The sequence below is a fragment of the Heteronotia binoei genome, chromosome 13, assembly GCF_032191835.1.
Source record: "Heteronotia binoei isolate CCM8104 ecotype False Entrance Well chromosome 13, APGP_CSIRO_Hbin_v1, whole genome shotgun sequence".
Lineage (NCBI taxonomy): Eukaryota > Metazoa > Chordata > Lepidosauria > Squamata > Gekkonidae > Heteronotia > Heteronotia binoei.
This window is the reverse complement of record NC_083235.1, coordinates 75,160,351-75,222,306: the sequence shown is the minus strand read 5'-3', so window position 1 is coordinate 75,222,306 and position 61,956 is coordinate 75,160,351. Positions and strand designations below refer to the sequence as shown.

At 45.4% G+C, this 61,956-nt stretch overlaps 1 protein-coding gene and 1 non-coding gene across 2 annotated transcripts; one reads left to right on the top strand and one right to left on the bottom strand.

The window, feature by feature from the left end:
• The first annotated feature begins 2,744 nt into the window (after positions 1-2,744).
• On the top strand, positions 2,745-48,286 carry LOC132581920 (myosin-4). Its single transcript, XM_060253389.1, has 39 exons — positions 2,745-2,819; positions 3,751-3,990; positions 4,086-4,229; positions 7,191-7,347; positions 9,040-9,067; positions 10,158-10,278; positions 10,377-10,469; positions 10,580-10,643; positions 10,762-10,860; positions 10,973-11,076; positions 11,158-11,296; positions 12,023-12,141; positions 12,267-12,416; positions 16,505-16,675; positions 18,319-18,625; positions 19,685-19,755; positions 20,791-20,878; positions 20,971-21,088; positions 21,670-21,793; positions 21,879-22,015; positions 23,926-24,181; positions 25,790-26,032; positions 28,661-28,837; positions 28,923-29,068; positions 29,161-29,251; positions 29,350-29,739; positions 30,469-30,595; positions 31,463-31,581; positions 34,588-34,784; positions 35,474-35,657; positions 36,172-36,337; positions 38,036-38,160; positions 38,349-38,657; positions 38,752-38,955; positions 39,382-39,507; positions 39,599-39,769; positions 40,227-40,331; positions 40,433-40,528; positions 48,008-48,286. The coding sequence occupies exons 2-39, from the start codon at positions 3,787-3,789 to the stop codon at positions 48,158-48,160; spliced, it is 5,823 nt and encodes a 1,940-aa protein (XP_060109372.1). The 5' UTR covers positions 2,745-2,819; positions 3,751-3,786; the 3' UTR covers positions 48,161-48,286.
• Positions 11,454-11,562, bottom strand: LOC132582024 (U6 spliceosomal RNA). Its single transcript, XR_009556159.1, has one exon. It is a non-coding gene; the product is annotated as a U6 spliceosomal RNA (small nuclear RNA).
• Positions 48,287-61,956: the final 13,670 nt, after the last annotated feature.

Below are 61,956 nucleotides of genomic sequence, written 5' to 3'. Positions count from 1 at the left end.
TTTATGTTTAAACACATAGGATGGGTTTAGACTGCAATAACTTTGCATATAATATTGCACTGCAATGCAATTTCACTTGCATAGTTCATCTTGAACAACAAACATTACATCCTATTTTGTAAAGACTGTAGCACAATTTTATTTGATGCTTTTGATTTCACTGATTTCTGTTTGGATATGTACTTTCAGTACTTCAAATAGTGTGCAATACTGCACTACAAGAAGCATTCTGCAAAAGAAATCTGAGAATGATGAGAAAAAATTCCTAGTAGTTTTCAAGTTGAAGTATCAGAAACAAAAAATTAATAGAGAAACTTCTAGAAATGCTGAGAAAAGTGTGACTGGGTAACACCAAGTATTAGAAGTTTGCTGTGCATTCCTTTTAAGAATTTAACCAACTATAGCTAGGGATTTGGTTTTAAAAAATTGGTGGTAAAAGGTGGTCTGCACCAAATATTGGTGATTTATTCTATTGTTCAGGGCTTTTTGTAGAAAAAGCCCAGTAGGAACTTATTTGCAAATTAGGCCACACCCCCTGGCATCATCATTGTTTTGCATAGGGCTTTTTGTAGAAAAAGCCCAGTAGGAATTCATTTGCATATTAGGCCACACCCCCTGATGCCAAGCCAGCTGGAACTGCATTCCTGTGTGTTCCTGCTCAAAAAAATGTCCTGCTATTGTTAAATGAATTTGTTAGTGAAATACTTGAGTAATATTTCCTATGGAACTTTCTTCTATGAACTAAATATCAATTAAATATTAATTAATTAACCTGTTGTCCTCTTTTGATGGTCACAGAAAACAATTGGTTTTCATCTTCAATTGATTTTGTTCGAGCTGAACACAGCTTTCTCACCTTTTCCTTTCCACTTAAGCCCCAAATGCCCTGAAATGTTTCTCAAACAGCATGAGGAAGATAGATCCAAGTGGGCAGCCGTATTGGTCTGAAGTAGTTGAACAAAGCAGGAGTCAAGGTGCACCTTTAAGACCAACCAAGTTTTATTCCGAACGTAAGCTTTCGTGTGCTCTCTAAGCACACTTCATCAGACGAGGGGATCAGGTATTGTGGGCTGAAATACAAGCAGTTTGTTGATTAAGTATGCAGACTGATCACATGATGCTGATAAGTAAATTAGGTGGACTCCAACTAGGAAATACACGTCCTTTTGTGATTCACCTAGATTTACAGAAACACCAATTGGCAGAGGACTTTATTACCTTTTATGGGTATCCAGACCAAATGGTTAAGCCGCACTGGTTTACCATGTGATCAGTCTGCATACTTAATCAACAAACTGCTTGTATGTCAGCCCACAATACCTGATTCCCTCGTCTGATGAAGTGTGCTTAGAGAGCACATGAAAGCTTACGTTCTGAATAAAACTTGGTTGGTCTTAAAGGTGCAACTTAACTCCTGCTTTGTTCAGCATGAGGAGGAGCTGGAGGTCAGCAGAAGAATGGAGGAACTGACAAAAATTCTCCACCCAATCCCACTCTAACAGTGGAGATACTATAGCCTCCTGGAGTTTCTACAGTAACACAAACTGATTGAGAGTGCACAGTCAGTTACATTATAATGTTGAAAAAGGAAAGGGATTGAATAGGCCCTGAGCTAGACAGGAGAGACATACCGAAGTTTTCACAGGCTTGTTTCTTGGGAGGGGGCAGGGACATGCATGGGGGAATTTGATCTGCAAAGAAGAACTTCCCAAAATAAATGGAATACCTACTTGTAGCAATTGAGAACCACAGACCTTTATTCCTAACTAGAAGGTCATTCATTCCTCCATCACTAGTGCTTCAAGTACATTTGGCTTGCTGTTGCATAGGGCAGGTCCATTCCTTCTAAAGGCTTCACTTGGATTCTGTTGCAGAGCACAAAATTCTCATCATGGTCTAAAGGCTTTTATGAGTACAGGATTTGTCCAAAGTGGTAATCATAGAAGGGATGCCATCTTAATCTCCTGTTGCTCACAAGTACCTATGATCATAGCTCTTTACCAGACAGTTGACAAGTTTACATAGTCCCATCAAAGAGGAGTGTGCGTGTGTGTGTGTTTAAATGCTGGAAACCAGGTCTATGAGATAGCAAAATGTGGTTACAAATATTCTGATAATTTTTTTTAACCCACTCCCTCCCCCCAAGTATGGAAGGGGAAAAATAAAATTTAATTTCTTCCTTTCTTTTCCATTGTTCAATGTGTATAAGAAAATGCTTTAACATAAACTAACTTTAAAATAGCCAGTTCAGTTTATTCTGGGCATGTAAATAGTTGTGTATATTTGAATATTTTAAATTGAAAAATGTAAAAAAGTCAATGGGCTGCGTAAAATATATTTAGAAGTCATAGAGGTGCTTGTAGGAATGCAGTGACTCGAATTTTTCTATTCTAAATATATCCATGGATTATATGAGTAAGAATCATGCTTGCAGTCAACTTTGCCAAACAATACTTTGCCAGAAATATTTGACTGTGGCAGAGGAGTGGCTATTGCTGACAGACCTTATATAAGTCATTCTGAAATCTGTCCTGCCTTTCATCTGCCTCCTCTTTAGCTAGAGCTATAAGGTAAGTCAACTGGAGAAAAAAAAAGAGACTCCTGGCAGAGGCCTGGAAGACTGCACTGCGGTACCTTTGGGACTCATTTATTATATGGGTATCCCAAGCTGCTGTTGCATGCTTCCATCCATGTCTTGTCTAGAATTTATTCTTGATGGTTTTTGACTGCAATAAAAATTAGTTTCACCATTTAAAAAAAATATTTTGCAGTGTTGGCCAGTCTCAAGACGGCATACGAACCCCCTTTTGCAAATTGAGGTAAGATGCAAATATATTAATTCCCACAGAATAGCCAAACATAGTTTTAAATAAATACCATCACTGGTAAAATATTTTTTAAAGTAATTTGGAAATCAGAAGGTTAACACCTATGGAATTAATAATTGAATTGAAATTTTGACTTATTTTGGCAAATATGAAACAACAAATTTTAAACTTTCAAATGACGTCACCCCAGAGTCAGAAACAACTGGACTACCTTTACCTTTTCCCTTTAAATATTGCAACAGCATTAGAAAACCTCCAAAAGGATAATAGATGCGTGAGACTGGAAGATGATTTTTCTTTTTAGTCTTCCATAGCATTATTCATCCTTTTTTTAATCTCTGGTCTATTGCATTCTTTTATTAAACACAAGGTCAATTGGCATTAAGTTCCCCCTTGGATTCTCAGTACACTATAGAATCCTGCTTATATTATTTATATTTGACCAATGCATTGTTGACTATGGAATGTATGCCAATGTCAACAAAAGATGCTGAGCTCTACAGACGTGAAATACAGAAAAGAGTAAACATCTCCTCAAAGAGAAATTATAAATAATATCATACCGATAAAAAGAACAGAATGTCAAAATTCTTTGGGAAATGACAAAATGAAAACATTATTCCCTGTGAAAGAATCGAATATGCATTCCACCTATGTTCATTTGTTCAGATGTGCATGTTAATCTCTTGCATGTATGGCCTTTATTTCAATGAAGGATAATGTATTTGCGTATGCATATATAATTTATTTGTGTATGCAGATCAGAAATACTTGGAACTAGGAGTTCTATATTCATACAGGTTCTCTGAACTCATAAATTATAGGATAGACTTGATGGAAAGTTGCGGAAGAAAGTTGAATCAGTATCATAGGAGGCCTTCAGTCACTCCAAGGACCTGATGGACCTTTTTTGTGTTATTAGTGATTGTTGCTGAGGCACCTCCTCTAAACTGAAGCCATGTCTTCTGACGCTGAGATGGCAGTCTTCGGGCCAGCTGCCCCTTTCCTCCGCAAACCAGAAAAGGAGAGAATCGAGGCACAGAACAAGCCCTTTGATGCAAAGAACTCTGTTTTTGTGGTGGACCCCAAGATCTCCTATGTAAAGGCAACTGTCACAAGCAGGGAAGGTGGGAAAGTCACAGCCAAGACTGAAAAGGGGGAAGTGAGTATAAGATGGACAATGAATTGTCAAAATTATTTCCTCTCTTCCTTCTATAAAGATATACACTGTTTATATAAACTGGTGTTTTTTGTCAGTCTGTGACTGTTAAGGACGACCAAGTTTTCCCTATGAACCCTCCCAAATACGACAAGATTGAGGACATGGCCATGATGACCCATCTCCATGAACCTGCTGTCCTCTATAACCTCAAAGAGCGTTATGCAGCCTGGATGATCTATGTGAGTGCAAAACATTTTGCCTTTCTCTAAAGCAATGTTATGCTTTTAGATAAGGTCTAAGTATCAGGAACATGACATTTTTCTCTTTGGAATTGTGTAGGCTGCTCATTGTCTGAGAGTTACAATTTGGGGCTTTTTCTATACCCTGCTAACCATTCCTTAGCATAAGGGATGGATTTCTGTACAAGCAAATCTGAAAGATTATATATAGAGTTGCATAGATAATTCGTGATGAATCCTGGGATTCTCTGATTTACTTAGATTCTTCATAATGCTTCTGTAAATTAATAATAATTCTGTGCATTATAGTTTGGATGTGGTGACTAATTGCTGTAAAGTCGCAGTGTAGTCTGATACGTAGCTATGCATTGAGTTGGAGCCAAGATGAAGAAACAACTATATCCTCAAGGCTCCTATCCTTATGGTTAAATTTGAAAGAATGTTTTCCTTCTGTTACAGAGGCCGTGCTTTTTAGACATTCATTTTCAGCATATAATTAAAATACTGTAAAATAAGTAGCTCAGTCTTGCTGTTCTATAGCTACTAAGATATGCAGCTGACTTGTGATCCCAGACAAATTGTGGTTCATGGCTATGTGTTTGCTCTGGGAAAGAGACACTGCAGCCTTTATGAAGTAGTCAAATTGTAAAAGCCAACAGAGATTAGGCTGGGTAAACTATACAGGCTTCCTGGATCTACTGACCCCAAAAGCCATTGGCTGGGAATCTATGACATTCCCACCAAATTCATCCAAGCAGTTGGACTGCAACATGATGATGGCAGCCCCCACACCCAATAAGGATTAAATATTCACTTCTGACAAACCTGAAACATCTTGGAGACTGCAGAAATGGAGCTGGTCCAGGTATTGGGATGGATGCAGCACTATGTCTTTTTCTTTTAGAGATCTTTTGTATATGTAGAATCTCCGCATCCTGCTATCTGAATGCCATGGCCAGAGGCTGGATCAAACTCATCTATGAAGTAGTTATACAATACTGACAGATGAACTGAATAGGACTGAGAACTCTTCAACCCCATTATATCACTATACCATGCTTCATTCTTTCCCCTCGACTCAACGACTCTCTCCAAATTCTCCCACTCCGCCCTCCACTTACTATGCTCAGTGAACAATGCTTTATACCAGGGGTGGCCAACGGTAGCTCTCCAGATGTTTTTTGCCTACAACTCCCATCAGCCCCAGCCAGCATGGCCAATGGCTGGGGCTGATGGGAGTTGTAACCAAAAAACATCTGGAGAGCTACCATTGGCCACCCCTGCTTTATACTTCCTTGTCATTGTTAGTCCTAGCACAATCTCTACTGCCTCTACAATACATGGAAGAACAAAGGTGGGGTTAAAAAGTTCTTCCACTCCAGAAACCAAGGGTCAGGTCTGTTTTACTAGACTTACCCCAATGTTTGTATAATTGCCTGTGATCTCAGCATTTTTCATTTTGCCAGTGGGAATAACTGCAAAAATGTAACAGTTGCCTAATACAAGATTATTATAATAGAAACAAATCAATATTAGACAATTGATAGCATATCAAAGAAATAACTCATTACCGCTATGTATGTGCACATCACTGAAGAAACATCTTATTAAAGTGTCCAAAAATATTCAATTTATTCAATGTGTTCCAAGTACTTGCTGTAGATATAATATTGCAACACAAGTAGGGAATCTGCAAGGATTTGTGGGACTCGCTTCATTGTTCTTTGTATCTCCTTCCCCGCTCTGTGTCCTCTTTCTGTCCTCCTGGAAGTTCCTATATCCTGTCGCTTTTCTCTTTGTCCTTCTCTTCTTCCCACTCACCAATGAGTCTTTCTTTTATCTGCCCACCAGTCTTCAGCTTTATTTATTATTTACTTACTTTATTTATTTCTCATCTTTCTCCTCAAAGCCAAAGCATCTTACATCATTATCCGGTCTTCCATTTTAGCCTCACAACAACATTAGTCTAAGAGACAGTGGCTGGCCCATGGCCACCAAAGACGTTTCCATGGCAGAGTAGCGATATGAACCTGCTTCTCCCAGACCCTACTCTGGCACTCTAGCTACTATACCACAGTAGCTTTCAGCGTACCCTCCTTCCCTCCCATTAGCATCCTCACTCTTGGAAATGTTTAGCCAACTTGCAAAAACTGTGTGGTAGCAAGTTGCTCAGGTGAATTGTATGGTGGCTACTGCTGGGCCCATCCAAGTTGTGCAAATTGTGAGGAGACTGTGGCTGGGCCTAGCTAACTTGTGTAGCATAATATTGTTCAGTAGTCTAATCGCAATGATTTTCCCCTCTGGAACGGGGGGAAAGGAGTATGTGTGGACCACCGGGCCAAAGCAGCCCACGAAAGTACACGGTCTCCTGCCTTTTCCTGTCAGAAATTGAATTTGATGGCTGCCAATATTGTTGTGTTAGCAACCCACAATATGGTCACTGAAATCTCAGAGGGCATTCATTCTTAAAGCTACACGCTGCTTCGGGGGGGGGGGGGCTGGGGGGGGGAGTTAATCCCCCAATTTTAAGGGGTTTTTTTAGATATTCTGCAAGCCTAAAATTGTAGAAAGGTGTTTGTCTGTTCATTGTTCTTATCTCCAAATGTTAGTATCCACAGCTGGGTCCATGTTGAGAATTAGTTATATTGATGTAATTAATCCATTAATTACTGAAGCTTCTACAAATATTTTTGGTCAAGATCAAGATCCCATTAATTTATATAAAAATGAGAATCCAATTAGTACTCAATTAAAGTAACATGTTATTAATGAATTATAATTGCCAGACTTTAAAAGCCATAATCCAGGCTCTGGTTTCTAGAAGATGTAAACCCAGCTCTGCACAAAATTAAAAACTTTTCGCCATATATTTTCTCATACATATGTGAGTAAAAATGTAACTAAAATGAACTACTAAATGAACTACTAAATTAAGCTATTTATTCTATTTCACTTTCACAGACCTACTCAGGCCTCTTCTGTGTCACCGTCAATCCCTACAAGTGGCTGCCAGTGTACAATGCTGAGGTGGTGTCTGCCTACAGGGGCAAAAAGCGTCAAGAGGCTCCTCCGCACATCTTCTCCATCTCCGATAATGCCTATCAGTTCATGCTAACCGGTGAGTAGACCGATATTTTTGATTTTGTTATCTCCAAGGGATCTGAGTCTCTTTAGTGTAGTAGCTTCCATAACATATCTGTTAATTGATTTCAACTGAGAAAGAACACTTATAGAATGGGAGCTTTAACATGGTGTGTGGGTATGTGTGGGTGCGGGTGTGAAAGAGAGAGAGAGAAACAGCACTTCCAGCATGATACAGATATGACATCATCATGTAGGACAATGCTCTAGCATTTATCCAAAATTCTATGGTTTAACGAAAGCTTTGCATAACTGCTGGTTTCTCTTTTGGGGTCATGCCAGAAATATCATAATATTGGTGTGGCATCAATACCTCCTCCATTTCCCTCTCACTGCCCAGCTGAGCAGCAATGGGCAGAGCGTGGGAGGTCTCCTACCAAAGTGAGAGACATGGCCTTCCTACTTACTTATGGGGAATAATGTGGGGAATACTAAGACACATACTGGAAGACTGCAACCACCACACAAAAAGAACAGGACCTTAGCAAGGGACCTCCAATACAGAACAGAGCAGAAAGTAGCTCTGGGGGATTCCCTTAGGTATATATACTCATATATAATTGCATATTGGATTAGTGCTGCTTGATAAATGCCTTTTTTTAAAAAAAAAATTCCATTGTTATTAATTTCCTGAGACAACCATTTTGAGGATAAAAGAGAGAATTGTAAAGCACTTTTCATAGTGCTATGTAAACAACATGTAGCAGTCTTGAAGCTACCCCCCCCCCCCTCCGGTCTTCTTTTCTAGTTCCACTTGTCTACTGCCTTGGTATTATATTTTCCCATCTGTCTGGGCAAACTTCTATTTCCCTCTGATCTAAAATGCCTGGTTACCAGATAAACAAAGATCTAAGTGGATGTGGAACTGGGCAAACCTTGTTTTCATAGGTTTCAACCAACACTCTAAGTGTAGAGTACTGTATTTTAAATAATGAGGTTTTGCCACTAATATATTTTGGATGGCTGTAGAGTTCTTGCCAAGGAAACACAAGGCCAACCCTGTGGGTTGCTAGGGCAAGTGAACACAAGAATCAAGCTGTTGTTATTAAAATAATCATAAAGTTTATTCAAAAGATATTAATAAAGAATTAATATTGCCTGCACATTACTCTGAAACCATATAGAACAAAACAACAAAACTAGCTTTAACTACCTAACACTAGTAAGAACTATGTTAGGTTGCACAAACCTTAGTTTTGAAGGAAAGGCCTTGAGTCAGTGTTACCTATGTCTCTAGCAATTGCAAGTCATGGTCTTAGCTCATAGTCCATGAAAATCGCAGCTAGCCTCCCTTCTTTTTGGCCCAGGACATCAGGCAATAATGACATCCAATGTCCCCAAGAGAACTCTCTAGAAAATTACTCACTAATTTCAACCTCCTCCCTCCCATCCCAGATCACAAGTTCTCCAGAGAACCCACAAGTACCAGGCTTCCATCGTTGGCCTTGAAGATGGTATGCAGGCCAAGAAACCAATTAACAACACCTGCAAGACAGTTTAAGCTTGTTACCATCCATATTAACCCCTTCAGGGAAACAGAAAGGGTCGGGAAGTTGCTTTGTCTCACAGATCTTAGCATTTGCATGTTATTTTTCATTCTTTCACCTGCACTGTGTTGATACAAAAACATCTTGTTTCATTCAAAATAATTGTTTCCTCATCTTTCTAGATCGGGAGAACCAGTCAATTCTGATCACGTAAGCATCCTTTCTTATGTTTGTATATCCTACCTTCTTGAAATTTGTCCTAAGGCATTATCACTGTGTTAGGAAAAGTATCATGATATCATTGTTAGCCTAGGATACAGCTGTAATATATACTTAAACTTGGTTAAGACTCATTGGCCCTGTTCACACAGCATGTTGAGTCCGTGTTAAACTGACCCGGTTCTGTTCCGAATATCTTTGTTCTGGATACTATTGATCAGATTACCATACTGCAATTAGGATCACTCCGCGGTGAAACTGTCTTCTGCCGTCCACATGACGGCACTATGCAGTTCTTTTTTTCTTCCACTATTATGTGCACACACGCATTATGTGCATGAGCACATTATGTGCACACATGCATTATGTGCATCTGCACATATGCACATGCACATAGGTTAAAACATGATGTGGATATGCGGTTTTGCACATGTCGCTAAGTAGTAAAAAAAAAATGGCGACCATAAACCGGATGTCTGAGGCTCCTTTTGCCTTCAGACATCCAGAAGTTGGTTAATATCGCAGCAGAACTCTCCAGATGGAGAAAACTATGAGGTGAAACCAGAGAACTCAAAAAACACCGCAAAGGAGCAGGTAACAAAATAATCCGGTTCCGAGAAGGATTGGTGGTGGTGGGGGCTACCACGAGTTAATACCGGGAGGCAGATGTTGCTGTCTGATCAGCCACTTTAAATCCGGAAGGAAACAGCAGCGACATCTGATTATACTGTGGGTCTGAACAGGGCCATTCTGTAGTTCTAGAGATTCTTGGATGGGAAAAAGGGTCCAGTGATCTCTAAGAGGGAATTCCCAAGAGAACAAAGTTTTGAGTCCAGTGGCACCTTTAAGACCAACAAAGTTTAATACTGTGTGTATGCATGCAGCATCCTTGCAGCCAATCCCAACTTTTTGCCATAGCAGGTTAAGCTGGTATAAAACCAGTGGTCACTGTAGTGTAAATAGGGGATAAAGTTACTGACATAACAGACTGCAGAGTATATAAGGAAATCTCAATTTTATGATTCTCAAGCACTGAAACGTATTATCTTTCTCACTTGGTTTTCTCCTTTCTGATCAACAGCGGAGAATCTGGCGCTGGAAAGACTGTGAACACGAAACGTGTCATCCAGTACTTTGCAACAATTGCAGTCACGGGTGATAAGAAAAAGGAAGAGGCAGCACCCCAACCTGGCAAAATGCAGGCATGTGGCTTTTTTAACCAGTAACCAATGACACATGATGTTATGCAGCTGCTCTGCAGCTGAAAACAGACAAATTGACAATAATACTTACATTCCAGGGGACCCTTGAAGATCAAATCATCAGCGCCAATCCCCTGCTGGAGGCTTTTGGAAATGCCAAGACTGTGAGGAATGACAACTCCTCACGTTTTGTAAGTCTTTTGCACCGTCTGAGCACTGGCCTGCCTTTTGGAAAGTCTAGTGGGCTCCTACAGTATGTCTTTAGCAGAGCATATAATGACATGCCTTCTCGGTTCTATAGGGTAAATTCATCAGAATTCATTTTGGAACCACAGGAAAACTGGCTTCTGCTGACATTGAGACATGTAAGCCCCCCTCCCGACGGCCCACTTTTTTCCTTTCTTTTTTTGCTGATATGCAGTTATCCCATTTCTGTCCCATTGGCTTCTTATTTGGTTTCTTCTGTTTCTCTTTTCTTTTCAGATCTTTTGGAAAAGTCCAGAGTTACTTTCCAGCTAAAAGCTGAAAGAAGTTACCACATCTTTTATCAGATCATGTCCAACAAGAAGCCAGAACTCATTGGTAAATATCATATTTGCCCCCCTCCCCCCCTTTTTTTTTTTTTACTTAGCAGCAGCAACTGGGTGTTTAAAATGAAGCAATATTGAATGAACTTGCTCTTTTCTTCATTTAGAGATGCTTCTGATTACCACCAATCCTTATGACTTTGCGTTTGTAAGTCAAGGAGAAATTACTGTTGCCAGCATAGATGATCAAGAAGAGCTGATGGCCACAGATGTAAGTAATGTGCAAAACTGACTTTCTGGAGTGTCTCCCTAAAGCATATTCGCTTACAGAGCTTGTTAATTCAATTGACAGAGTGCCATCGACATTCTGGGTTTCACTGCTGAGGAAAAGACAGCCATTTACAAGCTTACAGGAGCCGTGATGCACTACGGGAACATGAAGTTCAAGCAGAAGCAGCGGGAAGAGCAGGCTGAGCCAGACGGCACTGAAGGTACTAGTTAAATCCACTTCACATCTCCCACTTATATTATAACATGGTACCCATCATACCGAGATACCTAATATAATATGCAGGATGTATTAAGACTTTTATATTCAGAGTCGCAGTGCTTTATACAGCCCCATATGGTAATGTAGCTTACTATAACTTTGTTCTGGAATGCTTCACAGATTTGCATGTCATCCTTGCACAGGGGCCATGCTAATCTTCTCTGTGTGCTGCCCTTCAATTTAACCGTACAACATTAACTAAAAGTTCAGCTATAAGAATTAATATGGACAGAAATGGGGAGGGGGGATTTAGAAGGCATAGGTTTAAGTCTAAAATTTATTAAATCTCGTTCACGCTTAAAAATGAATGTGTAGATGGGAGATCAAGTTTCTTTCTGCATTTTACATCCATATATCCAAGGGTAATCCATACCTTCCATTATCTCTGGTATAATGAGTGTTCAAAGTTACAATGACAGGTTTTCTGCAAATAGGAAGCTTAACTGATTGTAGGTGGTGGGATTTGTAAGTGTTACCATTTTACACAAATCTATGCATGAACAGTTTGTTAATTGAAATATACCCAAATACAAGGAACAGGAAAGCTATATTGCTGCTAGATAACACCTATGAAGAGTAACATCTGCAAGTGAAAATGCAAAATAGTCTAGAAACATTGTTTTTCTATTATGTGTTGATAATCTCTTCCTGTCATCTCTGTGTTAAGTTGCTGACAAGGCTGCATACCTCATGAACCTCAACTCAGCCGATCTGCTTAAAGCTCTGTGCTATCCTCGAGTCAAAGTCGGCAATGAATATGTCACCAAAGGCCAAACCGTCCAGCAGGTGATGATTTATGGAATAAAATCTGCTGTTTGAAGTTGCCACATTATTAACTATTATTTGTCAGAGGTATTACCCATCCACTTTGTATTCTAACTTTCTGTTTCCTGTTCATTCAACTTCTTTAGGTGTACAATTCTGTTGGTGCTTTGGCTAAGTCTGTCTTTGAGAAGATGTTCTTGTGGATGGTTATTCGTATCAACCAGCAATTGGATACCAAGCAACCAAGGCAATACTTCATTGGTGTGCTGGATATTGCTGGCTTTGAGATCTTTGATGTAAGGAAACAAAACATGGTACTAGGGACTTGAATATTTTTAGTTCACTTGTTCTCTGGGATCTTTCTCTTGAAATGCATCCTTATCAACTCAGAGTACTGAGTATAAGCCTCAAAGCTTCTGTTGGTAAAACACGAGTAGAAAAAGAACTGACTGATTAGAAAAGTTTACAAGTATAAGCAGCTTAGAATTGATATGCCATAATTGCAAAAATTAGATGGCACATTGGAAGGCTTTGATAAGGTGCTATCATGCTCAAAATGGAAAGGAAATGGGCATTAAAGAAGTGCTTGAGTGATGCTGCCATTACATTTAAAACAGATAGGGATGAATATACACTTTCAATCAAGGCTTATTTTGGAGCACCAGTATTAGTCCATTCAGATTCTCCATGTACAATCTAGACATTTAAATCCATTTTATTGAGTGGGCACATCTACCATGCCGTCTGCCATGTTTATTTTTAATTAACAGTATAAACAGAAAAACAAGAAAATTTACAACCACTGCAAATATCCAATTCTGTCCCTCCCCCCCACACCTGCTCACATTACTGCCAAATATTTTAATAACATCAATATAAAAATATTCTTATATGTGTTTGGTTTTTCCCAATTTAGAGGTTTTTATTCCAAAAATGTGATGATTGGCCATCATTCTTCCAAAAATGAAGCAGGGCTGAAATAAAATGATATTAAATAAGGTAAATTGAAAACCATCAATTAGGCACAAGGGCAAGGAAACAAAAGGTCAAAGAGATTTTGAAAGTGCTTGCTAGACGCTAGTGAATAATCCTTCTAGATTGTGAAAAGTAAGAAAAGAGGAAGTTAATCCTTCACTTTGCTGTAGCTGTTGAAAAGAGGAACTAGAAACTGGCTGGAATAAGCATTGAGCAAATATACCTTGGAAAATGTCTTAGGAGCAGGTCAAAGGTGCAAATGTGTTTTTTATGACGGATATTGCTGCAAGAGTGTTAGCAACATCAATGTCATGTATGGAAAGACCCTCCCAACACTTATTACACATATTAGAATACATTTTAGAGAGTTTTTGTGGAGTTACATACCATCTATAAAACATCTTATACAGGTTTTCCTTAAAGGCTGCTGATATAGTTAGTTTAATGTTAAATTTCCATAACCTCTCCCATTCTTCTAGCATGATATTATGACCCACATTCTTAGCCCATTGGACCATACAATCTCCAGAATATTTGTATTTCAGTACAGGTCCACCAGGTGTGAAAATATGTACCAACTTCAGAACATCCCTTCCAACATAACTCTTGACTAGTCTTGTATGTATTTTTAATTTTACTTAGGATTAAATTTAAAAAAAACTGAGAAAATCAAAATAATTTTATTTCATATTAATGCATAATAATATATTGGAAGCTTTTAGGCAAATTGTCTGCCAATCTTCCTCTGCTATTTTCAATTTTAGCAGTTTTCCACATTTTTTCATATATGATGTCTTTATTTTAACAGAATGTTATACAATTTCGAAGTAATACCATTACTGGTCTTTTCAGCATTTTACAATATCTTCTCAAATTCTGTTAATGATCTGGTATCTTGTAGTTGTTCCAAATCATTATTTCTCATAATTTCTTGTATTTGTAAATATTCCAACCATGGCAATTTCACATCTCCTGTCAATTGTTGGATCTTATCCAGGCTGAGTAATTTTTTTATGCCGATACAAATCCAATAATCTTTTAAGGTCAGCTTTTATCAATGCATCAATACTTGGTAACAATTTGCCTTAAAATAACTGATGTTGTGGAAACCAAATTGATGGTGAGATTCCTGGAGATATATATTTCCTCTATTTATTCCATATTTTCAGTTGTTAAATTATTATATAATGATAGGCTTCTTTGTTATTTTGCTTGCCATAGGATAGTTTCCAAAGAGACTTGAAGTTGCTCTGTTCTGGTCAGCAAAGGGCTGGACCTGGTCTTTCCCTGTTTTAATATTTGGGACAACTGTGATGCAGCATAATTATACAGCAACTTTGGCATCGCTATTCTCCCATCTGCTGTCTTTCTATATACTAGCTTGGACCTCTTATTATTTCAAATAAAATTTAAACATTTTCTCTTCTAGTTTTGCAAAACATTGATCTATAATCATTATTGGGAGAGTTTGAAACAAATATAAAAAGCAGGGTATCACCATCATTTTAACTGCGGCCATTTTCCCAAGCCATGATAGGTTTAACTTAAACCAGTCTTTCAATTATTTATTAATATGTTTCACCAATGAGCCATAATTATAACCAAACAGTTGTGATAACTGAGTTGTAATCCTCACTCCTAAATATTTTAGTGTCCAATGACTTGCTTGAAGAAAAAATGGCATTTCACATTTTCTATTAAACCTTGTGATAGAGCATGTTAAGAATTTCAGCATTTATCTTAAAACCAGAAGAAGCACCAAAGAAAATAAATTCATGTATAATCTTAGGTAAAGCAGATTCTGGATTGCTTACAAATAAAATGATGTCCTGCATATAATTCTGTTTTGTGTTGCATTTGTCCAATTCAAACTCATTTAATATTATGTTACCTAATTATATTAGCTATAGCTTCAAGGGATAATGCAAACAACATGGGTGACAAAGGGCAACCCTATCTTGTGCTTCTTGTCAAATTAAATTGTGTCAATATGGACCTATTAACACACAAAAGCTTTTGCATCAGAATATAATGAATGTGTAATTCTACAGAAGTTTGGTGCAAAATCCATTGCTTTCAAAAGACTCTTTAGGAAATGGCCATTCCAATCCATCAAAGGTGTTATCTGCATCAATATATAAAATCGACTAAGAGATTTAAAATTTCTGGGCATGTTGCATATTTAACAATCTCCTTATGTTATCACCTACATGATATCCTTTAATAAATCCTGTTTGTTCCTCTTGGATATATTTAGCAATAAATGAAATTAATCTAATTGCCTTAATAAAGATTTTTGCATCCTGATTTAGTAAAGAAATACGTTGGTAAATGTGAGGAGATTAGGACCAATTTCACACTAGTGTTGCTCTGTTCCAGGCTTCTGTTTTTCCCCAGCACAAGCGATTGATTTCTCACCAGTTGCTCACGAGCACATTTTGACCTAGGGCTCCCTCCAGTTCCCCTCGCAGCTTTGGGATGCTGCCTTTTAAGGATTAAGAAACCATGAGGGGAACTGGAGGGAGCCACACATCAAAATGCACCCACGGAGCAACTGGTGGGAAATTGATCACGTGTGCTAGGGGAAAACAGAAGCCTAGGGTAGAGCAACGCTAGTGAGAAATTGGCCCTAATCATCTGGGGGTGGAGCAATGTTAGTGAGAATTCAGTATATATCTTTTCCTGGTTAAGGAATAGTAATTCTTTTTGTAATGTTCCAAGAGTCAGGTATTTGTCCTCTGTTTAGTATATCATTAAACTTACCCAACATGGGAGACAATTTTTTTCTCCAAAATGTTTATAAAACTCAACTGGGAATCCATCCATCCATCCCTGGAGCCTTCCCATTTTTATTTTTTTAAATAACTTTTGGCAGTTCTAGTTTTGTAACTTGTTGTTCCACTATTTGCTTCTGTTCTTCCATCTATTGCAATACTGCATATATTGCTGTATGTTCTGTTCTGAAGGTTTTTCTGAGTGATATAAATCTTTATCAAAAGAGCGAAAAGCTTCTGTGATTTCTTTGGGATGGGTTACCAAAATCCCCTTTTGATTCCTAATTGTTGTCACTTGCTGTTTAATTTATATTAAAGTTGCTGCTTACAACCTACTACCCATTTTGAGGCAAAAATTGCTGTGCCGGAGGGAAGCTGTCGATTTAGGCAGCCATCTTCCGTAATGACGTCACTTCCTCTTAATTAAGGATTACTTTTACACACAAATCCCAATAAGAAAAGCAAGCAGTCCTGACCTCAATGACGTCACTTCCCTACGATCAAGGATTGTTTCACACACACATCCCAATAAGCACAACACATTTTTTTGTTTACCTTGAAATGATTAATGGAATTTAAGAGCAAGCAGTACTGACCTGTGTTTCTTATAACTGTTTCTCATTTTATTGTCTTAGTACAACAGCCTGGAGCAGCTGTGCATCAACTTCACCAATGAGAAACTGCAACAGTTTTTCAACCACCACATGTTTGTGCTGGAGCAAGAGGAGTACAAGAAGGAGGGGATTGAATGGGAATTCATTGACTTTGGAATGGACTTGGCCGCCTGCATTGAGCTCATTGAGAAGGTCTTTTAAAAAGAACCTACTAATCTTGTACACAATTTCATTCAGTAGATCTTAATGTGGGAAAACTATGCTCATACTTTCAGCAATACTGACATAACAATACTCTAACCTGCAATTATAACTACGTATGTTTGGAAGTATCTTCTACTGAAATGAATGAAATTTAATTCTAAGCAAATGTGCTTAAATCATTGCCACATGTCTTTTTTAAAATAAAAAAAACTCTTAATATGATTCTGAACACATTATCAGCATTCATACATGGCATAAGAAATGACAGAGAAACTCAATCATACCCTAAATGTGCTATAATATTTCTGAAGGACTTGTTTAGTATCATAATTTAGCAAATTACATGTCATTCCAACTTCCCAACGATCATCCTTTAAAAAAATAATAATAATGGAATGATGGTGTAAAACAAAAGCAAAAACAGTGATGTGGGCTAATAGTGCAAAATAAAAAAAAAATAAGGGATTACCTGTATTCTTTTATATTTCTGCCTTCCACAAAAGGAAAGCAATTTTCCTGCTCACAGAGTTCGGCGCCGACCAGGCCGCGCCGCAAAGCGGCTGCGCGCCACGGGGCCGCTTTTTGCCTCCCTGGAAGGAGGGGAGGCTGCGCTACAGCTTCCCGCCCATCTGGGAGTGGCAGTCGGGCGGAGCGTCGGGGCTGTTTGTAGCCTCGACCCCGCCCTCCCAACTCAGTCTTGTTGCCGCTCTCGGCCCACCCACCCACCCTGTGTAGTACAGGTTCAACCGGTCGTCTTGTTAGGGGCCAGGTAGGAATTTTTTCATCTCACCTGATTGGCCTGTGGTGGGGTGTTTTTCGCCTACCGTGTACTACCGACAGTGGTGTGGCTATTAGGTAAAGGGGTGGGGTTTATTTATTTATTTATTTTTGGTCACTTGGCAGAAGTGCAAGGGGTTTATACCTTGCAGGTGAGCACCCAGGCAGCTGCACCTGTTCGTGCAGTCGATACGCAGGAGCGGCAGATGGGCTTTACGGCTCAATGCTGTATAATGCAGATCGTATTCGTGCCTCCTCCTAAATTCGCCCCCTTCTGGGTATCGGGGCAGAAGTTTAGGGGAGAGTTTTGGCCTGGCCGGCCTGGCATTAGCCAGAACCTTATGGCTTGTGCTGGGGGCAGGGTGACTCGCCCTTCGTGGGACTTGGCGGGGTCTGGGGAAGACCCCAGGGCTTGTCCCAGCGCAGGTTGCCCTTGCCATGTTAGTTGTGTTAATCAAATAAAGTGGCCCGTTTCCCAATATTCTGTGTCAGCCTCTTTATTCCGACTAGGGGGGCAAATGTAGATTTTTTCACATGTATGGAACAGTACATTCGCAGTGCAATCCTAATCAGAGTCCTAAATCCATTGACCTTCCATATTTTTTGAAAGGGCTTTGCAGTATTAATGTAAACTTGTAGAAAATGTTTCCTAATTACAAAAAAAACCCCTTGTTTGTTCAGCCAGTAGCTTGTCTACATAAACTGGCTATATCAACAAGGAATCATTCTCTGTGCTTTATACTGTGCAATTAAAGCTTTCCTTTTATATTAATATGACATTTAAAAGCCAGTTGCTCAGATGTACCTATGCAAGATATGGGTGCAAACTCTGTCCTTTTCTGTGTTTCTTGTAGCCGATGGGCATTTTCTCCATCCTAGAGGAAGAGTGCATGTTCCCCAAGGCAACTGACACGTCTTTCAAAAACAAGCTCTATGACCAGCATCTTGGCAAATCTAACAATTTCCAGAAGCCCAAACCAGGCAAAGGCAAAGCTGAGGCCCACTTCTCCCTGGTGCACTATGCTGGCACCGTGGATTATAACATCTCTGGCTGGCTGGATAAGAACAAGGACCCCCTGAATGAAACCGTTGTGGGGCTGTTCCAGAAGTCATCCATGAAGACTCTGGCATTATTGTATGCTGATCGTCCTGCTGAAGCTGGTAATTCCTGTGCCTTTATTTTATAAATAAAACCTTAATCAGTTACTTCCATTTTATGAGGTGTTATGGCACTTCAACCAATAACTAAATTCACAGTTAACTTACGTAGCAATACTTTCTGCTTCTCTGTTCTCTGAGCGAATCAAGCTCAGTTCACAAGTTATCGTGAAGACATGTAGAAATTGTACACCTGATTTTTTCTTTTAAAAAATACGCATCAGTAATTCTTCTGTCACATTAAATGCATGTACAATAGAATGAGCACTTGAACCCCTTCTTTATCCAGGTGCTGTTACCCAGTTTCACTTGTAAAGGAAGTGTGCGCTGGCTCTTATATAGAAGCGGGATATAAGTGTGTTCATTGTAACATGGGAACAAGACTGCAGTCCCAGCTGATCAGTATTGCTGAGCTAGCTAATAAGGGTTGGCAGTGTGATCCTCTGGTTTTTAGTTACAATTTCTGTCTCACTTTTGTCCCATCTTCATTGAATAAACAGTTCAACAAGAACAAAGGCAGATAAATCAAGTTAGAAGGTTTAGTGATGTGGCAATTGTTACATTTCTTGCTTTTATACTCTCAGTTAATCCTTTTGGACAATGGTGCTATAAGACTGGCAAGGAAAATTAATCAGGATTAGTGTCTCATTGCCCTGGATTAATCAACCAGCTCAGAAAAGGATTTTTCTGTGTACTGAGTAGAGAGATTTTAAGTATAAAATTGGCTTCATTGACTGGAAAAGATTTGAGAAGGACCATGACCCTGGAAATAGGACAGGATGGGGGCTCAGGTTCATAAGTTTTTATGTCTAAGCATCATATATCATATGCAGTTTAAATCATTTTTAGGCAAAATGAAACTGACCTTTACGACAATTTTTCCACTCCCTTTCTCTGAGGATCACTCGATCCATATGTAGTGTAATCTTTGTCCCAAATATGTCACCTCCCAACAGCAAGTACTTGACAATGCAGAGAAGAATTTGCTTGAGGTGATCTCTGTGGCAGAGTAACAACTGAAATTTGAGTTTTTAAATTGTGATATTTTCTTTTATTGTTCAGAGGGTGGTGGTAGTAAGAAGGGTAGCAAGAAGAAAGGCTCTTCCTTCCAGACCGTCTCTGCTCTCTTCAGGGTACAGTAAAATCTTTGCTTAAAATGTCTTATTTTTAAAAGTCTGGTTGTGTAGCCACAGATGGTATCTAACCTGACCAATTTGTAAAGAATGTAAGGATCCAAAAAGGTTCCTCCTATCTCCAGAATACTCAGTATGGCAGTTTTAGCCCTTCAGCAATGCAATGAGTTTTGTAGCCCAGCTTAAGTTTCTCATGGGCATGCCCCACAGAACACATGGTGTGATTACATTTGGGAAGTTAACAAAGCAAGCATGAAGGTGGCCAACTCTACCGCCAGTTTGGCGTAGTGGTTAAGTGTGTGGACTCTTATCTGGGAGAACTGGGTTTGATTCCCCACTCCTCCACTTGCACCTGCTAGCATGGCCTTGGGTCAGCCATAGCTCTGGCAGAGGTTGTCCTTGAAAGGGCAGCTGCGGTGAGAGCCCTCTCCAGTCCCTCCAGTCACAGGATGTCTGTTGTGGGGGAGGAAGGTAAAGGAGATTGTGAGCCGCTCTGAGTCTCTGTCCTTGAAAGGGCAGCTGCTGTGAGAGCCCTCTCAGCCCTACCCACTGCACAGGGTGTCTGTTGTGGGGGAGGACGGTAAAGAAGATTGTGAGCCGCTCTGAGACTCTTGAGTGGAGGGCGGAATATAAATCCAATATCTTCATCTACCTCACAGGGTGTCTGTTGTGGGGGAGGAAGGTAAAGGAGATTGTGAGCCGCTCTGAGACTCTTCGGAGTGGAGGGCGGGATATAAATCCAATATCTTCATCTACCTCACAGAGTGTCTGTTGTGGGGGAGGAAGGGAAAGGAGATTGTGAGCCGCTCTGAGACTCTTCGAAGTGGAGGGCGGGATATAAATCCAATATCTTCATCTTCTACCGCTCAGGGTAGAGACCTGGTGAACTTTAAAAAGCCAATAGAAAGTATTCATGGGAACAGATGCCACCAGAGTACCCGGGTCACTTTAGGAGTTTTACTGTGCATTGTTTTTTCCTGATATTATATTTAGACATGGAATTCATTAACCAGACCTTGCCTTATGATACCACAGGAAAACTTGAACAAGTTGATGACTAACCTGAGGTGCACTCACCCTCATTTTGTGCGCTGCCTCATTCCCAATGAAACCAAAACGCCTGGTAAGCTATAGACTTCACTCTGATTTTTAAAAGAAGCTATATATATATATTACCCCATAGTATATCCTGTATTTTCATACTTGTTTTCTAAGGTGCCATGGAACACGAGCTTGTCTTGCATCAGCTGAGGTGTAACGGAGTGCTGGAAGGCATCAGGATTTGCAGGAAGGGGTTCCCCAGCAGAATCATTTATGCTGACTTCAAACAGAGGTCAGGCTGCTCCTACAGTTAACCTTATATTTGGGTCGTTTCAAGTTGGTGTGAACCTCACCCCCTCTGGTTTCATAGAGGTTATACAGTTTGTGCAGACAAAATAACCTAACAGGGAAAGTGGCATTCATAACATTAGCAGCCATGGATATGTTTGCCCCGGCTCCTCTCTGTCCAGGCGGCACTAGCCAGGGATGCAAATGTTCAAGTCAAGGGGGAGGGACAGCAGTGGACAAGCTACACCCGTCCCAAGCAGGCGTTTACACAAAACCATAGTACACAACCATTTTTAAAGCCATATCACATAACTTAATTTAAAAAAAAAAAACCCTAGTACAGAGAGTCACGGGGAAAATAACAGTCTCATCACTACCAGTAAGATTTTACCAATTACTCTTCTTCAGGTTTGCTTTCAGACCATGTTTTCTTTTGATGTTTATTGCCATCAATCATTTCTTACCATTGCTGGTAACATGGTATTGGACAAGATAGACCCTTGGTCTAATCCTGGAGAGTGTTTTCTTAGGTATTTATATTTATGACGTTGAATGATGAACATCATATTTTACTTTCTAAAACAGATACAAAGTTTTAAATGCAAGTGCCATCCCAGAGGGACAGTTCATTGATAGCAAGAAGGCTTCAGAAAAGCTTCTTGGATCCATTGATATTGATCACACCCAGTATAAATTTGGCCACACCAAGGTAAAATTATTCTGGGGGGACAAGAACAAAATATCTGGCTTTGCTGGAACAGTGGCCAATACTCTCAAATATTTTACTTCTCCAGGTGTTCTTCAAAGCTGGACTTCTGGGCACTCTAGAGGAGATGAGAGATGATAAGTTGGCACAGCTGATCACAAATACACAAGCTATGTGCCGTGGTTTCTTAGCACGGGTAGAGTACAAGAAAATGGTGGAAAGGAGGTAGGATTTTGACATCTTTTGACAGGATTAATGACCTAATGAGCCTAGTCACTACACAGATTGTGACAATACTATAAACTGCTGTTAGGACCACAAAGTATGTGGCAGCGTTTACCACAGAATGTATATGTGATGTACACATGAACCCATTCCCAGCTCCTCAGAATAGGGAACTATATTTATGTCACATAGGAATGTATTTGCTGCACATGTACATTATGTTTTAGGGAGCTGAGAAGTGAAATGTAATATGTTCTCTGTGAGGTTGCAGCATAGAAGAGACCATCATAAATTACAGCATACTTCCCCACCCCTTTGAAAAACAAACTGTTGTGTCCTGAACTTGAGGCACACAGGGGTCATTTCATAGAAAAAGCTTTCCAGGATCTCAGTAGCATATTTCATTTGCATAAGTTATTTATGCTACTCCTCCTGACATCACCGGAAATGTGCTCAGGCTCCACTCCAAAATCTCCAGGTATTTCTCAACTCAGAGCTGGCAAAAAAATTGCCTGAGCTACAGAAAGCATCTCACTCTTCAAAGTCCACAATATGTCAGCACTGTGAAAGAGCAGTGTGCATCTAACAGAAAACATCAAGAAAAGACTTCCATCAAAATTACATCCCACAGCAAAAATCCAACTTTCACTTACTTTCCTGAAGTTTTTGAACCGTGTCTCTTCCCGAGATCCTATTCTAACATACAAGATCCAGAAGCACAGCCACTGGAAAAGCAAAAGCAGCTCACCTGTCCCCCATCTCCCCCCCCCTCAAAAGTAACTTGACAAGACCATGCATGCCCTCTGGCTGGCATACATCCTTTGTCTTTTCATGGGGATTCCTCCCCCACCCCTTTTCATGGGGATTCCTCCACAGGAGACAAAGAGCCAGTCTGTAGGTGGCCAAGCCCAAGACCTCCCTCCCTACAAGCTGCTTCAAGTCTCCCCTTCCTTCCTCCATCTGTTCTCTCTCTCTCTATTCCCACCTCTTTAACTCTTTCCTCCCATCTGTCTCTCTCCCTCCCCTGTCTCAAACAGCCTGGCTCCCATTGTATTCATGCGATAGCCACCATGTGTGTGGTCTTATAAGGTAAAAATAAATAAGATGAAGATGAAGAAGAAGAAGATATTGGATTTATATCCCGCCCTCCACTCCGAAGAGTCTCAGAGCGGCTCACAATCTCCTTTACCTTCCTCCCCCACAACAGTCACCCTGTGAGGTGGGTGGGGCTGGAGAGGGCTCTCACAGCAGCTGCCCTTTCAAGGACAACTCCTGCGAGAGCTATGGCTGACCCAAGGCCATGCTAGCAGGTGCAAGTGGAGGAGTGGGGAATCAAACCCGGTTCTCCCAGATAAGAGTCCGCACACTTAACCACTACACCAAACCGGCCCTCCATAAAACCATTTGTATCTAATCTCTCTCGGAACCTTGTTCCTGTGTGTTCCTGTGTGTTCCCCCTGGAGGCGCAACACGACAGACTGAGAGGATCCAAAGATCTGCATCCCGGTTAGCTGCATAATTCAAACTGGCCAATCGGGAGGCAGTATCAGAGGATCCTAGGATAAGCCAATGAGTATGTATATTCTAATGAAGGATCCATAAAGGATGCAATCGCAGAGTGATTTCTGCTTCATGGGGGCAAGGTCCCCCTGCCCCATCTGTATATATCGCTGCATGTTGTGAGTGCTGGGGGTAGTTGTGGTCACTTAATAAAGATCCTGAATCACTATGCTGGCTGAACTCACTACTTAACAAACCTTGTTTCACTAATATAGTATATAATATAATTATAATTATATAATTCGTTGGAATTAGGAGTACAGTAAACTGTAGATTAGAATAAACAAACTTTAGTCACATCAATTTTTTTGTGGAATCCTCCTTAAGATATTATGCCACCTTCCTTACAGGGAATCCATCTTTACTATTCAGTACAATATCCGCTCATTCATGAATGTCAAGACCTGGCCTTGGATGAAGCTGTACTTTAAGATCAAGCCTTTGCTGAAGAGTGCTGAATCTGAGAAGGAGATGGCCAACATGAAGGAAGAGTTTGAGAAAACGAAAGAAGACCTTGCCAAGTCAGAGGCCAAACGGAAGGAACTGGAAGAAAAAATGGTGTCTCTGATGCAAGAGAAAAATGACTTGCAGCTCCAAGTCCAAGCTGTAAGCATTACTGGTGACTTTACATTTTTTCTCTCATTGACTATATGTTTAACAGTGCCATCCCAAGAACACTTTCCCAGGAGTAAGTCCCTCTGAGTAGACTTAAGTAAAATTCTGAGGAGACCTGTTAAGGATCACACTTTAAGAATATTATTTATTTATTTATTTAGATTTTTTTAAGATTACCCTCCCCTGTGGAACAGGACTCAGGGTGGTGTACCTCATGAGAGTCATGACATAGTTATAATAAAAGCTTAAAATAATAGAATATACGTCAATAATACAAAATCAGATGAACTGCCAGAGTATGCTATTGCCTTGTGGTGGAGGAAGGGGGGGAGACAGGAGAAACAGGAGAGCCAGCCAGATGGAAGACTGTCACTGTCCTCAACCAAATGCCGGGTGGAACATGCCCTGAGAAACATGCCCAGGGCCTTACATGCCCTGAGGAACCTCATTAAGCCCTGCAGGGCATGGATGTTACTCAGCAGAGAGTTTCAGCAAGTTGGAACCAGAGCTAAGAATGTCCTGATTCTGACTGAGGAAAGCTGAAAAAGGCCCTGGCCCTGGTTGAGGTCAGCTGGATGCCTCTTGGGTTGGGGACCACCAGCAAATTCTTATCAGCTGAGCATAGTGCCCTTCACACTCTCTCCCTTCCTAAAGGAGGGGAGGGACGGTGGCTCAGTGGTAGAGCATCTGCTTGGGAAGCAGAAGGTCCCAGGTTCAATCCCTGGCATCTCCAAAAAAGGGTCCAGGCAAATAGGTGTGAAAAACCTCAGCTTGAGACCCTGGAGAGCCGCTGCCAGTCTGAGTAGACAATACTGACTTTGATGGACCAAAGGTCTGATTCAGTATAAGGCAGCTTCATATGTTCATGGGGAGGGACAGTGGCTCAGTGGTAGAGCATCTGCTTGGGAAGCAGAAGGTCCCAGGTTCAATCCCTGGCATCTCCAAAAAAGGGTCCAGGCAAATAGGTGTGAAAAACCCCAGCTTGAGACCCTGGAGAGCCGCTGCCCGTCTGAGAAGACAATACTGACTTTGATGGACTGAGGGCCTGATTCAGTATAAGGCAGCTTCATATGTTCATATGTTCACAGGCTCTACCAGGAGAGGTAGTCCCAAAGATGCATGGGTTCCTGGCTATTTAAATGAATTTAAACATTGCATTAGAATTTCTAGTAATAGGAGTGAATTAGACATTTCTGAAAATGTGCTTCATTTAAGAAATTCTTTTTTCTGCGTATACCTTTTATACACATATTTTACTATAGTCAGTGTGAAACTATGTATGGTGTATCTAGTCTTAAAGGTATTTTGTAAAGATACAGGTTAAATTTGAAGTATTTTTGCTTTTCTGTTTGATAGGATGTGTCCCATGACTCATAACTATTATATCTTGCCCCAATATGTTTGTGTGTGTGTATGTATATAAAATCTGAACTACCCAGTATTGAATATCGGTCCTGTTCGTTTCAATGGCAGAAAGTCAGTCATATTATCCTCTTTGCAATAGAAATGAATGGTTATACTCTGTGTATACATGAAGGTCTGAATCAGAACTATGACAGAGTCCTGGGACATATTGGCACATATGTTTTCCATCTGTAGGAAACAGACGGTTTGGCAGATGCTGAGGAGAGATGTGATCAGTTAATTAAAACTAAAATCCAGCTGGAAGCCAAAATTAAGGAGCTGACTGAACGAGCAGAAGATGAAGAGGAGATGAATGCTGAGTTGACAGCCAAGAAGAGGAAGCTGGAAGATGAATGCTCAGAGCTAAAGAAAGACATTGATGATCTTGAGTTAACACTGGCCAAGGTTGAAAAGGAAAAGCATGCCACTGAGAATAAGGTACTGACCAAAACCCACCAAAATTCATAACAAACAGTGACAAATGTAATAACATCGTTGCCTAATATGATAAAAGTGGAGACCCACAAGAAACTTGTGGAAGAGGCTAACCCATTTTCCCCGGCTTTGCTTCCTCCCCTCTCCCCTTGCTCCTTGGTCTCACTTTCCTGCTACCACCACATGTTCTCTTCCTCATTCTTTCCTCTATGCCTATCACTTCCTCTCTCTTTTTGTTCCCCATGACCTTCCCAGCTGCCCACCTTCTCCCCCACCAAGGCTGCATCACAATGGATCTCCCAAATACAGGGATTGCCTAGGGTTGCCAGCTCCAGCTTGGGAAATTTACGGAGATTTGGGGTTGGAGCTTGCTTTATTTATTTATTTATTTATTTATTTATTTATTTATTTATTTATTTATTTATTTATTTATATTTCAATTTATATCCCGCCATTCCTACCGAAGTGGCTCAGGGCGGCTCACAACACATACAAATTTAACATAGGGTTTAGCTTTTAAAACATCAATTAACATCGTTTTAAAACAATAAGTTAATAAAACATAAACATAAAACCAGCGGTCTATCAGAATGCCCCTACCACCATCCGAAGTTCCCAGTGTCGGTTAGTTGTAAGCCAGCCGGAAGAGGGCCGTCTTGCAGGCCCTGCGGAACTGCCCAAGGTCCCGCAGGGCCCTCACCTCCTCCGGCAGCTGGTTCCACCAGTAAGGTGCCGTTACTGAGAAGGCCCGATCCCTGGTAGATTTCAACCGGGCCTCCTTTGGCCCAGGGATTACAAGCAGGTTTTGAGAACCCGATCTCAGTACTCTCTGGGGAACATGTGGGGAGAGACGGTCCCTAAGGTAGACAGGTCCTAGGCCATATAGGGCTTTAAAGGTAATAACCAGCACCTTGTACCGGACTCGGTATATTATCGGCAGCCAGTGCAGACCCCAAAGCCCCGGCCGAATGTGCTCCCATCTTGGAAGCCCCAATAACAGCCAGGCAGCAGCATTCTGCACTAACTGCAACTTCCAGGTTCGGCACAAGGGCAGCCCCATGTAGAGGGCCTTGGGAGGGCAGGATTTCTCTCTCTCTCCCTCCACTATTATGGGGCTCAGAGCAGGTCACAACATATAATGAATAAATTATTACAAACTTAAAACATAACAGTTTAAAACCATGTCCACATATTTACAATTTATCAGATGTTGCCTAATATTACTATAACCTGCCCTGGGGAGGAGAAGGAAGAGGTAGGAAGATCTGTATGATGGAAGTTCTTTTGACCTTACCCAAGCCCTGTGGATCTGTACCAAGTCCTGCAGGGCCTGCATCTCATTTGGAAGCACATCCCACCAAGCTGGAGCCACTACCAAAAAGTCTCTGGCTCAAGTTGAAGGGTGAGATAGGAGGGGTGCCAATTGCCAGACTTGGTATAGATAGAAAGATGCCAGCCTGACCACATTTGTGAACTGGACCTCCATTGAAAGAGAGGCATCCAGAATCACACCCAGTCTCTTCACCATTGGTGTTGGTGTTAAAGAAGCATTATCCAGAGTCAGGGGTTGGATACCCAATTCCAAGACTCCCCTGCCCAACCACAGAACCTCTGTATTGTGGATTTAATTTCAGCCAGCTCTGCTTCAGCCATCCAGCCACAGCCTCCAAACCCTTTGCCAGATTTCCTGGGGTGGCATCCAGCTGGCTGTCCATCAACTGATACAGATGGGTGTCATCAGCGTACTGGTGACAGTTCAGCCCGAAACTCTGCACCAGCTGGGTGAGAGAGCACATATAGATGTTAAATAGCACACCACATACCAATGAGTGTCATGGCAAAACTCTCTCCCCTAGTGCTATCCTCTGACCCCAACCCTGGAGAAAGGTAACAAACCACTTCAAGGCTGTCCCCCAAATTCCCACATTGGCAAGGCAATGGATCAACAGATTGTAGTAGACCATGTCAAACTCTGCTGACTTATGTAGTAATAGCAGCAGCACAGAACCACCCCAATCCAGATGTCTGTGGAGGTTGTCTGTGAGGGTGACCAATGCCATCTCTGACCCATGACCAGGGTGGAAACTGAACTGGAATGGATCCAGTATTGACAAGTCCTCTAGGTAGCCCTCGAGGTGTTCTGCCACCACTCTGTTGCCCAGGAATGAAAGATTTGATACTGGGTGGTAGTTGGCCAGATCTGTAAGATCCAGTGATGGTTTGTTTGAGAACAGTCATACCATTGCCTCCTTTAAATTCCTTGGGAAGATCCCTAAGTTCAGAGATAGATTTATGGTGTCTGTCAGTGGGGCCCGTATTTCATCTCTGCTGGCTTTAGCCAGCTGTAAGGGACACAAGTCCAGGAGCCAAGTGGATGGCTTCACAGCACCAAGGATTCTATCGATGTTGTCTTGGAAAAGCAGACTAAATTGATCCAATATTGGACCTGAAGACAGCCAAGGGGCCTCCAGTGCTCTTACTCTATCAAAGGGCTCTATCGGGCCCTTTTCAGGTTTGTAGAAATGTCTGATTTGCACCTTTATGGTGCTAGTCACTGGTTTAAAGTATCCAAAGATGTAGCCAACTTGGATATTAGAATATAAGATTCTGGATGTATTTCCATTCTAAAAGGTGAAAAACCTTACCGAAGAGATGGCAGTCTTGGATGAGAGCATTGCCAAACTGACCAAGGAAAAGAAAGCCCTCCAAGAGGCCCATCAGCAGACCTTGGATGACCTGCAGGCAGAAGAGGACAAAGTGAATACTTTGACCAAAGCAAAGACCAAGCTGGAGCAGCAAGTGGACGATGTAAGCACAATAATATGGCGAATAACCACTCTGAGATGAAGGTAAATTTCTGTCGGCAGGGTCTTTATGACTTCCTTGTCTTCAGCTTGAAGGGTCACTGGAGCAAGAAAAGAAGCTTCGCATGGACCTTGAAAGAGCCAAGAGGAAGCTTGAAGGAGATCTGAAGCTGGCCCAGGAATCTACAATGGATTTGGAGAACGATAAGCAGCAGATGGATGAAAAGCTTAAGAAGTAAGCACAGTTTTTTCTGGAGGAACTTTGGGGAGATCTTTTTACCATACATTAGATATGGACTCTCACGTGTTATGTTTTGTTGTGAAAAGGAAGGACTTTGAAATCAGCCAACTCCAAAGCAAAATTGAAGATGAGCAGGCCTTAGGCTCTCAGCTTCAGAAGAAGATCAAGGAGTTACAGGCAAGTTGCATTGTTGTCTCCTTGGGACTGAGAGAATTCATTCATCTGAGAAGCAGGTTTGACTCTTTATGGTTGCTTCCCCCTTCTTGTCTTTTTAGGCCCGTATTGAGGAACTGGAGGAGGAGATTGAGGCTGAACGCGCATCTCGGGCTAAAGCAGAGAAGCAGCGGGGTGATCTCTCCAGGGAACTTGAAGAGATCAGTGAGCGCTTGGAGGAAGCTGGTGGGGCAACTTCAGCTCAGATTGAGATGAACAAGAAACGTGAGGCAGAATTCCAGAAATTGCGCCGGGACCTTGAAGAGGCTACTCTGCAGCATGAAGCCACTGCAGCTGCCCTCCGCAAGAAGCACGCAGACAGCTCAGCTGAACTTGGGGAACAAATTGATAACCTGCAACGTGTGAAACAGAAGCTGGAGAAGGAAAAGAGTGAACTGAAGATGGAGATTGATGACCTAGCCAGCAACATGGAATCTGTCGCTAAGGCTAAGGTATGCTGTGATATTTTGTATGGTGTGTCACCTTTATCGAATCGTGCTATAAAAGTCGAATAATTCACAATAGTATGTAATTGATAACATGTATGAGCAGATTATGATATATCTTTACTTAATTTATACTCTAAAATATATTATCTAAAATGGTACGATGTTTAGCATGCTAGTTTTAAGTATGGAAGTCCAAGTTTTTAAAAGCTGTACACAAAGTATTTTACATTTATCATCAATCCATAAGAGGTATATATTTGTCAAAGCTCTTTTCCAGTTTGATGCATTGTTCAGGGATAAGCTCTGGAGCTTGGATTGGCAGTGGTACCAAGTATATACATAGCAGAAAATACATTTTAACTGCCTAATATGTGGTGGCACTCAGTAAGAACATAATGTGCTTTGTACATATTGTCTGTTATCTTCCTACTTTTTCACTTCTGAAAATTCTGCATTATAGTACACAGTGATGATGGTAGAAAGTAAGAAGGACATACAGAATGGGAACTACCTATTACAGAGAACCGGCCAGAGAGGCAGAGACTTTGTGGTTAAAGTATAAGAATAATAAAAGAGTGCTTTGACATTGCATTCTATTCAGTTTTTCAAGAAGACCACCTTTAATTCTGTAGCAATTTATTCATTCTTGATAATCTTCACCTTTTTTAAAAAATACAAAATATATTTGGCTCATATATTCAGACTCCCTCCTTTTGAACAATTCACATCTAGGCAAATCTTGAAAAGATAAGCCGCACCTTAGAAGACCAGCTCAGTGAGGTTAAAGCCAAGGAAGAAGAACACCAGCGCTCTATCAATGACCTGAATGCCCAAAGAGCTCGTCTACAGACAGAAACAGGTGTGAAATTGAAACAAATAGCATCAATCAGAATCTTAAGAATATAAGAAGAGTTCTACTGGATCAGACCAGTGGTCTTTCTAGTCCAGCATCCTGTTTCACACAGTGGCAAACAAGTTGTCCTTTAAGGCCAAAAAACAGGGCATGGGGGCCACGGCCTCCTCTTAACGTTGACTTAAAGCAGAGATCTGCTGTCACCACAGATAGCAGCCGTTGAGGTACCTCCGCAGCTTCAGGATCCTCTGGAAAGCAGGACCCTAAAACGGCAGAGAGAACTTGGGGGAAAGGTGGGGGAAGTTTTGGCAGCGTTTGCAAAATTGGGCAGAAGACCCATGGGGAAAAGGAGCATGAGACAGGGAGAAAGCTGGTGAGGGTCTGATTTAAATATATATGTGTGTGTATGTGTGTGTGTGTGTGTGTAAACAGATTAGACAGATTTGCTTCATTCTGCCTTATTCTGTTCAGAAATCCCACCAATTTCAGTAGGTATCAAAGATTTCAGGTTTTCACGGCTGGTAACATCATCAGGGTTTGTAGAATCTTTCGGGATCAAGTGCCGTGTTCGACTGGAGAAAGTTTTCCTTCCAGACGTTTCGTTCTCAGCTGCGGAGAACATCCTCAGTGGCGTTGCAGCCTGCTCCGGCTGCAACGCCACTGAGGATGTTCTCCACAGCTGAGAACGAAACGTCTGGAAGGAAAACTTTCTCCAGTCGAACACGGCACTTGATCTCGAAAGATTCTACAAACCCTAATTTCAGTAGGACTTATTCTCAAATAATGACAGCATCTTTAGACAACACAACTATTATTTTAAGAATAACGCATGATTTCAAATTCTAGCCATTTAATCGACTTTCTCTTAATCAGGTGAATTATCACGTCAGGTAGAGGAAAAAGATTCCTTGATTTCTCAGCTCTCAAGAGGCAAGCAGGCCTTTACCCAGCAAATCGAAGAACTGAAAAGGCAGCTCGAGGAGGAGACCAAGGTGTGCCTCTAATTTTTTCCCCTTTTACTATTACATTTCTGGTTTTGGCTATTTACTGTTACCATTGCCCTGATCATTACTTCGTAGACTTGGGGAAATAGATCAATTTATAGATTCCTTATTCAAACACTGCAGGACCTCTCTCTCCAAAACTGTCCCTCATATTTTTTCCCCTTTCCCATATACAAATTGGTAAAACGTCCATGTCAAGGCTTCTCTTTCATTTTGTGTGGTTAGATGCGATGTGCCTTTAAACTTCTTTAAACCGCACCTCAAAAAGTCTATTATAGCATTGGAGAAAGTCCAGAAAAGGGCAACTAGAATGATGAAAGGGCTGGAGCACTTTCCCTATGAAGAAAGGTTGAAACGCTTGGGACTCTTTAGCTTGGAGAAACGTCGACTGCGGGGTGACATGATAGAGGTTTACAAGATAATGCATGGGATGGAGAAAGTAGAGAAAGAAGTCCTTTTCTCCCTTTCTCACAATACAAGAACTCATGGGCATTCGATGAAATTGCTGAGCAGACAGGTTAAAACAGATAAAAGGAAGTACTTCTTCACCCAAAGGGTGATTAACATGTGGAATTCACTGCCACAGGAGGTGGTGGCGGCCACAAGCATAGCCACCTTCAAGAGGGGTTTAAATAAAAATATGGAGCAGAGGTCCATCAGTGGCTATTAGCCACAGTGTGTGTGTATGTATAAAAAATTTTGCCACTGTGTGACACAGAGTGTTTGACTGGATGGGCCATTGGCCTGATCCAACATGGCTTTTCTTATGTTCTTATGTTCTTGTTATTTCTTTCTCTCACTAAAGGTATGTAATGCTGCCACCTGGAATTTATTCCAGTCCTATTAATTAACTCTTCCCAACTACTGTGCCCAAGTTCTAAGATTCCTTTATTGGTCTATGTGGTCCTGACAATTAGACTCTAAGAGTATAAGAGAAGCTGTGTTGGATCAGGCCAATGGCTGATCCATTCCAACACTCTGTGTCACACCGTGGTCAAAAAACCCAGGTGCCATCAAGAGGTCCATCAGTGGGGCCAGGACACTAGAAGCCCTCCCACTGTACCCCCCCCCCCCAAGTACCAAGAATACAGAGCATCACTGCCCCAGACAGAGAGTTCCAACAATACACTGTGGCTAATAGCCACTGATGGACCTCTGCTCCATATGTTTATCCAATCCCCTCTCGTCTATGCTTGCAACCGCCACCATCTCCTTTGGGTGAAGAAGTACTTCCTTTTATCAGTTCTAACCCAACTGCTCAGCAATTTCATTGAGTGTCCACGAGTTCTTGCATTGTGAGAAAGGGAGAAAAGTAATTCTTTCTCTGCCTTCTCTATCCCATGCACAATCTTGTAAACCTCTATCATGTCGCCCCTCAGTCATCGTTTCTCCAAGCTAAAGAGCCCCAAGCGATTTAATCTTTCTTCATAGGGAGAGTGTTCCAACCCTTTAATCATTCTAGTTGCCCTTTTCTGCACTTTTCCCAATGCTATATCTTTTTTGAGGTGTGGTGACCAGAACTGTACACAGTACTCCAAATGAGGCTGCACCATCAATTTATACAGGGACATTATGATATTGCCGGGGGGATGCTCTATCACTTGGGGAAAACTCTATGGTTATCAGAGCTTTTTATCAATGATAGAGTGCCCCCAGGAACATGCCCAGCATAACATCACTTCCGGGTGATGTCATCGCACCAGGTATGTCTCAGCACACTGGCGCTGATTGGGGTGGGGCTCCCCTCACCAGCCAGTTGCATGGTGGTGGGTTGGGGACTTCAAAATCGGGGAAATTCTGCTCCTAGTGGGAGGCTGGGAACCCTGTTCTTAGCTCCACCCATACACTCTCAGTCACAAAGCAATAACCTCACTCACCCATCCCCCTCTTTCACCCCCTTGTTCTTCTGCAACTTAGCAAACATTTAAAGAAACACACACTTAAAACGTCAAATCATTACAGTCCTGCATTATAATATAGTGGGTTCCACGCAATGAAGAGATGAGGTGGTAGTGAACAGAGCTCTTTTATTTGTACAGCATAATATAGGCTACACTCAAAGACTGGGCCAACAGGGCCAACTATACATACATTACAGGTTCCCACACTAGTGTCCTATTAGACCATTCAAACCAGCAGGGGCCCATGATTGGAGCAGGACAGCAGGGATTTGGATTCTACTGCCCATTGTTCCCGAGTCCCCAAGCTTGGTCCTACAGGCTCCAATGAGACAGGCAAGAACTCCATATAAAAGACACATTGCCGATCACATATATAACATGCATACTCATAGAAGTGTTGAGCGGCTTAACATTCAAGAAAGTTCTCTAGATGTCTACTTACAGTGGACTCCTGAACTTCGCATAGATAGGACACTTTTGGCACCCAGCCCCTCCAATTGTCCACTTTCTTCCAACAAAGAGATAATGGGTTTAATTATGCTGAGTTGGAGCCAGTGTTTCTTTTCCACTATTTTCCTTTGACGATGAAAGACTTCATCCAATGAAAAAAGCATATAAGAGTCATTGAATCCAAGCCATCATCACTGCTCACAGAATGAATGTACAGGAAATTGCAATTAAGCTACTGGAAATGTAATTACTGTAAGCAGTTGGAAAATGCCAAGATAGGCTCTCACCCATGAAAGTGTATAATTTTTGGGGAGGGACGGTGGCTCAGTGGTAGAGCATCTGCTTGGGAAGCAGAAGGTCCCAGGTTCAATCCCCGGCATCTCCAAAAAAGGGTCCAGGCAAATAGGTGTGAAAAACCTCCGCTTGAGACCCTGGAAGCCGTAGAGGGAGCCACTGCCAGTCTGAGAAGACAATACTGACTTTGATGGACCAGGGGTCTGATTCAGTATAAGGCAGCTTCATATGTTCATATGTTCATAGTGTATTTGTTAGTTTTAAGGGTCACACGGTTCTTTGTTGTTTTCACTACAACAGGCTGGAATTTTTTTTCACGACTGGATTTCTTTTTCACTATTTCTTTCAGGCAAAGAATGCACTGGCCCATGCTTTGCAGTCCGCTCGCCATGACTGTGACTTGCTCCGGGAGCAGTATGAGGAAGAGCAAGAAGCTAAAGGTGAGCTGCAACGTGCCATGTCCAAGGCCAACAGTGAGGTTGCCCAGTGGAGAACCAAATATGAGACTGATGCCATTCAACGCACAGAAGAGCTAGAAGAGGCCAAGTGAGTTCTGACAGTGATGTTGTGTGCATACATGCCCAAGAGTGAGGGGAGAAGGAGGGAGGAAAGATATAGCTCTGAAAGTATCAAGTTATCGAAAGTGTATTTGGATATTTCACACTAGAACAAATACGTCTTTGTGTGGAATGGAATGCAGAAAATCCGTTACATGTTCATGAACAGAACAAGCCATATGCTGGGTTGGGGGGGGGGGGTGCAGGGAGGGTTGCTGGGAGGCAGAGTAGCAGCAGAATATGTTCGCTGTATGAGAGATGGCAAGACAGTGATTGAATAATAAAGGGTGTTTTTGCTAAGGATACTGTGTTCTCAGGACACCCTAAAAAACCTTCAATTTGCCTGTGACTGAGAATGATTTACTTATTAAAATATTTATTTATTTATTTTCATTTACTTCATTTATACCTCACTTTTCTCTCCAATGGGAACCCAAAGGGGCTTACAATATTCTCCCTCTCTCACAACAACTCTGTGGAAGTCACCTAGGAAGTTCCCCACGGCAGAGTAGGGATTGAGACCTAAGTCTCCAAGATCCTAGTCCAACACTCTAACCATTCTACCACAGTGGGTCTCATTTATTTCACAAATCAACCACCGGGGATGGGGTGAACAAAATAGCTTAGATCCTTTATGTTCCATAGTTCACCTTGTGCCTGTATATGCCATTCCTCCAGGAAAAAGCTTGCCCAGCGCCTTCAGGATGCTGAAGAACATGTAGAAGCCGTGAATTCTAAATGTGCTTCCCTTGAGAAGACAAAGCAGAGACTGCAGAATGAAGTGGAGGACCTGATGATTGATGTGGAAAGGTCCAATGCAGCCTGTGCAGCTCTAGATAAGAAGCAGAAGAATTTTGATAAGGTACTTAGGACCAAAATCAGAGATCTGAAAGTAGTACATAAGCTCCTTGCTTGGGAGGGACGATGGCTCAGTGGTAGAGCAGAAGGACCTTGGTAAGCAGAAGGTCCCAGGTTCAATCCCCGGCATCTCCAACTAAAAAGGGTCCAGGCAAATAGGTGTGAAAAACCTCAGCTTGAGACCCTGGAGAGCCGCTGCCAGTCTGAGAAGACAATACTGACTTTGATGGACCCAGGGTCTGATTCAGTAGAAGGCAGCAACATATGTTCATGGGGAGGGATGGTGGCTCAGTGGTAGAGCATCTGCTTGGTAAGCAGAAGGTCCCAGGTTCAATCCCCGGCATCTCCAACTAAAAAGGGTCCAGGCAAATAGGTATGAAAAACCTCAGCTTGAGACCCTGGAGAGCCACTGCCAGTCTGAGTAGACAATACTGACTTTGATGGACCGAGGATCTGATTCAGTATAAGGCAGCTTCATATGTTCATGTATGTTCATGTTTCCTTGATGGTACTTGCAGGTTCTGGCAGAATGGAAGCAGAAATATGAGGAAACTCAGTCTGAACTGGAAGCTTCACAGAAGGAGTCTCGCTCTCTCAGCACAGAGCTCTTCAAGATGAAGAATGCTTATGAGGAGTCCTTGGATCAGCTGGAAACACTGAAACGCGAGAATAAGAATCTTCAACGTAAGGCCGTTATTTCTTAAGTTCACAGGCTACCAGTTCACTGATATAGCAGAAACATGTCAGTTATTATTCTTGGGCTTCAAGAAATGATTAGGACACAATTTTATTATTTGTTTGTTCATTTGTTTCATTAATACCCCACTTTTCCCCCCACTGGGGATCAAAAGTATCTTATATTGTTCTCCTCTCTTTCACTCTATCCTCACAGCAATCCTGATGGTATAGGAACAGAGCTGGCACATCCATTAGGCAGCATGAGGTGGCTGCCTGGAGCATGGCTCTGGGGGGAGGGCGCCAGTTTCAGCACTCCCACCCACCCTTGCTTCCTCAGTGAGGGAAATAGTGAGCTCAGCGGCAGGGCTTCCATCCTTAATGTGCACGCACACTGCTAGTTTGCTGTCACTCCGTCCCTTGCATCTGTGCTTCCAAGCACAGACATGAGGGGCACAGCGATGGCATGCATGCCTGTGTGCCTGCTGAGGCCAGAAGCCCTGTTGCCACTGCTACCAAGCTCACCTTCGCCAAGGAAGCGAAGGGCAATGTAGGGCACCTGGCTTTGGCCGCCAGCCTTGCGCCAGCTCCCCAGTGCTGGTGCTGGATAGGAGAAGCCAAGAGTGCATGACTAGCACATGACAACCCAGCAAATTTCTATGGTATTGTAGGGATTTGAATGTAGGTCTCCCAGTTCCTAATCTCACATTCTAACCACTGCACTATACTGGCTGTAATGTCCTCCTGCAGTCCTTCTCTCCAAAACCGGCATAGATAGTAATTAATAAGTAAAAGCACCTATGTACAAAAGGATCATATTATAAGCAGAAGAAAAACCAGTAAAATCAGAAAAAGCCAGTTAAAATTATAAACCAGTTGAAATTAGTAGGTATTGTACAGATTTTTAATGAGCACTGCTTCCAGACTTACGATCTAAGGAAGTACTAGTACTATTATGCTAAATATTCTGTTCTATGCGTGTAATCTGGAATAAATCGAAGAAACATTCTTCCTCCAAAATCAAAATTAGATCTTACACAATCTCATCCAAGTTCTGTTTATTCTCATCTTTATGAGTCACCTTGGTATGTAGTGGTTAGAATGCTCAGTTTGGTGTAGTGGTTAAGCATGCAGACTCTTATCTGGGAGAACCGGGTTTGATTCCCCACTCCTCCACTTGCACCTGCTGGCATGGCCTTGGGTCAGCCATAGCTCTGGCAGAAGCTGTCCTTGAAAGGGCAGCTGCTGTGAGAGCCCTCTCCAGCCCCACCCACCTCACAGGGTGTCTGTTGTGGGGGAGGAAGGTAAAGGAGATTGTGAGCCGCTCTGAGACTCTTCGGAGTGGAGCGCGGGATATAAATCCAATATCTTCATCTACCTCACAGGGTGTCTGTTGTGGGGGAGGAAGGGAAAGGAGATTGTGAGCCGCTCTGAGACTCTTTGGAGTGGAGGGCGGGATATAAATCCAATACCTTCTTCTTCTTCAACTGGGAAGAACCAGGTGCAACTCCTTGCCTATAGTGAAGCTCACTGAGTGATCTTGGGCCAGCCACTCTGTCCCAGACTAACCTACTCACAGGGTTGTGAGAAGGATGAACTGGAAAACTATGCCTAATGTCATTATCTCCTTACAGGAATAGTGGAATAAACATGCACCAAATAAATAATTCTTTTGTCTTTTCTCTTTTTTTTGGTGGAAACCAACAGAGGAGATATCTGACCTCACAGAACAAATTGCTGAGGGAGGAAAGGCACTACATGAACTGGAGAAAGTGAAGAAGCAGATTGAGCAAGAGAAATCTGAAATCCAGGCTTCACTAGAGGAAGCTGAGGTAAATAAAGAGGTTTCTTTAACACTGTGAAAAAATACAGTAGCCAACTGAAAGAATCATTAACAGAAATGTAGGGAATACTGGGCAGTATAAAATATTCAATACACAGTTTTATGTTCTGCACACTTTAAACGCTAGATAACTAGCCGATTTTACTCCATTATTAACGAATTTAAATGGTTTTTAAGGCCTCACTCGAACATGAAGAAGGCAAACTCTTACGCATCCAGTTGGAGCTCAACCAGGTGAAGTCTGACATTGACAGGAGAATTGCAGAAAAGGATGAGGAAATTGATCAGCTGAAGAGGAATCACCTGAGAGTGGTGGAGTCCATGCAGAGTACTCTAGATGCTGAAGTGAGGAGCAGAAATGATGCCCTGCGGCTCAAGAAGAAGATGGAGGGAGATCTGAATGAAATGGAAATCCAGCTGAGCCATGCCAACCGCCAAGCTGCTGAGGCACTCAAAAACCTCAGGAACACACAAGGACTGCTCAAGGTACATAAAGAGAAATTTCATGCTATCGGCCAAGATATCTCAATGCTCTAATAACTACAAGGATTTTAAGACTTACAATTACTTTCATTGGCAGGACACACAACTGCATTTGGATGATGCTTTGAGGAGCCAAGATGATCTGAAAGAGCAGGTGGCCATGGTTGAGCGCAGGGCTAACCTGATGCAGGCTGAGATTGAGGAACTCCGGGCAGCTCTGGAACAGACAGAAAGGGGCAGGAAAGTGGCTGAACAGGAGCTTTTGGATGCCAGTGAACGTGTGCAGCTCCTCCACACACAGGTTAGCTATTAATGAACAGTTCCCAAGAGCAAAGAAGGGACTGTATACAGGCTCTGTTATAGAAAACAACAATTAACCTTGTAGAATGTGTTATGGAAATGTGTAATTTCCCCGTATTTCTTTCTGAATACTTGACTGGTTGCCATGGTTTTTTTTTAAAAAGAAAACTATGCCTAACTAAAATTTGTCAGCCTTTATATAAGCACCAGTGGAGTTGATGAAGATTCTTTAATCCAGTCTCTTTTTTGGTTGCTTTTGAGACTTTGACGGGAGCTTAGAAATAAGAGTAGGTATCATACAGACAGTTATTTCTGAGTAGATGTCATTTGTTCTTGAATATAATTCTGCCTTGCAATACTGTCTGACAGTTTAGGCAACTATTTCTATTTTAACAATAATGCTAAACATTTTTTTTTTCCTGAACAGAACACCAGCTTGATTAACACCAAGAAGAAGCTGGAAACAGACATTGCCCAAATCCAGGGCGAAGTGGAAGAGACTGTACAAGAAGCACGCAATGCAGAAGAGAAGGCCAAGAAGGCCATCACTGATGTGAGCTGGAGGAGTTTTCCTTTGAAAAGTATAATGTGGTTTTAAGTGGAGTGGCTGATTTTTTGCATTGAACTGATGTCCTAATTGATAGGCAGCCATGATGGCAGAGGAGCTGAAGAAGGAGCAAGACACCAGTGCCCACCTGGAGAGGATGAAGAAGAACCTTGAGCAGACTGTGAAGGACCTGCAGCACCGTCTTGATGAGGCAGAGCAGTTGGCAATGAAAGGTGGCAAGAAGCAACTCCAGAAACTGGAGGCCAGAGTGAGTATTTATAGTAGATAGGTTCCTACCAGTAGAGGCTCATGATAAATTGCCAAAAGGAGGGACCATTTGGAAATACTATCCAGCTTTTCAAAATCTCTACCACCAGAATTCACTATGTTCTCAGGGGCTTCAGCAGCTTGAATTCTCTCTCTCCTTTCCTTTAACTAATGCTGAGCTGCTCTCAAAATTCCATCCCTTCTGAATTGTTTTTGTTATTCATCAAAGTGGTTTTTGAGAAGTTTTTTTTTTTTTGAGGGGGGGATTTTTCTTTGGTTCATTTAAAAATCAGATTTTTCTGTATACCAGGAAAATCCCATATAGACAGAACTCATAACTGCATGCAGGTAACCTGGGCATGAGGCTTTCATCATTCACAAATATACAAATTAACACAATGATACTTCTTATTCAAACATACAAGCTACAACTGAAATTTCTTTTTTTTCCCCCCCAGGTACGGGAATTAGAAGGAGAAGTTGAGAATGAGCAGAAGCGCAGTGCTGATGCTATTAAGGGTGTACGCAAATATGAGAGACGGGTAAAAGAGTTGACCTACCAGGTGAGGATAGAAGCTTTTTAAAAAGAATTAAATGTTAATCAAAATTTCAGAGATACTTTCAAAGCCATTCATTGTTCTGCATTTTTATCAATTTTTCGCAGTCTGAGGAAGACCGAAAAAATGTTCTTAGGCTCCAGGATCTAGTTGACAAATTGCAGCTGAAAGTGAAAGCATACAAGAGACAATCTGAAGAATCTGTAAGTATATTTCTGAATTTGGGTTTTATTTGTATCAGTAACTATGAAACAAATTAATTAGCACAAAAATAGAGTTCTATAAAACACAGAAGCAAAGGACCCAGACATATCAAAACATGTTCATCTTAATACAGTGATAAGAAATACACAGTCCCATTTGTATACTAATTCACAGGAAATCTGTGCACATGTAGGTGTGAAAGGAGTGAATTAGATTTACTGGGATGCCAGCTGATTTTGTAGCTGGAAATCCTTTCCTTTTATTTATTAGCTCATTCGACCACATCGCAAAACATTAAACAAGTTAAAATCTTACACAACAAGCAAATAATATAGTATTCAGCAAGGAGTTACATGATCATCACAGGATCACAATCATCTCTCAAGTTTGGAGACTTTGGATAAATATATAAATCAAAAAGATAAGATATTCCCTGTAGCGTAAAATATGCAAGAGCAAGAAGATAAAATAAGGAATTATAATATATGGATTTCTCCTAGGATGCCTGAAATCTTAAATTAAATATAATCTAGAAGGCCTTTAGTAGATCATGTATGTAAGTCCATCACTTCTTTTATGGTTGGAACAAGGCACATTTCAGTAACGTGTAAGAGAGATCACTGCTGCCAGGTATTCTGTGACAGAGCAGGACGCAGGTTATTTCTGGATCAGAATCTGCCAGTAATGGAGATATCACCCAAGGTTCCACAGGAAGTTGGCATTTAAGCAAAACGGGTAATCCAGAGGGACCCAGGGACTGTCCATTGATGGCAGAATAATAAAAGAGGATTGAATGTTTCTATTGCACCAAATGCACAATCACCCAGGTGGTCTGAATATGGGATTTTGGCAATGTGCTCCATTAATTCTGCAATTGGGAAGGAATTCAGTCTGGTGACATATGAAGGGAGAGTCACAGGGGGAGGAATCCCTAGTGTAAGAGCAGAGCATATACATCTTGCATGGGTTAAGGTACTGACCTGAGCAAGATTAATCACTTTCACACTAATCAGGTTCAGTGCTTCTTGGTAATTTATATTAAGTATTGCAGGGGAGAAACCAAGCTATTCCAGCCTGATGTCTATGACCGTTTTTGCACACAGCTTACCAATGTCAAGTCGGCTGAATTCAATAACGAGTCTCTTGATAGAGTAACAAGTTTATTGTAATCAGAACTAGAGACCATGGCAGAGATTGAAGGACTGAAATACATATGCACTAATCCAGTATTTAAGGTATGAATCTAAAGGATTCCTACGGGGGGGGGGCAATCTATGCAACACATCTTCACACTAGGATGCTACTTCTTTCATTCCCAGGCCGAAGCCTTGACACCCCATACTCCCCACAGAGAACAAGGCTGGGAAGGCGCCACTATCTTGTTCACATGTTAGCATTTCAAAGCAGGTTACACAACAAAGGCCTTTCTAGTGAGGGGGCAGGAAAGTGGGCTAGCAGCCCCCGGTGTACACTGTAAAGTACCCAGACTCCTTTACTTCAGAACCAAACTTAATACAGATATTGAGTAACTCATAGCAGACTTGACATACTGCCCCCCCTAGGGCCCCCCCCCTGCCGGGCGGCCTTGCAAGGAGGGCGATCCACATTTATGGCTCCGGAACTCGGGCCCCGAGAGGCTCCGGCACTCCCCCTTCGAGGGGAGGGTTGGTGAATCTTGCAAATGCCATTTGGACGGCCCCGGAGATCTGCGCAGTAGGCTGCAATGAAAAACAGGGTGGACTTTACCAAGGGCAGGGGGGAGGTCTAACTCTACTGTCACCGGGTTGATCACCCGCTTGATTTTGAATGGCCCTAAGAACTTAAAAGCCAATTTCCTAGACGGTTGTGCCAGAGGCAGGTTTTTTGTTGACAGAAATACGGAATCCCCCACCTTCAAGTCCCAGACTGGCACATGGCTTTTATCGTACTGTTTTTTATACGCCTCCTTAGCCAGCTTCAGGTTTTCTTGAATGGCTGGCCAGCATTGGCTGGGACCTTGCCACCATTGCTCGAAACTTGAGCCCGTCAATCCCTCCCCCCCTGGCAGCATGGGGATCGGCTTTCCCTCATACCCAAACACTGTTGCAAAGGGAGATGCTTTTGTGGAACTGTGAGCGCTGTTGTTGTAAGCGTATTCCGCGAAGGGGAGGAGGTCCACCCAGTCTGACTGGCGTAGGCTCACAAAGCACCGTAGGTACTGCTCTAGCACCCCGTTCACTCTCTCAGTCTGTCCGTCCGTCTGGGGGTGATAGGCAGAGCTTAGCCCCTGTTCCATCCCTAATAATTTACAAAACTCCCGCCAGAAGGTGGCAACGAACTGAGGCCCCCTGTCACTTATGACCTTGTCAGGGATGGAGTGATGCTTGGCCACGTGGTCGAAAAATAAAGTCGCTAGCTTCTTGGCCGTGGGTAATTGGCTGCAGGGGATGAAGTGGGCTTGTTTTGAAAACGTGTCCACTACCACCAGTATGACTGTTTTCCCCCGGGAGGATGGTAGCTCGACTATGAAGTCCATGGACACTATGGCCCATGGCCGTTTTGCTGTTTCCAGAGGCTGTAGGAGTCCCGGGGGTTTCCCCCCCCTCTTTTTTGCCATCACACACACCGGGCAACCAGCTACAAAGTCCGACACATCCTTCTTTAGAGACGGCCACCAGAACTGCCGGTGCACTAAGTGCAAGGTTTTTACATAGCCGAAGTGCCCAGCTAATTTGGAGCAGTGACATAGTTGGAGAATTTCTTTCCTTAATGTTTCCGGGATGTACAGTTTCTCCCCCTTGTACCAAAGAGCGTCTTTTCTTTTCTGCAACCCCTCCGGCCGCCCACCTCCCTCCCGTTCGGCCTCTAGGGTGATTCGTTCTTTGCTTAGCCCACTCAATTCCTTTTTCCTCTGTGAGCGGGTAGTGACCATAGCCGCCACTTGTGTGGGGGGGATCAGGGAATCTACCACTTCCTCTCTCTGGCTCTCATGCTGTGGGAGCCTGGACAGGGCGTCTGCTAGAAAATTGCGGGTCCCCGGGATGTGCTTCAGGGTGAAGTCGAATCTGGAGAAGAAACCCGCCCACCTGATTTGCTTTTCACTCAATTTTCTTTTCCCTGTTAGTGCCTCTAGATTTTTGTGGTCCGTCCATATCTCAAAGGGCACCCTGGCTCCCTCCAACCAGGACCTCCAAGTTTTCAGTGCAAACATGACAGCGAAAGCCTCTTTGTCCCACACTGACCAGTTCCTCTGCTCCTTTGAGAACTTTCGCGAAATGTAAGCGCAGGGTCTCAGCTTCCCCTCCTCATCCCTCTGCATGAGAATGGCTCCTACGGCGACATCGGAGGCGTCGCATTGGACCACAAACCCCTTCCGCTCATCTGAGTGGCTTAAGACCGGCTCGCTTGTGAACAGTTGTTTAAGCCGGTCGAAAGCCGCCTGACAAGTCGGTGTCCAATTCAGCCTGGCCCCTGGTCGCTTTGCCTCCTCCCCCCTCCCCTTCGTCTTCAGGAGGTCTGTTAGGGGCAGAGCGATCTGGGCGAACCCTTCAATAAATGTCCTATAGAAATCGGAGAATCCGATGAAACTTTGGAGCTGTCTACGTGTCCTCGGGGGGGCCCACTCTAGAACTGCCTGAACTTTAGCTGGATCCATGGCCAGCCCGTCCCCAGACACCCGGAAGCCCAAATAGTCTAGTTCCGTGCGGTGGAACTCGCATTTAGACAGCTTGGCGTAGAGCTGGTGCTTCAGCAGGGTGGCCAACACTTCCCTCACTAGTTTCACATGGGATTGTTCGTCTTGCGAATAAATAATGATGTCATCAAGGTACACTACCACCCCCTTGTACAGAAATTTCCGCAATACATCATTTATGAAATTCATGAACACCCCAGGTGCCCCTTGCAATCCAAACGGCATGACTAAATATTCAAATTGCCCCATCGGGGTGTTGAACGCCGTTTTCCACTCATCCCCCTCCTTGATGCGCACTCGGAAGTACGCGTCCCGCAGGTCAAGCTTTGTGAAAATCTTCCCCCCGCCACCGTGCTTAGCAAATCTTTGATGAGGGGGATGGGGTAGGCGTTTGACATGGAAATCGCGTTAATCCCACGAAAATCAGTGCAAAGCCTAAGACTGTGGTCCTTTTTCTTTCTAAACAACACGGGGGCCGCGTGGGGGGCCGTCGCGGGTCTGATGAACCCCCTTTTCAAGTTCAAGTCTAGGAATTTTCGCAGCTCCTTCTTCTCAGCCCACCCCATTTGGTAGAGCTTGGCCCTGGGAAGGCTTTCCCCGGGGATTAGTTCTATCGCGCAGTCTGTGCTCCTGTGGGGGGGTAGCTGGTTGGCCTCCCGCTCACTAAATACTTCCATCAGGTCGCGGTAGGCGTCCGGGACATGGTGCACCTCTTCCACCAGGACGCACGCCCTCTCCCGAGCGGCTGGCGCTCGTGGCCCCCATGCTGCCTGCCAAAGGTGCTGGTTGCAACTTGGGTCGGGAAATCTGATGGTCTGGGCTCTCCAGCGGATGAGGGGCTCGTGCTTCTCCAACCACCCCACTCCCAGGACCACGGGGTAGCCACAGGCGGGCGCGATCACAAACGTCTCTGAGTCCCAGTGGTCCTCAATCCCCAGGGGGCATGGCTCAGTCTCTTGCGTGCATGGTTCCCCCCCCATTACTGACTCATCCATCTGTTCAAAGTGCATGGGGTGGGGCAGTTGTAAGCGTTTCAACCCCAGAGCCTCCACCACCTTGGGGGAAATCAGCTCTCTATTACAGCCCGAGTCTATGAGGGCCCGGATCTGTAGGAACCTTTTTAGCTTTGGGTTCAACAATTTGACCACTATAAAGTACAACCTTCCCGTGGGTCTCACCGTTAGCGGTGCCTCCTCTCGGTCGACCTGCTGGTTGGCACCGTTCAAAGCAGGTCGGCGTCGTTTCCCGCCGGCTCCTCTTCCCACGCCAGCTCGGCCAGCTCCTCTGACAGACGCACCTCCTCCTCTTGTAGGTCGTCTTGCACCAGGAGCGCGCTGCTCTTCGCCGTGTCCTTAGGGCGGCCGGTGGTTTTCTTGGGGCCGGGGGTGCCCGGGCGGGTGGCTCCCTGCGGTAGGGCGGCCCCGGTGGCTGATTGGGGGCAGCCGGAGGCCAGATGGTTGGGGTCCCCACACCGGAAACAACGTCGGGGCCCCCCCGGGGCAGCCACCGCCTGCTTCTTGACTTTAGGTGGCTCAGCCTTCCCGGGGCTTGCTTTCGGCGTTCCCCTGCCGGCGGCCAGTGCTTGGCACAGCATCGCCACTCGTTTCAGGTTGGTCTCCACCTCCCCCGTCAGCTGAATCCACCCCACCAGGGTATCGGGGCGGGCTTGCATGAGCGCTCTATCCAGGATGCTCGGGTTCAGCCCATTGGTGAAGTGCTCGATCTTCATCACCTCGTTCCAGTTCCGAGCCCGGGCGGCGTTGGCCTGGAAGTCGGCCGCGTACTCTCGGATGGATCGGGCCCCTTGCTTCATGTTCCGCAGCGCCGCCAGCGCTCGGGTTTCTTGCAGGGGGTCCTCGTACTGGGTCAGCAGGGCTTGCACGAAAGTGTTTACGAAGTGGAGGACCGGGCTGTTGGTTTCGCATAGGCTCACATACCACTTCTTCGCTGCGCCCCGTAGCTTCGACCCGAGGTAGTCCACGCGGCTCATCTCATCGGGGAATGAGTCCCCCCAGTAGTGCATGTAGCTGTTCGCCTGGATCGCGAAGTAGTTCACTTCCTCCGGGTCCCCGTCGAACGTGGCGTCCAGCTCCCGGCCTCCCCCCAGGTCTCTTTGTCTGACCGGGGCAGGAGGGGGCGCCGCTGGGGCTTGCGGGGCCGCTCCGGGTGGAGGGGCGGCGGGGCCCTGTTGAACTGGGGGTCCCCGCGGACCCGTCGGGGCTGGCTGTTGCTGGCGAGCCCCGGTCACCCCCAGCGCTCTGCCCAGCTGCGCGGTCAGGGTCTGCATCTGGTCCTTGAGGTCTCTCACCGCCCCGTCGATCTCCCTGCGGACCATCGCGCGAAACACCTCGTACTCCTCATCGGTCTGATCCTTGGGGCTCGCCCCTCCGTCATCCGCTCCGCACTCGGCCCCTTCGCTTCCACTCCCGGGGTCTTGCGCCCCCGCGGCTCCGGCGCCTTCGCTCGCCTCGCCCGGGTGGGCGGCGGCGGCCTCGGCCAGTTGGACCCGCTTGGTGTGGCGGGTCATGATCGCCTCCCGTCGGACCGGGGCTTGATCCATCAGCGTAGTGGAGGTCCTTGGCTGGTATTGCCGTGGGGTCACCACCAGCTGAAACTGTGGAGGGGAGGCCGCGGTCCTTCTGGCAGTATGGATGTGCCAGGGTGTCTCGGCCCCCTCCACTCTGGTTGGGAATCCTCCATTCTCCGGAGACTGTTCGGACATTGCCTTTTCAGTTGCTGGAAAGGTTGAACTCCAAGATAGAGAAGTCCTTCAAAATGTCAAGTCGGCTGAATTCAATAACGAGTCTCTTGATAGAGTAACAAGTTTATTGTAATCAGAACTAGAGACCATGGCAGAGATTGAAGGACTGAAATACATATGCACTAATCCAGTATTTAAGGTATGAATCTAAAGGATTCCTACGGGGGGGGGGGCAATCTATGCAACACATCTTCACACTAGGATGCTACTTCTTTCGTTCCCAGGCCGAAGCCTTGACACCCCATACTCCCCACAGAGAACAAGGCTGGGAAGGCGCCACTATCTTGTTCACATGTTAGCATTTCAAAGCAGGTTACACAACAAAGGCCTTTCTAGTGAGGGGGCAGGAAAGTGGGCTAGCAGCCCCCGGTGTACACTGTAAAGTACCCAGACTCCTTTACTTCAGAACCAAACTTAATACAGATATTGAGTAACTCATAGCAGACTTGACAACCTTGCAGCCACAATCCTGTTCCCTCCGCAGCATCCGGTCAGATTTCCCACCATCTGCGCCGAAGTTACAGGAAGTAACTAAAACCCAGTTTACATTTGCTACGCAAAAGCCACGGCACTTCCTGTAACTTCGGCGCAGATGGTGGGAAATCCGACCGGACGCTGCAGAGGGAATAGGATTGTGACTGCGAGGTAAGTTGTGTGCGAAAACGGTCTATATCTTTTCCACACACTTCTGTGGTTATCCTTCTTTACCAGGTATAAAAGACCCCCTTGGGCACTGAGTACCAAATAGTTTCTTATGGTTGGTAAAATGAAGGCCAGCCATTTATATTCTGAATAATCAACAAGCATTTACAGAATCAAAATATATGTGATTGCATCCAGTGCAACATTTCCGTAGACACAATTACTTCTGAACATGGAGTGTGACTTTCATGGCTGTCCTGCCCCACAGCAGCCTACTTGTTGAATGGCGTATGTAATTCTTTTACCCCTCCACACAAATACGTCATAAAATGGCAGTGACTTGTCTACTTAAGACATCAAATTGCTGTTACTTGGGTGTTATAATTATTTTTCTCTTTTCAGGAGGAACAATCCAATGTGAACCTTTCTAAGTTCCGCAAGATTCAGCATGAGTTAGAGGAGGCCGAGGAAAGGGCTGATGTTGCTGAGACCCAAGTCAATAAACTCAGGGTTAGGACCCGAGAGGTGCAGAAGAAAGTTGTAAGTGAAGAGTAAGCTCACCTAGAAGCGGTAAAGTGATTGAAGAAACACACCAAATGTGAAATTCTTTGTCACTTTGAACTCCTGTTTATTTCGTTATCAGTTTCTAGAAAATAAAGATTGGTAGATTTATTGGCAGTCCAAAGGACAAACAACTTTTGTGGTTTTGTTGCTGTCTAGTATTGATTTTTGTGTTGTTTCACATATAACCTTAATGAGAAATAGACTTCCTAATTGTTATGAGAAAGCTATGGTTTTAAAAACCAATTCATCATAAGTCTTACAAAGATGTAAAAACATTAATAACACATTCCTATATGGAGTTATTTCCGTCTAAAGCTGCTGACCTAAGAACACTTACGTAAGAGTAAGCCATACTAACTAAAATGGGACATATTTCTGAGTAAACACACAAAGGCTCTCACTGAAAGTTCATTGGTTTTGTTAGACTGGCACAGCACTGAATTTACAGAACGTTCATTCCTTTATATCCCACATTTTTTTCCATTATAGAATTCACTGTGTCTTACCAATAATGTGGTTTGGTAATTTTGAATTCTAGACTTAACAGTAGTACAGTGGTATGAGGGCCCACCCTCTCTCTCCTCCCACCCCTGCAAAGGAAAAACACTCTTCCTGGGACTCCCATTGGGTGCTGCTGGTTTCTGTTTGGGGTCCTACCATCCCCCTTCCATGATCTACATTTGAGAATTAAGTGAGGATGGGAATTTTTTCTGGTGCTGCTGTTTTTAATCAGCATTCAGTTTTGGTTTGGGGAGGGGGGAGGGGTTGGGACATTTCTCTGCCAATCATTCATCACAGTGATTAATGGGCTGTGGCTCTATCTTTGGGCTCTAGAATTAATTTTGGGGAAAGCATTTCACCCCAACTTCCCAGCACAGACTGAGAGAGGATGCAGGCACAAGTAGCCACTTACTTCAGTCATTCTCAAAGTCTATGTTTGGGAAGCCAAACAGAGGCAAGTTGACTTTCAGGAAGACCAACTGCTCAACTGTCCAGGGGCACAGTTCAGTTCAGTTACCTTTATTAACATTAAAGGAGAGATAAACGAGAGGGGGGGAAAGAGATGTACACACATCTGCATACAAATAAATAAAACATGACAACATGAGTCAAGACATAAGAACATTCTAAAAGGGTTCAAAAATAAGTCAGAGCCAGTTTGGTGTAGTGGTTTTGCCCCCCCAGTCGGAATGAAGAAGCAGACACAAGTGTTGGGTTTTAAACCGGGCCGCTTTATTAAATTTAATTACTGAGAACTGGCAGGAGTGAAAACCTAAACCAGACAAGCCCTGGGGTCAACACCTGGACCCCGCCTTGTCCAAAGGGCGAGCCACCCTGCCCCCAGCACAAGCCCGCCGTATTCGGGTTGTAGCTGAGCGGCCAGGCCTCCAGCCATACACCACCTGGGCAGCCTCGATCCCCATGGAAAGATCCGCCCCAGGTGAGGCTCCCTGTGATCTGCATTCCCCGCACTGAGCCGTGTAGCCCATCTACGGTTCATACAGACCACCGCACCAACGGTGCTAGGCCATAGGTGCTCCCCTGAAAACCTGTGGCCAAACCACCTCCAGCCTGCGACCATAACAAATACCAATAACAAACCTAACACTACTAGGCAGTACAAGGTAGGCGAAAAAACACCCCCACATGGGCCAATTATGTGGAAGTGGAAAAATTCCTACCTGGCCCCTAATAAGGCGACCAGCAGATGCCTGTACTGCCAAAGGGAGGGTGGGCGGGCAGAGAGTCAAAGGAGACTGCATGAGGAGGGGCGGGGAGCCGGGGCTTATATAGCCTCGACTCCCGCCCGAACTAAACACCCGTATATCGGGTGATGCAGCTCCTCCCTCCTTCCGGGGAGGCAAAAGCGGCCCCCAGCTCGAGCACCGGCGAGCCGGCTTGGCTGGGAGGGGCCGAACCTTGCCCCCCCAGTCGGAATGAAGAAGCAGACACAAGTGTTGGGTTTTAAACCGGGCCGCTTTATTAAATTTAATTACTGAGAACTGGCAGGAGTGAAAACCTAAACCAGACAAGCCCTGGGGTCAACACCTGGACCCCGCCTTGTCCAAAGGGCGAGCCACCCTGCCCCCAGCACAAGCCCGCCGTATTCGGGTTGTAGCTGAGCGGCCAGGCCTCCAGCCATACACCACCTGGGCAGCCTCGATCCCCATGGAAAGATCCGCCCCAGGTGAGGCTCCCTGTGATCTGCATTCCCCGCACTGAGCCGTGTAGCCCATCTACGGTTCATACAGACCACCGCACCAACGGTGCTAGGCCATAGGTGCTCCCCTGAAAACCTGTGGCCAAACCACCTCCAGCCACCGCCAATGCCAAGCCTCTGCTTAGGCATTAGCGCCCCACCGGGTGGCCCAGAGCCAACCGCAACCCTGCCATATCTCGTCTAAAAAGGCCCGGTTGCCCAACTCTGAAAGATGAATACCATCCGGCCGATACAGGTCAGCCTGCTCTACCCGTATGGCCGGATGCGGGAGAAGATTCCCAGTACCTCTTCCATAACTTTCTGAATGGCCCTATCGGCCTTGCGCCTAGCGCGCTCCATCCACCCAGGTGGAAAAGGGGGGGGGCACCTCCGGTCTTGCATGGCGATCTAGCTGCCCCGACCGGGACCAGCCAAGAAGGACAAGCCCTGGGGTCAACCCCGGACCCCGCCTTGTCCAAAGGGTGAACCACCCTGCCCTCAGCACAAGCCCGCCAGATTCGGGTTGTTGCTGAGCGGCCAGGCCCCAGCCATTCACCACCTGCGCTAGCGTCAATACCCTATGGAAAAATACGCTCAGGTGCGGCTGTCCAGTGATCGGTAGTCCCCACACTGAGCCGTGTAGCCCATCTGCAGTTCCTACATACCACCTGCACACATGGTGCTGGGCCATAGGTGTTCCCCTGAACGCCAAGCGAAAGACCCCAGCTGGGTGCCTGTTGAAGACCGCCTGGCCCAAGGGGCCGCCTGGAGCGCCCTGCTGTGCGCGCAGATGAGGACACGCTGCCACTCACTACGAGCCACAGCACCTGAAAAACAGAAAAATTGTCAGAACAAATCATGACCAAAGGCGATAAAAACCCTCGCCCACTAAAAATGCCCCCTAGGCAACCAGCGGGCGCGCCTGGTTCAACAGGTTGCCGCCCACCGCAGGCCAACCAATGTTGAATCCCGACCTGGGGCGCCCGTCCCGCAGTGTCAGTCATTAGACTGAACGTCTAAGGAGCTAATACATAGCACCCAAAACAAGCCATCAACAAGGCCGCATGAAGCAGCCGATCCTGAAAGGGGGACAGCGTCTTGCGGTGCTACCAATTGCCCGGAATTGGGAAGCCGAATAGTCCTCCACTCCAACTTCTCTCACTGCAACTCGCAGGATTGCATAATATGAGCCGTCTAAATCGGCCAGTAATCCTGCAGCCCGCGGCCCCATGGAACTCCTGCATAGGAAAGCCGCACTACTATAACCCCCTCTGGAACTAGGTGCCAAAGCCAGCTGAATGTCCCTACCAGCTTCAACGTCCCAAATCGCCAGGGGTCCGGGGGGAATCGCTCCTGCCGCGAGTCCACTTCCGGGGCGAGCTGCCAAAAGCACTACAGCTATTGACAATATAGAGCGTCCGCCGCCCCATTACAGCCTCCGGGTACGTGCCCTACCAGGAACCAAATATTCCACCGGAGGTAACGAAGTGTGAATAACCTGACCAGGGTCATTGCCCACACCACTCAGAAGTCCCGGAGCTGGTAACATATACTACCGCCATGCTATTGCCCCCGACTAGCCCAAAACCAGTTGGAGAGTAGCTCATACCAAAGGCAAACGGCCACTAGACTTGGGAAAATCCAAAAAATGGCAGAGCCCTACTGGACCCGCTGTCCACGCAGTCGACCCCTAGCATCCCAAATACGCTTCAAAGAGGCTGCGCCAAGTGCCACCACATTACAAGCAAAGTTAAGGTGACCAACCCCTCACTGTACTTAAAGCGGTGACACCCTGCGTTGCCCACTAAGAGCAGCCAACCGGCCCTTAAAATCAGCAACCTTTTTCACCCGCAGCCGAAATGCCTGCTGGTGGGTATAGAGCTCAATGCCCAAGGAATGTAAACGCCGTAGTGGGCCCCTCAGAGTTCACATACACCAAAGGTACCCCCAACTTGATGGCCGACTCCTGAAAGCATGCAAGAGCCAGCGCATCAACTTGTACCTGCTGGACCGACAAAGGTAGGCGCCCCGATAGTGCGCCATGTCATTGAACCCGGTCCTGTCCTATAATGCCCACTCCAACCAAGAGCCAAAGCGCTTGAATGCAGCGCGGGAGACCGATGGGTGCCCGGTCCATGTAAGATTTGCTATCAAAACAAAAGAAAAAACCCCAGAACTCAAATCCTTGTGATAAACTGACAAGAGGCGAAATGGTGCCTTAATGGCATATTGCAATTGCTGCACCAACACCATGAGCCCCACGCTGCTTTACCCAACAGGACAAAGGAAGTGTGTTTCATACCAAACACAATTCCATAATTCACCGTCGCCCCTCTGGGTAGGACGGAAAAGAGTGAGGCGATATTCCCCAGGCGCTTCATTAAGCCCCACCCCGGGGGAAATACGCACAATGTGGGTCCTGGCGGCGTACCAAAGGGGGGTCCTAAGGCCCCGCCTTCCTAGCACCCTTTGGCCATGTTAGCCCCGACTACGTGCTCAAGACCAGCCACTGACTAGCCATCGACAACACCCGATCCATATAGAATTTCCCTTCAAAGGAAAGCCCTATAACTCAAAATCCTTGGGGCGGGCAGGCAAGAGGCGAAATGCTGACTTGGTGACGCATATCGCCGTCTTGGCCCCCCAACCCCACACCCCGAACTACTTTGACCGCCTAGTCAAAGGAAGTATAGCACACCGAGCATAGCCCCTCAGGGCTGGCGTCATTCACTGATGTTCCCTTGGGGAAGACAGGTGGTGGAAAATATGATAATCCCTTGCTGCCTTCTTGGGCACAACCCCAAAGGGGATACCCTCAACGTGGAGACTGGCGGTGCATCAAAGGGTCCAAGGACCCTGCCTTCCTGACATTCTTTGGCTATTTTGCCCGGACCACCTGCTCGAGCCCAACAACTGAACGCAGATTATGAGCTAAAAAAAAAAAAAGGGGGGGGGCCTAAGCCCCCAATATGGAATTCGAAAACCAGGTAAACCCGTCCTGTGAGTATCAATCGTCTGCCTTCCACGGGTATGTACTCCCCAGCATATGGAGTGCCGTCAGGCGAATGGGGCTGGGCCCCTTTTTCAAAGGGCTGCTGACCGCCACTGGGGCGCTTACCGCCACTGGGGCGCTTACCGCCTGCTCTGGGCTTTGATCTGCCACAGGCAGAAAGTGCGTGGGCCCCGCTGCAGGGCAGGCACTCATGTCGAAACTTACAGGGGTTTCCTGGGGGACACACCCTTGGGTGCGAACTCCCAACATAACAGCCAGATATGAACTGGCTGGCCCTCGGTAACGCGGGCCCCTGCGGAAAAACGTTGTTGCTGCGACCTCAGCACTAGATGGCCACTGTCAGATCTGTCTCCGGCATTTGGTTTTTGCTGAGGACATCAACTGCAGCCGCAGCTGCTGATTTATTTGGCCCCCACGGCATACCAGGGTTGACGGCAGCCCTCATACTGAAGGCCACGTCGTATTGCAGCCATGCTGCACCGACAAAGTCCGTATACGCCCTAGAAATGCTAGCATGAGGGTTCGGGGGGGTAAAACCACCCGCCACCCTGGGCCGCCGGCCATGCCCCTTGAAATTGGGCATACTGATGACCGCCCCAAGGCAAAATGGCCGGGGGGGGGGGGACGAGGAGGCCAGGACAGCAGGCGGCGCCACAGCGCATGCCTGTTGGCCCACTGGGGAGAAAACTGGCCTGGCAAGCGGGCTAGCTCCAGAAAACCCCAAGCCCACGTCAGGCCAGGACCTGACTGCCAACAACTCCAACTTACTCAGCGCCCCGTGCCACCCCTCCTGACACCGGCGGGGGGGGTTGAGTCATTTGAATAGGACCCCACGTCCACCTTTGAACTGGCGGAAGAGGAGGCTTACCACCATCACCCGGGGAAACTCCGGCCCCTCCAGGGGCCCGCTGCACACCACTACCAGATGCGCCGCCGCCCATTGCCGCAATCGATGGGCCCTCCTCTGGATCCTCCTCCTGGTCCGGTTCCAGCGGTGATTCAGGCTCAGATGGCCCACCCTGCAACGCAGACAGACATGCAAGCACTTCCGACTCAAAAGTCAGTCGTGCCGACCGGCCGGAGGCACGGCAACACCCCTACCAAATGGGAGCGCCCCTGGCGGCTCTATCTTGCTCCAAGGCATCTAGCTGACTCATAATGGAAAGCCTCGCCCGCTCACCTTGCCCTGGCTCCTCAACCGGATTACCCTGCTGGCCCCTCCCACAAGGTGGGCGGGCGGGCTGCTTGCCATTGAACTTGCCCTGCCCATTCTTTGGCGCCATCCCATGTGCCCTTATAAGCACAGGCCTCAAAATAGCAGTGTCTGCAAGCCCACGGCCACTCAAAGGTTACCGCTACGCTCAAGCAATACCAGATGGGGTGGTGATACAAAATTACAGACAGGGGGCGCCACCCCAAACCCAACCAGAAAGCCAGAGGCCCAGCCCAGCCCCGCGCAGCCGCCCTATGGACACTAGCTCCCTGCACACAAATAGAAAGTCAGGTCAAAGGCATGCCTGTGTGCAGCAACCCTGGACTTCCTTGTCGGTCTCCCATCCAAGTAGTAACCAAGGCTAACCCTGCTTAGCTTCCAAGATCTGACAAGACTGGGCTAGCCTGGGCCATCCCAGTCAAAGGGAAAAGAGAAAGGGGGGGGGGGTGACTGGAAAAACCAGCCCTAGGCAAGCAATAAAAAGTCTCAGGCTGTCCTGCCAGAGAGGGGGGGGGGGGGTTAAGCAATTATCTACCCCCGTGGGCCTATAGCAAAACCCTCACAAATGGGGGGGGGGGAGCAGTTAGCTCTTAGATAAAAATATGGAGCAGAGGTTCATCAGTGGCTACCAGCCACAGCGTATATATGTGTGTGTGCATATATGTAATATATATATTTTGGCCGCCGTGTGACACAAAATGTTGGACTGGATGGGCCACCGGCCCGATCCAACACGGCTTCTCTTATGTTCTTATGTAAGGCCCAAAAGCCGCTGTGGGTCACTCCAGCGACGCCCGCTCCAAGGCAAAGCAACTGCCTTAAACTGGCCAGCCGCCCGCGAACCGCCCCCAAACGGGGGCCGCTATGCGCTTCCCTCACACGAGGGGAAAAAAGAGAGAGGCAGCCCCTCACAGCCACCAATAATCGTCACCCCAACCCGGCCCCTCAATGCCCAAGGGACTGGGTAAGGCCCATGGCCGCCGCGCTGGCTTTGCCCACTCCTGCCTCCCAGCCGGTAAACGCCCCAAGCCGAAAACAGAAGCTCAGCCTCGCCAGCGCCGTTGGCCGCCACACGCGTCCTCGCCAAGCGCCGTGCTCGGACGGTCCCCAGCCGCTCCGTTCCCTCGCCGACAGGCCTGGACGTGCAACGGCCCGCACGTGACTCTCACACAGAGAGTCAAAGGAGACTGCATGAGGAGGGGCGGGGAGCCGGGGCTTATATAGCCTCGACTCCCGCCCGAACTAAACACCCGTATATCGGGTGATGCAGCTCCTCCCTCCTTCCGGGGAGGCAAAAGCGGCCCCCAGCTCGAGCACCGGCGAGCCGGCTTGGCTGGGAGGGGCCGAACCAAGTGTGTGGACTCTTATCTGGGAGAACCGGGTTTGATTCCCCACTCCTCCACCCCACTCCTCCACTTGCACCTGCTAGCACCTGCTAGCATGGCCTTGGGTCAGCCGTAGCTCTGGCAGAGGTTGTCCTTGAAAGGGCAGCTGCTGTGAGAGCCCTCTCCAGCCCCACCCACCTCACAAGGTGTCTGTTGTGGGGGAGGAAGGTAAAGGAGATTGTGAGCAGCTCTGAGACTCTTCGGAGTGGAGGGCGGGATATAAATCCAATATCTTCTTCTTAAAAGTCAATCTGTCTAATACAAATTTAAATTACAATACATTACTGTGTATAAGAAGAGCAGCCTGCAAAAACTTTGCCACAGCATCAGTTGTGTTGCCATCTTTGTTGTTTAATAGATGCAGCGTTTGTATGAATCCAGAAGCTCTAAGATACCACCAAGAATTAATGATAAAATGTTGGTATAAGTAGCTAGCAGGAAGGCCCACAGTGGACAAGATCCCATGACTAAGAGGGGCGCAGGCGAGAGCAATGTGGGCAGACAACGTTGCCCATATGTGAAAAGATGTGCTCACCCTGCATGCTCATCGGTGGGCATGAGAGGAGTGACTGGGCCACAGCAGAGAGATCCAGCCAGACCACCTCCTTTTCAATCCAGTAACTCAGTGGACACATGTCCTGTGACTTGTAGGGCTCCAAAAGGTAGTCCCTCATCCCTCAGGTGGAGTTCCGGTGCATGCTGATGTCACAGAACAGGCTGTGATCTGGCATGCCCATCCTTATTACTATGTGAGAAGTGATCTGTGATGTGCCGGGAATTTTGGAGGAGATGCATGTACTCATAGGTTGCAATGATGTACCTGTGATTCCCTTGGGATCCCTGACTGAACGAGTCCTTTACCATGAGGTGGAGAAGGTGCGCCACTCAGGAGATGCACTTGAGGCCCAGATGCTTGTTCACCATCTTCATGTTTGTGCCACCATCTGTTACAATGAAGCCCACAGCAATGTCCTTGCCTACCCACTAGTCTGCCTTCTGATGATGGCTCTGATACTGTCCACTGTGTGTGGTGCATTGAGCAGTTTGGCATGCAGCAGAGCCTGGCAATAGCTGGTCCAACAGCCCTAGCCCTGCCTACTACTAGTGCCATCCCACCCCCAAGCTTGCTGGGTTGCAACGAGTGTGCAGTCAAGGAGAGATACCTTTCATGCACATGTTGGGAGCTCCAGAGTTCTGTGGTGAAATGCACAGTCCCCCTGGTGGCACTGGATAAATGCTCCAGTTTGGAGAGCCAGTTTGGTGTAGTGGTTAAGTGCCCAGACTCTAACCTGGGAGAACCGAGTTTGATTCTCCACTCCTCCACATGCATCTGCTGATGTGACCTTGGGTCAGCCATAAGTCCTCTCAGAGCTGTTCTGCTCAAGAGCAGTTATGGAAGAGCTCTCTCAGCCCTGGGGGGTCTGTTGTGAGGAAGGGAAGGGAAAGGGGATTATAAGCCACTCTGAGACTCCTTTGAGTATTGAAGGATGGGGAATAAATCCAGTATCTTCTCTTCTCTTCTTCACAAGGGACCTAGTGGACCTATAAATACAAGGTACAAACAGTCCTGCTAATTGCAATTTCAGCAAGAATCTTGTACCAGGGTGCTAAGTACTCAAGAATCCCATGCAACCCAGGATTCTTGGTCACTGTGAAGGGAAGCCCATGAGCAATCACCCAGGCAATGTGCCAAGTGACCACTCTCCTACCATGCTTCTGCCCTCCCTAGCACCATGGCAGAGTTGCCTGGCATCCCTACCCTGTTGTGGAACTCTCTGGGAGAGCTCTGGAGGTAGTCACAGAATGACTCACTTCCTGGCTGGGCGGTGGTCACTGCTTGGGCACCCCAGTGGCAGCCAGTCTTTCCCTCCAAAGAAGTTCTTTCTAGTGGTGCTTCACTTCTTCAGGTGGTTCCATATCCCTGCCAGACTCAGGTGGGTGGCATTCCACCCACTATTGATCTGGGCCCTACACAGCTGGCACTGTGCATAGCAAGGATCTTCCATCAACTGGAAGTAGTTCCAGGCATCAGAGGTGCATTGGGACCCTTGCTGACCAGCAGCTCAGGTCTCCAATGGAGCCGCTTCCTCTGAGGGGCTCAAGGTAGACACAACTTGTCTTAGGGTGGAAGGAAGAGATCACTGACTGGAAGAAGAGGGTTGAGATGGTGACACCTGGTGCATCTCCACTCCCTGCAGCCTCTCTCTTGACCATCCCCAGAAAGCCTGCTGGTGCCCAGAGGAACGAAAAAAGTTGGCTGGTCATCCTTGGCCAGCTTCTTCTCCAGCTCCTCCACAACACCTGGCATCCTCCCTGGGGTGATCTCTTTGGATGGAAAACTTCCCAAAGCACAGCTCCAAAGAAGACTGCTCTTGCTACCCCTCCTCCTCCTGCTGATGCTCAACAACAGCTGGAGGAGGGACAGCCTGAGCAGCAGATCCCTGCCTAGTGCCAGCACCTACTGGCACCTGTGCTGGGGCCGCCCCAGAAGCAGCCTCAATGAAGATTCCAATGTGGGGCTTCTTCATTGCACCACTACAGCCAGAGGTTAGAGTGGTGAAAGGTGGCTGTGGAGAGGTCCTGTGCAAAGGTGGGGGGGAAACTGCAGTCATCCCCTCCCCCTCCCCCAACACCCTAATCTTCTCTTTTACCTTGCCCCCAGGGCCCCTCTGCATCTGTTTCCTGCCACTCATGTCACCCTTGGCCAAAGTCTACCTAATCTGTAAGTGGGAGGATTTATACACCTAACTCACTGCACTTTAGCCTGAACCTAACATAGCCTGACTCCTTTTTAAAGACCATCCCACAAAACTCTGCTTTTTATAGGTCCCTAACCTGTCCCCTTTTTGTTGTTCTTGTTTGGTTAAAGAAACTAGGCAATCCTGCCTCTTCCTGACTTAAGTTTTTAAAAAGCTACCTTGAGATGAAAGCGAACCTTTTTAGAAGTACTGGTGTGCTCTTTATTAAACTTCCGGCTAGAATCTGGGACAAACCAGATTTTCTTGTAAACCAGAAATCAGGTGAAAACTAGAGAAAATCTAAGATTCTACCTATGGAATGTAAAAATGCACTGGCATTCAGTGACTGAAGGTCAGATGTACCCTGGTCTCTTTTTTAAATAGAACCTGCTCTGGCCTAGCTACACTGCTTTTAGGTAAAACCTAACCTCTTTGGAAAGTTTCTCCTATCTGGACTAGTTGGTTGAGTGCCAAAAACTACAGCTCTAAACTGGATTACTAAAAATGATTTAAAAGAAGAAAAAAACAATTCCTGAAACACCCTTATTACTGGAGCAGCCTATTTAATGGCCATAGATAAACCAGAAACACCTTCAGAGGCCACTGCACTGCAGTCTTATAAAATAGTACAAAAGAACCAAGCTAACATAGAGGCAGAACAAGATCAATAAGAGAAGCCAAAAGAAATCTAACTTGACCTTTACCTAAGGCTAAAACTGCACAACTAAGACACTCTGCTATAGAACAACCCACAACAATGCCACAGTCCTCCCCCCACCAGCCACCAAGCCAAAAGGATTTCAAGGGGGGGGGGGACCCTAGCAAAACAAGTTAACCAAAGGAAGCAAAACAACACTAAACAACTAAACAGAACAACAATCACCCAGCAAGAAGCCCCCCTCCAAAAGGCCAAAATCAACTGAACCTGAATCTGGTTTCAAACTGCACCAAATTTAAAAAGAATCAAATCAGCCGCTCTACAAGAAGCAGGCTCCATATGGATACCAGTACGTCAGAAGAAAAAGATAAGAACACGGCAAAAATAAGAACACTGCACCCATAGGCACTAGCACTTTAAAATCATTGCACATTACTCAACTGTTTACATCCCCTGTCCTAATCCCCCGCCCCATCAGATCTAAACTGCCAATTGAGTGACATTATTTATTATTGGTTGTGGTTTATAGGCTATTTAAATCAGTGATTGTTTATTGGCTAAAGTGAGAGTCTGAATTATAGCAAATTAATTAGGGAAGAATTTATTGGGAGGGTTTTTTATGATTAAGGAGCTTCTGAAACTAAAAATTGATCTGTGGCAAATTAATTAAGGAAGGATAATCATTGGGGAGGGTTTTATAATTAATAAGCCTTTAGATTAAATTAATTTAAATTTTAGCTAATAATCGTTGGGAAGTTTAGAGGGGATTTAGTTAAATAGCTAATTAGTAAATGGCAGATTAGTTTAAAATAGATAGATCAGCTGGGAGGAGGGGGTGGAAGAGAGGGTAGCTTTGACGGTTCCATCAAACTAGGGGGACACTAACAGGAGATGACTGGCCTGGGGATTCCAGTGCTCCTGGGGAGGGGAAGATATGACGGTGGGACGAGGCGGAATTATAAAGGAAGGAGATCGAGACATAACAGTACTCGACCCCCTTCCAGCCTTCGTCCCATCCCGACGGTGACAGGTAGTGGGGCCAGGTTGAATTACTCGCCTCCGTCACTGGTGTTATGCAATGCCAGGTCCATTAATAATAAGACTTCTGTCCTGCAGGAGTTTCTGACCGAACAGGACATGGACCTGGCTTGCGTGACCGAGACCTGGGTGCGTGAGGGGGAGGCGGTAGCTCTCTCCCAGACTGTTCCCCCAGGATACTCGGTCTTTCACCAGTCACGGACTAGCGGGCGAGGGGGCGGGGTGGCACTTTTCATACGAGAGGCTTACTCCTTTAGGGCTCTTCCGGCTCCAGAGATCCCGGACGTTGAATGTGTTGGCCTGATGTGGGATGTTGGGGAGGGGTTGGCGATCTGGCTGGTGTACCGACCGCCTAACGCACCGGCCGGCGCCTTACCATCCCTGGTGGAGGCCGCGGCAGGCTGGGCGCTGGAGCACCCAAGGCTTTTGGTCTTGGGTGACTTCAATGTCCATGCCGACGACGCGGCATCCAGTCAGGCGATGGACCTGGTGTCATCCATGGCGACACTAGGACTCTCCCAGGTTGTTACAACACCCACTCATCAGGCGGGACACATGTTAGACCTGGTCTTTGCGGCCGGAATATCAGTGACTGATATTGCAATGGAAGCAGTGCCATGGTCAGATCACTTTGTCCTTAAGGCCCGTATGGAGGTGTCACCCAAAACCCGTTTAGGCAGAGAGCGTATTTTAGCTCACCCACAGAGCCTGATGGACCCGGAACGGTTCCTAACGGCTCTACGGGATACCTGGCCCGCTGGCGATTCCCTGGATGATCTGGTAGAGTCCTGGAACGATGGGCTCTCCAGGGCCATCGAGGAGATCGCACCCAGGTGCCCTCTGTGCCCCCGCCTGAAACCGTTGCCTTGGTTTAACCGGGAGCTGCGGCAACAAAAGCGGGGGCTCAGACGACTAGAGAGGCAATGGCGGCGTACTCGAGACGAAGTGACCCGAACATCTTATAGAGAGAGTTTGAAGGCCTATGAGATGGCAATCAAATCCGCAAAGAGAGTATTCTTTGCGGCTAAGATTGCGTCCGCAACTTCGCGCCCGGCACAATTATTCGACATAATTAGAGGACTTACAACGCTGCCGCAAGGCAGGTTAAATTCTATTGAATTGGAAATTGGCTGCGAGGCTTTTGCGAAATTCTTTGCGGATAAAATCGCGTCACTCCGCCCCGACCCCCCTGCCAGTTTGGAGACAGTTAGCGAACCTGAGGCTCCGAGCCTGTCTTCGGATTATATTCTGGATGGCTTTAGCCCCCTCAGCCGGAGGAAGTTGACAGGATTCTCTTATTGGCTCGCCCAACAACTTGTAAATTAGACCCATGCCCTTCCTGGCTTATTAAATCTTGCCAGGGGGACCTTAGATATCCTGTACGGGATATCATAAAAAGATCCCTAACGGAAGGGCACTTTCCAATGCCACTCAAAGAGGCTGTGGTCCGTCCCCTCTTTAAAAAACCATCCTTAGATCCGGCCCAATTGGCACACTATCGGCCGGTTTCAAATTTGCCCTTTCTGGGTAAACTTATTGAGA

Bases quoted from the DNA above. Each gene is read 5' to 3' on its own strand.
- LOC132581920 (XM_060253389.1), top strand. From the start codon at position 3,787: ATGTCTTCTGACGCTGAGATGGCAGTCTTCGGGCCAGCTGCCCCTTTC. The intron at 7,348-9,039 runs GTGAGTAGACCG...TCATCTTTCTAG, and splicing joins CTATCAGTTCATGCTAACCG to ATCGGGAGAACCAGTCAATT. The intron at 10,861-10,972 runs GTAAATATCATA...TTCTTCATTTAG, and splicing joins CAAGAAGCCAGAACTCATTG to AGATGCTTCTGATTACCACC.